At 39.2% G+C, this 60,948-nt stretch overlaps 1 protein-coding gene across 1 annotated transcript; it reads right to left on the reverse strand.

Moving 5' to 3' along the window:
* Nucleotides 1-9,299: 9,299 nt before the first annotated feature.
* CCDC6 (coiled-coil domain containing 6) lies at nucleotides 9,300-60,401 on the reverse strand. The gene is made up of 9 exons (XM_051800221.1): nucleotides 60,052-60,401; nucleotides 40,678-40,827; nucleotides 32,600-32,728; nucleotides 28,140-28,243; nucleotides 26,296-26,456; nucleotides 24,239-24,395; nucleotides 20,904-21,004; nucleotides 17,189-17,313; nucleotides 9,300-14,845 (listed from the first exon to the last, which is right to left on the reverse strand). The coding sequence occupies exons 1-9, from the start codon at nucleotides 60,352-60,354 to the stop codon at nucleotides 14,654-14,656; spliced, it is 1,422 nt and encodes a 473-aa protein (XP_051656181.1). The 5' UTR covers nucleotides 60,355-60,401; the 3' UTR covers nucleotides 9,300-14,653.
* Between the last annotated feature and the right edge of the window lie 547 nt (nucleotides 60,402-60,948).

Genomic DNA, 60,948 nt, shown 5'->3' on the forward strand with positions numbered 1-60,948 from the left:
TTGGCTAGAGGTTGCTTTGATCCCCTCACAATAGCTGAACCTGAAAAGCTTTTCCCGAATAGTTAGAAATTAGACTACATGCCACACCTAACAAACAGAGTGAAGCCTCTACCTTGGATTCACAAGGCTTTGGAGATTTTGTTTTTATGGTCTGGTTTGGTTTTTTTCCCCAAGCAAACTCCTGTATTAAAGACAAAGACTGACCACTTTCAGCAGGAATTCAGAGTGCCTCCTGCAAGGAAGCAGTCCTGCCTTGAACTGTGGGATTGCACAAGTCAGACCGTGACATGAGACTGAAAGCCAAGCCAAGGTTCAGCAATGGGGTGCAATTTAGGTAAGGTTGAGGCTGGCCTTGGAGGGAGCTTTTCAGATTCTTCTGTGGTGGATTAGTCTTGCCTCAGAGAAAACTTATTCTTCTGGATTACTTTTAAGTAATGAAAAGTCCCTCAGAAGAGGCATAGGATCTGCAAGGTTATTAAAAGGATTTGAGAGTCTTTGAGACAGAGAAAAAAGTGTTTGTTTGACCAAAAAAAAAATTGCCTTCCTTATTTGGCTATAGTTGTGTGTGTGTGTTTCAGAAACAGTTGAAACACTGGAGAAATTTTAAGTATTTCTACACAGGCTTGGAATTTATTTTTAATACACAAAGCATTCCTATACAGTTAGAGTTGTGCAAACTGACACTCGAATTTCCTCTTCCATTTTCTTTCTGTTTTCTTCTCTCTCACTCCCCCATATGGGCATTAAAAGAAGTCTCTAGGAGTTTGCCCAAGAGGCCAACTGGCACAGACTTCATATACAATTAGATGACATCTTAAATACCAGGTCAGGGTCTTCCTAAGAAATGCCATTGCTTCAAGTTGCAAGAATATTTTTTTCTGAAATATTATTTTACATATACACCACTAAGGAGAATAATCTTGGAGAAGATTTGCCCTAGTTAACAGAGTTGAAATAAAACAGATTTCAAAAGATGAATTGTAAATTTGAATAGGTCAACAGTGAATTAAAGCTGCACTTGCAGAAAAAAATTATTTTCCTTAGAGGGAACTTTTCTGCTTTAGGGTAGGTTGACAAACCACCTTAAGTTTCTGCAGTCCAGAGATGGAAAACATCCTTAACAGCTTCCGCTAACCTATCTTTGAAGTCCTGCAGTAATTATGTAACTGCTCTGGAAACAGGAGAGGCACAGCCAGGAACCCTGCCTCTGAGCAGAGCACATGGGAGGGGAAAAAACAAACAAAAAAGTCTTTGCTGAATCCTTGCTCTTTGTAGAGACTTCCCCCCACCTCAGCCTTAGGCCAACTTGGATGGGAAAGCTGCAGCAAGTGTCAGGCTTTCAGTGTTTGTTCTATTCTTGGGGATTTGTTGTGGAGAAAGAAAGTGAAGCCTGAGCACCATGTGAGCAACTTTAACATGAGGGCATAAATGCCAGGAGAACAGCTCCCTGGCTCCTTTTGCCCCTGTGGGAATAAGGCTGCTGTGCCTTTCACTGAACTCTGAGATCTGAGGTTTGGAAGAAGCATCTGCTTTACAAAAAGGTGTAGAAGATGTCAAAGCTAATTTCACAGCCCACTCTTCCATTTCAAATTTGCAACCAAACTCAGTCCTTGTTTCTGCTTTTCTAAGTCCCGAATAACCTCACTGCATAGTTATTTCGTCCATGTGAACAGTAACAACAGCTGACCCATAATATCCAGGTAAGTGTTAATTTCAGGCCTCAACAAACCCAAATGTTTTGGAAAACTTATCAAAGATTGATTGATGTTCGCTAAATTACATCTAAACAGATTCCTTGCATTAATTTCAATTAAGATTAGGTGGCAATTCATAAATGCAAGTGGCAGTGCTGTTAAAAAAAAGAAAACCATTACAAACTTTTTTTTTGAGAGCAGATTTAAAACCAGGAATTTAGAGGATAGGAAATAGCTGCAAAGCATGTTAGAGTATGGAAGTTGTACTGTAAGCAGCAGAACAGTAGAACCTCCTCAGGTTCATTAGCATCTGCAAATTACAGGACCCTTGTACCACTACAAAAAAAAAAAAAAAAAAAAAGAAGCTAAACCCTAAAATATAGTTCTGCACTGGTAACTGGCAATTACAGGAGATTGCTAAAGTGCAGTATGGAACAAAAAGTAAGATTTGCAAGAGAAACAACTAGCAAGTAATTTAAACTGGCAGAATGTTAACAAAAAAAACCCCCAAACCAAACCAAACCAAACCAAACCCCCCACCACAATCAATCGAAACAAAACCCACCAAAAAACCCCCAAACACCAAAATGAAACATCCAAACTGAATAACGAAGGCAAGAGGATTAAACATATTTTCATGCCAGTATAAACTAATCAAGATGTGAACTTTGTAGCCTGAAAGACTATCTCAGTCACAACCTGTTTTAACAGTGTATAGTTTATTCAACATTTAATGGCTTGACCTAGTAAACCTTTAGAAAATCTTGAGCAAATTCCATTACTTTCATGAGGTATCCTAATTCTAATCAATTAAACATTAGGACTTTTTTGGGAAAGAGTTTAGCCTACTTTATATTTATAGTTTTCTTCCAAGAGGTAACCTGGGAAAACAGATATACCTTTTTATGTTTAACAGGAACATGAAACTGAGAAATAGTTTCAGAATCAGAATATTCCAAGTATTTCAAAAGAAGAGAGTTCTGTAAAGTGAAAGTATTTAGAAAACCCAAGCTATTTAACTTTAGCAAAAGTACCACAATCTGGTCCATTTCCTGTTGGAAAACAAGCTGGATTTACCCCTCACTCCAGGCCATGTAAAGGCAAGTATTCTGCTCACACTGAGTTCTCTTCACCCTTGTTACACCTCTGGTGCATCCAGACTGTTTTCCTGTACTGTCATAATGATTTGTTTCACTATTTGAATGAACATTCTGTAAAATGGAGGGTGGTTCAGGTAACCTGTTAAACACCAGAACAGGAACAAAGTCTTTCTTTCCTTGTCTGACAGTCCTGCCCTGGAAACAGTGGTCCATGGTGAAGTTTAGAAGGTCAAAGCGTGAAAACTCTTCAGTGGTTCTTGCTCTTGGTAACATGGGAGATGCTGTTCACAGAAGCCAATTACTTTCTTCATGTTTTTCTTTCCATTTTCCTTCCACATGTCTCTCCCCCTGGATCCTTTGCACACAAAGGCAGGAACAAGCAACCTAAACTGTCACAAGCAGTCTCCACACTGGTCTCCAGCTCGCATGCTGCCAAAGCTAAAAATGTGCTATAGTAGTCAGTCCAAAATTGGGTGGGGTTGACTGTTCTCTTACAGCTCAGGGAGATGTTCAGAGTTAAAAAAGGTGGTAAAATTGGTAAGACATTAATGGTATTTCTAACCCAGCTGCACATGCATGGACATTTCCCTGGGGGAAAAAAAATCTCTAGAAAAAAATATCATTGTGCTCCAGACAAGCTTAGCAAGGTTATTGCTGTCAAGAGACCACGTGTTCCCAAGAAGCCGGATAAGATCTGGGCTGGAATTACAGTTAACATAAATTTTAGTGCAAAGGGCCATCATTTCAGTTAGGTGGATACACCATAAAAGAGAAGTCAAAGCTTCTCTTGTTCAATCTTGACTCACACAAATTGTTCTTCCAATAAATTATCTCTTAAAATGGAGAGATTCCTGGAACAAGGGGAGAGCATTCCTGGAGCACCTCTGAGAAGCTTTTGGGGTGTTTCATCTAAAAAGATAGGTTTCCCTCTTAATTCAGACATTAATTTCAGTTACATGGTTCAATATATATATACACATTTAATAGTAGGGGATGCTTCAGTCTAGACAGAAGTTTTTTTTAAAGAAACTTAATGACTTTTCACATATGAAACAGTTAACTTGAAAACCATTAATTACCTTCAGGAACTAACAGCATTAAAAATGTCCTTAATTAAACACTCAAGAAAACAGCCGGACTAATCCTAGAGTTCTTTAATAGTGTGAGGAATGCAGTGATTTTTAACAGGTTTAATTCCTTAGTATGTTGTCCTGGCTAACACTTGTTTTGGAAAGAAAACCCAGGAAAATAATTTAAATAAAACTTATGACAGGTACTGGTCACTAAGTCTGCTGTAAAAATCTCCGTGCAGGAAAAGTGATCAGACAATTTTCAAATTATACAGAAATACACCCGGCCAAGCAAAAGCAACACAAGAGTATATTAAGAGCCATAATCATTTTAATCACTCATCCAACAGAAATTAATTTCTAGCAACAGTTTCTGGGAAAATATATATTTTGCAAATATATACCACTGCAGCTGTGAATTTCATCATATTTGGGAACTTCAATTTCTCTACTGCCAAGGCTGTGCTCTATTTTTTACTTAGATTGGGCCTAGATAATCACTTCAAGAAGTGAACCTAGATCTACAAGACATGCAACATCATGAGACTAACCCCGAAGCTCACAGCCCATCTTTTCTTTCCTCATTTGTTCACATATACACCAATATATAAATTATATCCTATTTCAGGTAAAAATGGTGCTTCACTGTCAGGGGTCATATGCAGCCTTTAACATTTCAGAAATGATGTCCTGATTCCTGTACTGCCATTTCCAGGAGCTTTCAGTCCCTTGAGGTAACCGACCATCCCAGCAGTTCCCACAGGACCCCTTCCCTCCCTTTCTCTGCTGGTACTTCTACACTTACCTGTCCTCACTTCTCACTTCACACCATACTTCACTACTCCCTACCCTCCTGTCTGCTCCTGGCTTTCCAGCAAGTAAGTGTCTCTGAAGTTCATCCTGCTTTCAGTTTTCCAGCTGGAGTTTGCTTAGATGTTTTCTGGTGCCAGCACTGCTGCATAAGAGAAACAAATTTTATTTTTGCTTTCAGCTTAGGGCTGTTCGTGGCCAGTAGAGAGCTGGTTTTGTGATCCTAGCTAGGCAGAGAGGAAAGGGCTAGTCAAAAGGTACTTGAATACCTGCATTATTTTCTCTCTGCCCCTTTATTAGTCTCAAATACCACTCTTCTCTTTCAAGCAGGTTCATCTATTCTCCTTCTGCTCATCGTGACAACATGACATTCTAACCTCCTCCTTTAGTTACTTAACAGTGTCACACATCTGTACTAGACACTCTTTCAGATATAGGATTGGGTTCAGTGCCATTTCCAAATCATCAGGTGCTTTCATTGGTCATTACAGCATTTTGGTGTGTTCTTAGATTTTAGGAAAATGAGGGAAGACTGTACTTTGGCAGAGAGCTGTGGAGCCCAGCCCCAGGAAAAATTACTGCCAAGCTGGCCTTTTAACTGCAAATTCCTGCTGTTCCAAGTTCTGTAGAGACAGAAAGCTGTAGACTGCTGGGGGGGGGGGTGGGCGTGGGCTCCAACCCTTACAGTGCCTAACCTGGTGGGCTAACAGCACACTGGTGTGGAGAGCCAAGAGCTGCAAAGAGACCTCAGCATGTCTTTCCTGCATGCTCCCATTTCCCCCTTATTCCACACTCAGCTACAAGGGTGGATGGAGGAAGGCTCTTTTACACTGCTCCCCCAACAACACCTAGAGGGCAGTTATTAAAAACAATAAAATTAGAATCATAGAATATTCTGAGCTGGAAGGGACCCACGAGGATCATCAAGTCAAACTCCTGGCCCTGCACAGGACCATTCCCAAGAGTCAAACCCCGTGCCTGAGGGTATCATCCAAACACTTCCTGAACTGTCAGCCTTGGTGCTGTGACCACTGCCCTGGGGAGCCTGTTTCAGTGCCCAACCACCCTCTGGGTGAAGAACCTTTTTCTAATATCCAACCTAAACCACCCCTGAACCTCCCCTGACACAACTTTAGGCCATTCCCTCAGGGTCTGTCACTGGGCACCACAGAGAAGAGATCAGTGCCTGCCCCTCCTCTCCTCACCACGAGGAAGTTGCAAGTGCAGTGGTCTCCCCTCAGTCTCCTCCAGGCTGAACAAACCAAGGGACATCAGTTGCTCCTTGTACAGCCTTCCCTCTAGGCTCTTCACCACCTTCACAGCTCTCCTTTGGACACTTTCTAATAGCTTTACATCTTTACAATGACCATCCAATGTTTTTTATATCAAAACAATTGCAAAAATTCACATATGTGATCCAAAAAAATTTTTGCATATTCCAAAGAAAGTCAGGTACCAATCACAGTTAAACTGCAAGACTACTTCATGTTACTAACCTTACTTCTTTCCCTTGTTAGAAAACAAGAATTAGAGAGCACTGTTGAAGAGCTACAGAAAAATCAGGATGATTTTTACAAAGTGCGAAAAAAAAAGAAAAAAAGAGGTCACAGCAGATCTAAAATTCCCATCTTGAGGCAGAAAGATAAAAGCACTCATTTTTGACCTCTTCTCCATTTATTTTTTGCTGTTGACAGCCAAGACAGTGTTAAGATTCACTATGAAATTACAGCCTGTTTCATGCAGCACTGTCAAAAAGCTCTCAGATCCAGAATGGCAAGAGCCCAGCTCACAACACTGCTTTTTCACACCAGAACAAGGGGGCTTCAGTGACAGGAGAAAATCCAGAGTGTGACTACAGGGACTGAGGGAGAGAGGAGGTAGGAGTGCATACTTCTGAAGTTCAGCCCCAAAAATGCATTCCATACTGTGACTGGGAAAAACAAAACTCCCTATAATAAAGGTGATCTGAAGCTATGGAAGTGCTCTCTACCACACTGTGACCCTTGAACAGAGATGTTAAATGAGGGTCCTGTAATTTCTCCAACTCATCTCCAGTATGGTAAAGAAAAGCATTCATGCTGTGAAGTTTAAATAAGTCCCACTAGACATCACATTTCCCCTCCTCACTAGGAAGAATGGACATGGTCACACCACAGATACTTGAGACTCCCACACATCACTGGTTTCATTAAATTCACATGCTAGAGTTTGTTCAAGGCTTAAGAGTAAAAAAGTATGGGAACATCCTGTACAGTATTTTCACTAATATACAGGATTTGGAACTAATCTTGTTCCATTCTGCAAACACAAGCCATGTCTATCTTCAGTTTTTTCCCTTCATTGTGAATATTCAAACGTTTACTCCATATCACCAAAGGACACAGCAAGCATCACCCACTGTTCACTGGTTAGCAAGCAGAGCCTTTTCCAAGCAGGAGCAGAGAAAAGCCACACAGCTGGCTTTCATTAAGAGCCCTGAGGCTCAAGGTTCCCATCTCAGTCTCCCCAATTCTTGTACTTACTGTTTGCTGTGTTCAAGTGAACTAATGGTCTCTATACGTACCTTCAGTCTCCATTTGGGAAATGCAGGACTGACTTCAGTTGCCTCTTGCTTCTGGGCTGAAGGATGGATATACTGTGTACTTCAAAAAGTATGGAATGGCCTCAAAAGCATGTGAAACACACTGATATCCAAGCCAGCATCTTTACATACAGGAAGGATTAGGCTTATTAAAATTGCTTGCTTTGCAATGCATCATTCTTTCTCCCACTCTCAGCAGTTTACCAGGATTTCTAAGTTAACTCCTGCAATGCTGGGAACTTGCTTTTCTTCATAAAGGGGTACAAGCACTGGAAGAAATACAAAAGAACCATCTAAAGGGGAGATCACCTGGACAAGGCAACTTAAATATAAGCCAATCACATCTTTCCCTTTTCATCTGCTCTTCTGAAAGTATTCAAGTGACTAATTTCTGTTCAGATAAATGTCAGAAAGAAAACAAAGGACATGCATGAAGACAGACAGCACCAACACAGCTCATTCACCCAGTTCACAGACCCACTGGCTCTGGTAGCCAGAGGCAGGCAGAACAACTGCCTGCTCAGCACTTGTAACAGGGGAGAGAGGAGAAAAAAGAAGGCATTTTAAGAAATGCTGCCTGTGTTCTAGGGACAGACAGGTACACGGATCAGCTGGGTTAGCATTCACTGAAATACATCCATGGCCTGGTGCCCAGGAACGTGCAGCCATCATAATACAAGGATCTTACAGGTCAAAATGGAAGAGCACAATTCCCACTGCACACAGGGGCCTGGGCTGACTAGAGCAGAGCAGGTTGTAGCAGAGATAGCTGGCAGAGTGACACCTGAACAAGAAGACAGACACAAGCGGATTCAACCAGTAAGTTTAGCAAGACTCCAGACTGGGAATACAGGATAAGCATAAGTGCTACTGAGACTTTCAAATCTAAGCCCAAAAACTTGGCAAAACACCCAGATAGAGCAAATAATACTTAGAAAAGCTACTGAGCCATACAGGTAAGCTCTGTGCTGATGAATGAATGCACACAATAAAAAAGTGACAAAACCAGAGACATCACAAGGGATAGCACAACAAAGTAAACACAGAATTTACACAAATGCATACAATCTGAAGTTTAAAACTGGTTCATGCTTTAAAATTATTAAATACAATAACTAGTTAAAGTTTCAGTGAGAAAATATGTCAAAACAGTAGGAATTATGGTGTATTCTTAAGACAGATCTCCATTAGGAAATTACTGAATCCATCAATCGTAGAACTTGATTGAACTGAACAATAAGGTTTGATGACAAGACAATCAAGCTGAAGTAGACCACCAGATACCATGACCTTACTACAAAAGAATAGCAAAAGCACACTTTTCTGAGCTACAAAATATACAGCACACCCCTTAGCATAGGCAAGGAAATATTTTTTGCCTTCTCTTCATCTTACACTAGTATCAGATTAGAAAAGTAGCTGTACTGCCATGTACTGCTTCTGACTCAAAAGACATAGGATGTTTTTCTATAACTTTGCACAAATACACATCTCTCTTCCTATGAGTTTAGAAAAACTGGAAAAAAGATGAAACTCTGTTCTTTTCCTACTCCACTCCACATCCCCCAGGAAAAGAACCCTCAAGATACGTGGGCCTACTAAGACCAAAAGATGCTGCAGTTCTTGCTGTGGCAAAAAAAGCCTGAACTCTCAGTGGAAGGCAGTTGGAAAAGGTTAAACAGACATGTTTAATTCAGAGAGGTACTCTGGAAGTTCCCCACAGAAACAGTTCAAGAAATATAGCTACACTCTTCTAAGACAGAAAACTCATGGAATCAAGCATGCATTGTACTTTGAATACTCACTTAATCCAAAGTGAGGAGCACCTCCTATGCAAACTTTATTATGCAAATAGGTTAATCCCCAGGTTCCACATTCAGACATTTAAGTGAAAACATTAGAAATGGCCCAACTAGAATCAAAGACAGCAAAAACAAAGACAAGCACGTGTCTTTCTGTGACTCCTAGTTCTCATTTTTCTTCCTCCTTTTCCCAGTGATGACAGGCTGACAGAGAGAAGGAAATATACATCCACCCGGTACTCTTCCATACAAGTAAATACAAAAGAATCAAGTGTTTATTGGAAGTCATGAAGGCACAGATGAGCTTGATTACAGACACATCATAACAATTACAAATATATGTAAACACCTTGAGATATACAAAAAAGCAATAATACAGCTAATACAGGAATAAAATGTAACCTGCTAAAAAAACCCCAAACTTCTTTGTATCTGAGGTTCTTACAATAAGCTCCGATCCACGCCAACACAGTGTAATGCTCTTAAAGTCATCACCTGGATTCATGCTCAACAAATCTGAACTTTGGCCATTGTTTGATCCAAATCGGAACAGGTTTCCTTCACTAGGATCAGAAAAAACATAGGAATAACCAGCTGGACACCCAATCAACCTATAATGAGGCTTCACTGGTTCTCTAAATATATAAGAGCAAGGTACCAAGGTACTGAAATTAAATATAAGCTTCAGAAAAGCTCAAGGATGCTTGTTCCACTTTTACTTGCATTTGAGGAAATTGCTGTATTTCTGCAGGAAAGGAACAGTCTACAGCTGTCAGGTGATTTTTTTTCTTCCTCCACAGGAGGCTTAGATTTCGTCTGAAACACCTGCCAAAACAAAAGTCAGCAATCACAAACTAAAGTGCCTCGGACAGCTTAGGTTTTACCGCTAGAATAAAACATCTCTGTTCATAGATGCAGCATTAAGTTATATCATGAGAAAACCCACCTTTGCACATAGAAGACTACTTCCAATATTTCTGTGGAAAGGGGAATTGCTTTTTGTGGTTTTTTTTGTTATTGTTGGTGGGTTTTTTTTTAAATTAGATAGCAATGCCATAAACTTAAAGAACAGCAACACAGCATTTTTTCAAAGGAAATCACGCACACACACACACACAAAAATGTCGTTTTAGTACAGGCCTAGACAAAGAGTACTCTGAGCAGCAGTTTACTACAGGGACACACAGTTTTCTCAAACTCAACCCTCAACCATCTGTCCTAACTCCTCACTTCTCTACAAAAATTTTATAACCTCCAGAGCCCCTTTCCAGTGAGGAAAGACTCCTATCCAGGTAACACATGCAGAACAAAACCTAACACATTTCTCCTGACCCTGCAGCCACATCATCCCAACCTAAAGATGAGGTAGTACTTTTCTTTGGAGCCCAACTAGTTGAGTAGGAACAAGCACTGTTCTCCCTAAAGTAGAAGCTGCCTGGAATGCAGCACCAAACTCCACAGTTTATCTCCTCCCCAGGACACACCTCTAATCCAAAACCAGCACCAGCTGCTTAAAAAAAAAGTAAATCACTATATGAGTACACACTCCTCTTTAACTACGACTGCATTGTAAAGGCCACAGTCTGGCATACTCAGTGACTTCCTCCTGTCTACAAAGTGGCAATGACTCAACTTCTGTTAGTACTGGGACTAATGGTTATTACCCAAAAGGAACATGAAGATATCCTGAGCATTTATTACAGTGAGATGTGGAAATTAAAAAAAAAAAAAAAGTTAAAATATTAAAACTTCTAATCTGAATCCAAAAAAGGGCTGAAAGAGGAATTCAGCTCCTCAGGGAACTGAGGAAACCAGATTGTCTCTATGCATACAGTCCATTTGGTAATTAGGGGCTCTGTTTGCTCTCTCTTCAGGAGGAGAGATCTTTCCCCTCAAGGAGGTTGCTGTAACATATGCATGTATTATAATTTTATAGCTTACACCCATAAACCTTCTGGTTTCTTATGAGATGGCTTGAACTGGAGAAATATGCTCTGCATATCCATGCTCTGTAGACTCCCAAGGATCAAAAAGAAATGGACTGCCATGACTGAAACAAAGAGGAAACATCAAAAGAGTTGAACAGTATTAGAACTCGTACTGCTTGTAAAACTAAGCATGAGGATTTCAAAAAGCACTACAAAACTTAAACAAGGTCCCTGGATGCATCCTCTTGGCAAGCAATAATCAATATCGAGGATGAGAGGACTGTGTTCCTTTGACTGACAACTACTCAAGGCTCTTTTACTTGTCTCCATGATCAGCTTCCTTTTTTTTAACAAAATATCCAGTCTATATGGTCTCCTGGCAGCAGTGCAAGTTGCACAGATCCCAGGAAGCTTTCTCGTTTTCATTGCGTTCAAGACTGCTGTGCATTCAGCTGAAGTGCACAGGGATTCCACCCAGGCAGCTGGATTCCTAAATGCAAACATTTTTACAGGAAAGGAATCCTATTCTGTTCAGCTCCAGTACAGTGATTGCCAGTAGAAAAGCACTGACAACTTCTGGAAAAACTCTGATAGTACTTTCTGCCCTCAGGAATATGCTCTCAGAAGAGTACATGTAATTAAAACAGTCTTATCTGGCTTTTAGCTGGAAAACTATCTGCGAACAGTCCCACCTCTTCTTCCAAAGAACTTCTCTGGAACAAACTGTGGATAAAACACACTCTTAACACAGAGTATCAGCTGCATTCCAGTGTGCAAGCCAGATCCCTTGAGAGAAAATATAAAAAGAAAGCTGCTTGATTGTCAGAGAGGAAAGCACTGCTAAAACAGCTAAAAGGTAGATTTTATTTTTTTAATCTTGAGCTGTAAAAGGGTAGGCTCACAAAATGCTCATCACAGCCAAAATTGCTTCTGTGGCCTTACACAACTAGTGAGGATGCAAGTGAGGATGCAGCATGCCACTGACAGGCATTAGTGAGGAAAAGGACAGCAGAAACCCACCCAGGTGCTTCTGAGATAAACCAAGCACTCAAGCCCTCAGAGTAAGCTGGACCTCACTGTCAAGTGAGTTTCTCCAGTCTATACGAGATCCAATAAAATCACAGTTGTGGAATCATAATTCATGACTATAATTCACAAGGGAAACTGAAAATCCATTTACATTTATTAGGAGATGGTTGTGCACAATTTCTCATCTTATTCAAAAAGTCTACAAATAGAGTTTAACACTTCTGATTGCAAGCAAATGTTTGTTCAACGTTCTTAGTTCAATAAGGCCAATTAAGCGCCTTGTTACACTTCCAAGATTCAGTACACATTTGTCAGTTCTTTACTTTCTTCTAGTAACAGTCCCACTGGAATAGTAAGGAAAGTTCACTAAGACACTTTATAACAGCAGCTGAACTTGGGTTATGCAAATTCAGTTTTGGAATATGCTTCAAACATAAATTATTTTAGGTAATTTTCCATTTTGAGATCTTAAAACACCATCAAAGGCTCTTCCCCTCCCGCCCACATTTGTACTACCATCACCATGGGCTTGCACTCCGTAGAGCCATAGATCCAAGAATCTCAAAGCACTTCAGAAAGGAGGGCACAATTCAAACAGTGTGATACTTGAGCTGGAATCCTACTTAAAAAAAACCTGGGTTTTTTTTTATTCGTCTTATGTTTACAAAAGGACAAGCGCCAAACTAAACCGATCCTACCTTGACCTTCGTCCCACCTCGGACTGCCTATCACCTTCTCACATGCAATCCTACCACTGACTCAGGAGCTCTGTTTAATTAGAATGCTCACAGCTGAGTTTCCTCTATGGAAAGGTGAGCATCTGCTATGGTCAATTATTTTCAGATGGAAGCACTTGGTCAAATTTTAGGTCTGCCACAATCTTGAGAATCACTTGACTGCAGAATCACTACCGTAATTACTGTAATTTGATAATGCACTTGATCCCATATTGGTTTAAGAAGTGTAATAGACTATATATGCATTTCTCTAAATTCTCTCAGAGCTGAAACTACATAGCTACAGTGAAGAAATCCTAGTTTTGTCTTAAGCAGAACATTTTACAACATTATTTTAACTTACTACTTTGATTTAATGCACTAATTTTATAAGGATTTTCAGTTTGCAATCCTGACTGAATAGGTGAGCGGCAAACATGACAATATATGTACAAGTGTTAGTATACTACCAGAATGCTGTACTTCCTTCTCAAAAATGTCCTTAATAAAGCATTAGGCATGTCAAACAAACTTTTGTAAACAAAAGATAAATTACTCATGTTCTGCTCTGATTACAGCCAGATACATATTCTCATAAAATAAACATTCTCTTGTCATTTTCCATGGCCCACATATCCATATATATGAGGTAAACCACTTAAAATTATCAATAATATATAAACCTCAGTACTCAACAGGAACCTCAGGGAAAATGTAACCGAGTAAGATGTCAATATCAAGAAGTGACACTTTGTTCCACTGCAAAGTGAAACCAATTTATTTGTGCTAAATGAATGGAAAGAATGTATTCAGAATACATTTCTTTATACATTGTACCGGCTTAGGTTGCTAAATAAGCATTCATTAGTGCCATGTTGTGCTACTTTCTTGTACTCTGTTTCTACCAAGCAATACAAAGTTTTGGCTGTTATGCCAATATATTCCTCTATGCTCATCTTATTTCTAACAGACTTTTGAACATTTAAAATACCTGTTGGAACTTTGCTTCGGGGGAATCACAATTAATATATTTTAACAAGAAAGAAATTATCATCAGTTGTTCTCTACAATCACATCGCCTTCTGCAGCAAAAAAAAAAAAATCAAAGAGCACACTTGAATCAGCAATCAGTAACCTGTGGGCAGGACCACACTTACCGAGGTCATTGTGACAGCTCACACAGTATGGGCAGCTTACAGGTTAATGCAGATGTCAAGTGACATCATCAAATCTTAAGGTCCACGAATTGTACATTCCACAGACTCCAACAAGCCAGTTCCCTCAGTGTAAAATTCTGACTGTACCATACGTTTGAGGTGCTTTTAAACAGGAGAAATATGGATGTGTCCTGTGTGCTGAATTAGGCTTATTTGCTACGTAACACAATAGAGTTTGTGTCTTGGGCACTGATTAGGGTGTCTGACTCACTTTTGCACTAGAAGCTGTTATCTTAAATGACTGAAACATAGTGCTGATTTTCCATAAGCTTGGTAAACACTGTAATAGTTCAGAATTTATCATGTAGCCCATCATGCCTTTCATTTTCTGCAAATTGTCATGAAAAAATATAAAAAGGTATCCCTTTAATTTTACAAACCTAAAAGCCAGGAAAATGAAGCTTTGGAGCCAAGCAAAACGACGTAATGCCGTATTACCAAACAGAGTAGCAAATGTTCCAGCCAGAGAATGGACATACATGTAGTTCAAGTAAACACTGATGGAAAACTTTGTTAAGTTAGTGTTGTAGACCCACAACACTGGCTGCATTTTATACAAACGTTTACAACACAATTAACAGTGAAGCCTATATAACCTCAGTGCAAATAAGTCAAATCCAAATATGCCAAGTTAAGCCTTTGGCTTTTAGTAAACTGCTCCGTGTTATGAGTCCACTTCTGACATACAGACTGCTGAGCACATGCACTAAGGCTGAGAGGAGGGATGCACTGAATGTTGAAAATTGGCTGCCTGCGACGCTGCGGGCGGGACCGAAGGTTGCACAGGTGGTGGAGGTGGTGGCGGAGGAGGCTGCACTGGGGTCTGCGTGTTTGGAGAAGGAGGAGGAGTGGGACGTTTAAATTTGTCAGGGCTGTTACTTCTTCGTGGTGAAGGCCTCTGCAGAACAAATATTGAAATCATGTTTAACAACACTCCTGAACAACGTCAGGTGCAAGTCCTCTAATCTTGGCAAAGGAAAAAAAAAATCGGAACAATTATGTGGGAAGAATAAATTTCAAAACATTGCAAGAGTCACAATACAACTTTTACATAAAATAAACGTTACTCTGAAATGGAGTAGCAAAGGGAAGGGGAAGTACTCTTGACATCAAACAGAACATGCATTCCTTCCTGTCAGCTTGCAGGAAATGAACACAAGACATGTCATGTCCTGAAGATATGTTTACCCATCATGACCAGCGACCTAAAAAGAAATGAGAGATGCTGCAGGCACAGCACCTCCCAGCTGTGCCTGCCCAACCAGTGGGTGCTGATGAACCTTTGACTTCATGCTGCTGGCATATGAGGTACAACTATGTGGTACCTGAGTGTGGGTGGAAATGTTTTGAATATCAGAGAGTCTGCCCAGAATCTCTAGCTCTCTGAAAGATTCTTAGCCCACACACTGGAGTAAGACCACAGCATAAAACAAGTTGGTCTTTGGAAAACAAAACAGATTACAACCTTTTGAGCAGCATGAGTGAAGCAGTTGTTAGAGAGACCCCCTGAACAGAAACCACAGATTTTCAACAATTTGCACATTTAAACACAAATATTTAAAACCCACTTTATCTTTACAAACCAGGGGGGGTGGGAGGAGGAGAGTGATCATCTTTAAATGTTAGCAATGTAAAAATATAAATTACATTGCAGAAAACTAACTTCTGCACTTTTGAAACAAAAATGCTCATTACTTACCAATCCAGTTAGCATTAATCAAGAACCTCATGGCATGACAAACCACCCACCCACAATTAATAATCAATCACAGGTGATCAGCTCTGGGGAGAAGCATGATTACAGTTCTATACCAAATGTACTACAGGTAAAGTCAAATTTATTCTGTAACGGAGATCAAAAATGAAGAGTCAAGAATCAAACTGCAATTTAGTCAAATCAAGTATATTGTATCTATTTTTCTGCACAACTATGTACAATAGTTTAATGTTCTATGCAAAAGCCAAGGGACTCTTGACAACTGATTGTTGTCTCTGAAACACTTAATATCATTTATTGCATTTGCATACATCTAATAATATGAAGGGACCTGGCATCAGTACTGAGACAAAGCCAAGAGCTACTTATCACCACCTTTCTCAGAACAATTAGTGTTTTGTCCTGAGGATGATCTTTTTCATAGTGACTCAATTCATTTACATTTCAGAAAGAGCAGTATTTTTATAGACGTTGAACAGAACAAGTTTCTTGAAAAACTTATTTATAAAATTAGTTTCCAGGTTTCCCAGAAACATAAAGATCTTCCTGTGACTAACTCATGTGACACACAGCCACGAGCTGAACCTGGACCAGGATTCTACCTTCCTGCTGAGCTCCAGCTTCCTTCCTGTTCTACCCACCATTGTAGCATCCCCACCCCCCTTTGCTCAAGGAAATTGTAACAATTACCTGTGCACACCCACCTAAACCATGGCAGAAGCAGCTGTATTTCAGCATTGTACTAAAAATTCTATTGAAATAAGTTTTCACATGTGAGAATGACAAGTATAAGCAAAAACCTTGAACGATATTTACATACTACCATACCTGCTGAGAAAAATCAAAATGGTCTCGACACAACAACTGTAAGGTCTTTTGCCAAATGGTTAATATTTAGGCTCTGTTTTTGCTCATTAAACTCCACAAATATTTAGAAGAAACATGATGAAGCAGAAATGCACCAAACATCGCAGGTAAAAAGGAAATAAATTCAGTTGAAAGATATGAGAAATCGCCCTAGCAAATGTTTATATTAACTTTCTTCTTTGCCAATGAGAATAGAAAATAAGAGTTAACTGCCTGTTACAGTGACATGATGGTAGCATTGTGTGTCATCCTGAAGAAAACCTGAGCTTGAAGCAACCTCAGATGACTCATCCGTCAGATGGTGGAGACTAGGAGAAAAATGAAAGCAATGTTTTTACTTCCTGGGATAGGCTTAGTAGCTTAGAACATCACTTTTCACACCCTGCCTGCTGATCCATAAGATGATACCTATTACTGTCCTTAAGATGATAATACATCCTATTCTTTTGCAGAAAATAAGGTTCTCCAAAAAGAATCAGTTTCTGAGGGGTGAAGAGGAAAATCAGGGTTGAAGAAAGCAGCAATAGATATCTCGGAGTAAGGAGACAAAAACAAACATTTACACAAATATTTCGTAAAAAAGCTTAAGGACAAGCAATCATAACTTTTAAAAAGCAAACTATATTGTAATAAGTATTTACTATTTTAAATACTTACTGTAATACCATGGGATGGTCCCATATGTTGCAAATGAAGGCCTGGGGAATTGTAGTAAGACATTCCAGCTCTAGTCAGTGAAGTTGGTGGTGTGAAACCAACTGTGTGACTTGCATATGACAGACCTAAAATTGTTAAAACAAGGTAACATCAACATTCTTGTTTCATATTAAAAACTTAAGTCCGAGGGGGTTTTTAAAATTTTTTGGTTCTGAATCAATGATAGGTTAAGAACTGGTAACTCCAGCAGATTAGACATCTAAGATATATTGATCATACTGAAAAGTGTGATGTGAAATGATTTTCTTTTCCTGTAGCATACTACCATATGTTTCAAACATACATTACACAATGTTAAACATAACTTTTCACTTAAGATAAATGGTGTAAGGCTCCCCAAGTAGCTTAGTTCACAATTATTTTCATCCAGCATTCCATTTCTCCACAGAGAAGATGGCTCCCTGAATAACATCCTGGGAAATGTTACTAGCTGGATTAGGCTAACAGCTAACATTTAAAATTATAACTAATTTTATCCACATTAAAGAAAGCCTAATATTCAGAAGTGTAAATATCTAATTCTTTCAGCTAAGTATTTCCTTTCTGTAAGAACTCAGTTATAAAAATGCACAGTACTTGTATAGCTAACCAAGGTAAACAGAAACAGCAACTGCTAAATGCTTCAAGTTCAGACCTTGAAGTGTTCTGAACAGTTTGAGTATTTATCAAAAGAGCACATTTTCCAAAACCTTTAGCTTGCTTCTGCTTTCTGACAAAACTATCACTAAGGTAGGAGACAGGACTTTTCTGAGCTGTTTACTATTAGACACAAGCAACTGCTTTGGAGAATAATGACCAATAAAAATTTCTGAAGGTCTCGAACTTTTATAACACAGCACTGGATTTAACAGTTCTCACACTTGAGAACAGTGCCACAGCAGCTACAGCATGGACCAACACCCAGCACCATCCCTGACTGCAGGTGTCTGTTTGTCCCTACAACAGATGAGACAAGATCTTGGGGAGGAAACAGAACAAGCCTCAGATCACTAATAAAGTCATATAAGCAAACAATCCTCTTGCTTCCTTTAATTCTGTTTGATTCTGTTACATCCCCAATGTATGTTTGGTGCAAATTATGAGTGACTCCAATGGAATAACTGCCACTACAGAGTAACACCGTGTAGTCTGCTTTGACTACACAATCTAATTGCCTGTAGAGCATTTATGCCATATTTAAGTATTTTTGTAAGCACAAGGACAGAAACAATATTCAGGGAGGTGACAATGTGTTGCAAGTCAGAGGCAAATTTTTAGAATAAAAGGCAATATTTTTAGAAATAAAAGGCAAAATATATGCTTCAAGTCAACCTTTGTAACATAACAATTTTGAACTGCTTTGGGATAATCCACCTCCACAAGCTTTACAAACGCAAGTCTACACAGCAGACAAAGATGTGAAAACAGGCAGCTCATCTCCGCAGCCCAAAATCTCTATCTAGCCCAGCTACAAAGCCTAAACCAGTTTATCTTCACTAAAGACTAACTGGTAATTAGACCAGCTAATCCCCAGATGCCCAGGAGTAGCAATAATTACACTGTCTTCAAAGTTCCATGCACTGTGCTAGAAAATCTCAGCAGTATCTCAGCTTCAAAGAGTCCTCAAAAGTAGCATCCCAAGTACAAAAGGCTCTGGGAATCAGGAACCAGAATCTGACCATTAAAACTGACCAGTTATCCATATGAAATTATAGCATTTCTAACCAGTTACAAATTGTTTCCACACATTTGGGCACACCATTTCCCAAAGGAAACATGCCAAGTCAGACAGTTACCTGATGCAAAATACAACTGTTGTATTATTCTGTGCTGATGCTTTTGATATTGTCTTAGTATGCTACTTTGGATACAAAGTACTCTCAAATACTACTTGTTTTCATCCATTACTGCATTCATATATCCCAGACAGCTCTACGAAATTCCCTATTGATCTCATTAGTTCTCTATCAAATTGCTGCTTCTATTTTTCTGAAGTCTGAAACTTCCCAGCTGTGGATATTAATTTATCACATGCAAAGGAGAGTAATGCAGCTGCCTGTGCAGAACTGCTGGCCTGGAACATTTACATTTACCAAAATTCCCAAACTTGTGAACGCTGTTAGAAACTACCACGTCAGCTGTGCTATTTTCAACTCCGATTCAGACTGTGTTTCAGCATCCCCTGGCTGTGGGATGTAATTCCCACTAGAACATTGCACTCTTGTATCAACTATTGATGGGAAGTCCACAGGGAACAAGGAATACGCTTCGGTCCCAGTGTAGGAACAGAGTACTCCTGCACTGACACACCAGCATCTAAACAGGGTGCATTGCTAAGTAATCAAAGGTGCAAGCCTGTCAGTTCCCAGTTCATCTGTCCCCCACACAGCTGTAATTTTAACCACTGTGTGGCCTGCAGACACAGCGTGCAGTGGAACTCTGCATTGTTATGCAGCCTGCATGTGGATAACCACAAACGCCCGCAGTGGTCATCCCAGAGCAGCTGTTGGCAAGACTGCATTTCTGTACACCCACTTACAGGAAATGGATAAGCCACTTTCTTGGTAACATATATTGCAAAACATTTAAAGTCAAGTGATTTGGCTCATTGCAGAAGAGTAAAATTCTCCCGAAAACTCGTAATCATAATGCTCATCTCTAACACCGTAGCACAGCTTATGGTCACAGCCAGTTTTCACACACACTCGCTCCTTTTACAACACCTGGATGAAAACCATTGAGAATCCTTTGAAAAACTAAAGCTAACCTTGAAAATTAAAACAATTTAAAGACATTTTATATGTTCTAGCAGACCTGTGTAATAAAATGTCTCATTCCTATCTTGCAGAATGTGTCAATACAGAGCACATCTCAGTTGCCTGCAGTGTGGGACCCTGTCCGGCAGGTTCTAAAGGTGAACCTGGGAAAGCAGGGCACACAGGATTCACTTCATTACGTACAAGTGAGTTTGTGACTGCCATATAACATTCACAGCCAACAACATCTAATGAATGCCCAAGTGCAATTTTAAGGGATTTTTAAATTTCAGTCAATAAATGTGTTAGTAACACAAATACATTTCCTTTGACTTACATTCAGTAATTAGAAACTCAGAAAAGGTTTGTTTGCCTCTATTATAAAAAGCACCTGAGACAAGAATTCTTAATTTGATAGTTATTGTTTAATAATAGAAAATAGTAGAAGTACAAAAGCCATTTCTCTACTAAAGAGAAATGAAAACTGACTTTTTCCCAACACGTTCAAGACAAGACTTCTCTAAGAAGTTTTGATTCAGAACAACAGCAGTCTCATTACTAGTTCATCATCAAACCCTAGAAATCCATTTGAATTATGTGTCCTGTTGGGCAACTTGGGGGGGAGGGAGGAAAAAAAAAGACAGCAAGAGAGAAAATGAGAGCAAAAAAGAAATAAAAGTTCAAGTGTGATGGCTACACTGATCTTTAACATCCGTTCACAAATCCGAAATATATAATATCTGTTCACCATCCCAAAACATGTCGCACTAGGAGACCCCTAAGGCAAAACTATTCTTGCATTTATGATGCAGGATTTTTTCTCCAAACTAGCTTTGAAAGGCTACTGACCTAAATATATTAATAGGGCACGTTACTATGTGATGCATACAATAATTTTAGAAACTGGGTTAAATATTTACCAGGTGATATAGGTCTGCTAGAACTTGGTGAGGGTGTATAAGGGATAGGACTGGACACAGTGCGAGGTCTTAATCCTTGTGCAGACATCTCATTAAAATATCTAACAAAAAAAGGCAAAGAATAATTAGATCAAACCTTTTAAAATGTGCCACGTTGTAAATGTTTCACTGTGATTTTTTTCAATTCCCATAAGAATCCCATTAGATTAATGAAGGACTAGTCACCTTTAGGAAGTCATGACAGGAGCTCTTGTCATTGCTGATACTGGCTTAACTTTCAGTGGAAACAGCTGGACTTATCCTAAGGCATTTGCAGTTAAAACCATATAAGTTCCATATGATCAGAATAGTACATATTAAGGTGAGAGATATAAACCATGTCATCCAAACTGACCTATACTACATTCTTGCACTTTATACATCATTTCTATATTGAACTCAATAGCTCGTCTGGCTGGAGTGTATCTTCCAAAAAGACATTCAGCACTAATCTGAAATCATGAAAAGGGGGAAAAAAATCATTAAAGTACTAATAATTTGATCCAACAGCCGATCAGCCATATCCTTAAAACATGCCCAGTTTCCTACTTGAATCCCTCTGGTCTCAACATTTAACCATTTGCCCTTCCTGCCTTTTGCCACTGGAATAAAGAGACATTTTCAACCCAGGACTTTCCCTCACTAAAGGTATTTGCAGGTTGTGTTGCAAGACACCTCCCACATTTCACTGTGATAGACTGAACAGATTAGAACCTCAGGCAAGGCATTTTTCCCCACCTGTAATAACTTCAGTGATATTTATTTGTTCTTTACTCACTGAATACAGTGAAGCTTCTTCGCAGACATTAAGTGATATATAAAAGGAGATAAAAAATAATACCAATTGCTCCTACTTGCCACTTACTGTTTTTATCTCAAAAGAAATTCTGGGTTTTTTTCATAGCACTAGGCTGGCAGCTTTCAGGTTGAGTTGCTTATACACTCTCCACCTAGATTTTTCAGTCGCTGTCTAGATTAGATGCTCCCCTGCTCACCTTCTCCTGCACATGTGGTTGCAAATCAGTGCACCTGGGTTTATAATATTAGATTTAGCTGTGTTTCTTTAGTGGACACAGCAAAGCAGCAGGCAAAATTAGCTAACTAACACCCCTTTGACTGTTACTTGACTCCCTTCTACCACTGTGTTCTCAGAAATTCTGGGGAGCTGCATTTATGTCCAAATCATCGGGGAAAAAAACCAGTAACGTGAAGCAGCATTAAAAATACTCCTATCTGATGGAACTCACAACGACTACTTTGAGGTCTGTTCATAAACTATTTGAAACATGTTTTGATACTGCATCTTGCTGATTTCTAACCAGAATATTCAGTCACTGAGCCACATGTCCTAGCACAGGCAGTACACTGTAGTGATACCGAAGTCAGTTTGAATTTGGGTAGATCAGGTAATAAACGTAGCTGCAATAGAGAACAACACAAAACTAACCAACTGACAAATCAAGGTTTAATTAAACATAGTTTTCTAAAGAGCTACCAGTGGCAAGGTTGGTGGAATTGAACTGACTGGGCTACCTCTGCAACACACAGGAACTTGCAATGCAGACAAGTCCATGTGTTACAGCAAGGCAGCTTCCTTGTGACTTCATCACCTTGTACTCTACACAAATGCAATTTTCTGTAAGTCATCCTAGTACTTGGATCAGGTGATATGGAACAGCAGCACACCATTAGTTTACTTCCTGGTCTCAGGAAGAATAGGATGGAGGATTGAAAAAACAAAGCTATCACTAGTCAGGAGGGAGAGGTTTTGGGAGAGCTGTGTATTTTGCAGTCAGTATAGCATCTTCATCTACCCCCATCTACAAACAATAACTATAATCAACTAACAGAATGCAACTCAAAAAATGGATATCTGATCCACACCACCATTTTTAGGAAGGTGTAAGTTGACAAAAATTTACATTTTAAAATCATTACTGCACATAATTCCACAAGTGTTTCGTATACACAGTGCTTCCAAGACTAACCACTGATGCCTGACTCATCCTTCCTTTTGCTTTGTATTACTTACACTGCAAATACCTGCTTTGGAGCTATTCTGTCAAGCCTTTGTAGTACCACAAAAATCAACCTGACAATTAATTTCTTAGAAGTACGGAATAGTTAATCAAATTTTCCTGCATTTTATAGGTTACTGCTACCTACAAGTGCTTGGCAAAAAACATTATGAGGATACTTTACAATTTTAGATTAATACTGGTAATTCACATAGATTTAGATTCTTACTGTACTTCCATTACATTGTAAATACTGGAAGAAAATATTAGGCTAATAAAAAAAATATTCAAACACCAGAATCCTGTCTTGCTAACAATTTAATTTGTACAGTATTCGCTACGTCTTAACACCAGATGCTAATTCAGTATATGCCAAGTTGCCATAGTATTTCATTAAAATGAACACACTACTTTGAACTTTAAGGGTACTCCTTGACACAAAATATCTGGTACTTTGTTTCTGGTAAATTATAACAAATACACTGATGACCCAAGAATCTCTCAGTATCAGAAGAATACACAGCGCAGGGTAATTTTTTTATTTATTCTGAAGGACCTCTATAAATCCAAAACAATGTAAAATAATACAACAAAATAAGGAGCATTTGATAAGAAATAAGAATGTTTTATTCAAAATGTACTTAAATCCTCTTTCAAGATACAACACTGTCATATGACTACGAGGTGAGAAAACACTAAAAGGTATGGTAAAAAAACATCAAAAAGTCAGGATTATCTGTAAGGTCAGTGCAAGCAAGCAGCCTGCAATAGAGAAAAAAAAAGAAATCAAGGATATTATGGTTTGGAGATCAAGAACAACCCAACAGTTCTGGAAATGCTTCCTCTCTCCAAGGCTTTACACAGTATCCCTTTGTACTTGGCTGAAGATACTTTACTTTCTGCAAAGGACGAATTAGGCCCAAGTAAGGATATTGTTTCTACCTCACAGAATTCCTTCCAATTACCAAGTTAGGGGCAAAACAGAGTTACTATGATCAAATTATCCTGATTCTTAACTCCACAGCTGTATTTATTTCAATATACATGAAGATTAAGTGTTTTGATAACATACAAATATTTTCTTCCTCACTGTTAAAACTAATGCAATTTCTATACAACTTTGATACAATTCTACTGAAAATATTTCAGGACTATGTTGAAATTTGATATTTATATTAAACTCACATACAGGTTATTTTTATGCTTATTCTATAATATTCTAAAAGCAGTATTAATAAATAAGTCAATGCCAGATCTGGGTGGCTAAAAGATACAAACCTTTCATCGTCCATTTCTAAGCTGGATTCACTCTCTGACAGTTGTCTGCACAGTGCTTCCCTACGTTCCATTTCCCTCTGTAACTTTCTTTGAAGCCTCAAATTTTCTTCTCTCATATGCCTCTCCTCTTCTAAATATTGTGCCATCTTCTCTGAATCTGAAATTCAAAATTTTGTTAACATTTGATTAAAATTCAATTTCACAGTGCACTTAATTTTATGCCAATGCTTCAAGATGAGGGTGTAGGAACTGCTCAGGATAGATCACTGGAAATTTTCATCTCTAAGTTATTACCTCAAAGCCAAATTCAGAACAGTAACTACTAAAACACAGTATTGCTTGACTGCAATTTTTGAAATAAAATGTAAGAAAACCTCCACAAACAAACAAAAACAACAACAAAAAAGTCCTAAATTTGAAAAGAAAGGACAAAACGTCATGAAGAAAGTAATGTGACTAAAACCATTAGGAAGAAATACTTATTCCTGCTCCCTTAAAATAATGCTATTCCACATTTACAGGGACATTTACAGTTGTCTTCCTGCAACACATAGAAGAAATTATTTTAAAGGAATATTTTCATTTCAAAGGAGGAAGCATAAGTTCTGAAACTCGAACTTGTATTAAAATTGATACTTTACATGTATTCTACAGCATTCTTTCAATTACACATTTTGTCACAGAAACTGGCTAGCAAAACATGTACCGATATTAAAATATTTATATTAAAATTACATTAAATTTTGGTTTAAAAAGTCAACAAGAGGCTTACTCTTTATATCAAAGGGCAACTTTATTTTTCAATATTAAACAAGTTCAGCAAACATCAATTAAATTGTCTGGTAACACAGATTATTTAAAGTGATAAAATCAAATTATGGAAAGTTATGAAGCATTGTGACAGGTTACTTATATGAAATGGAACAAATGCTGAAGACTTGACACACATATTTTGCGAGATTTTGTAATGTTTGATCAAGTTTAAAGTTAAATCCTTGATATTTAAAAATGTTTCATCATGTTTTGTGATCACTTCTTTATGCAGCACCCTTCAATGAAAAGAATATTCCTCTCTTAGAAGACTGTTCCCAAACTATGAACAACATGTGATTTATCTCTCTTCTGTGGAAATACCACTCCTAAATGTAACAGTATCACTTATTTTAAAATATTATTATACCAAAACAGTTCCTAGAAGTGCTTCGGAAATAAAAAACACAACACAAATATCAGACTTCAGTAAGAAGATTTCATTAAATATTTATGAACAATACTAGAGGATCTCTAATGACCACATGTTGCAGAGAGCAAACTGAAAACTATTTCATTTCATCTTCTGCCTTGCAGGCACATCCATCATTCCTATCAGCACTGCTATTCATACTGCAGCACTGTTCAACCTGTTCACAAAGGGAAAGAGTACTTTCAAACCTACATCTTATTTTCAGTGAGAATTTGACTTTCAATGCTTTCAATTTTTTTTACTCTAAATCACAGTAATTCAAAAAGGAACCACTTAGAAATAATAGAGGATACTTGAAATAAAATTAATTAGGTTAGATTTGTACACAGAGTACTTGAAACGTAAGGCCTTGCTCTTGTTCTGAACTTCAGTAAGTGAAGGCTGCAGTGCAGAATTGGAAAGTACAAAGATTAGCTGTCCTTATCTTCTTTTAACAGCCACAAATTAATAATACCACAAACTTGCACACAAGGTCTGTGCAAAAGAGCACTCCTGTTCCATCATGTCTGTCTTAGAGGAAGGCCACTGCCTCTGGCAAGCGATTTCTCTAAATGGAGGTTGAAGTATCCCAGTTGGCCTGTCTAGATCAGCACACCAGAGGGGGACAGTGTTGCTTGTTCTGCACTCACACAGATTTCTCTGTCTCTGTGCTCAGGGCCACAGCCTCTTCTCCGGGAAGGCAGGGCAAAAATGTTTTAATCCAAACTTGCCCTATTTTTTATCACTTCTAGCTTAAATTCAAACTGAAGAAAGAACATATAAAAATCTTACATTAAACAAACTTTATGAGATTTGAAACAAGTTGTTTACTCACGCTGTAGCTGTGCAGCCCTCAGCTGTTTCTTTAACCTCTCCACTTCATTCTTTAAAAACCTGATATGTCTCATCATATTTTCCGGAGAGTCTATTTCCATTGATATGTCTCTGGGTGATGGTGGAGCAGAAACTGGCTGGTCTAATTTCTCCTGCAAAATTCTATATGGAAAAACAGTTCAAACCTTACCTTCCACTCTAATGAAAAGAAAAAAACTCTTATATCTCTCAGAAAGCCACTGCAAGGATTCTGACAGGTATTTAAGATTTATTTTACCTACTGGTTTTGGTGAGATAAATTTGGGAGGATTTATATTGTTTTCTTTTGTAATTCAAAATAAGAAAAGGTAAAATATCCAGACACTGACATTCTAAATACTTCTGCATACAGTTCAGGAAAAACAAATTCTCGACTATATGGAGTTATCTCAGTTTTATACTCAAGTGCTACCTATTTTAAAAATTTTTGCTAAGCAAATTCGTTAAATCTGAGTTTTTACATTTAAGTTCTTAGACAAAGAACACACAGTGAAGATTAATGATGAGTAAAGTATGTCTATGGTGAAACACAAGCTTTTCTCATTTCAACACTACTACCAAAAGAAAAAACTTCACAAATATTTTCTGAAGGACAGTCAAACAGTCTCCCCCCCCCCTTTTTTTTTTAATCTCCAAGGAATTAAGATTTTCCATATAGTCATAGTTTCAAATACCTCAAATAACTGATAGTAAATTCAGGAGTAATGTAATTCTCTTATGAAATACGCACATGGCAGATATTATATGTTCTAAATGATGGGTTTGGGAGTTAACACAGGAAGAATTTTTCAGCCTGAAGGCATGAAACTGTTCTTTACTGGGAACATGTTGACTGGCCAGATCCAACTCTGCCCCAAAGAGCGGGGATAGCACTATGTAAGCACAACTTTTTGCATGATGTGGTATTCACATGGACCATACAAAGTGTGCTAAAGCAAGGTGTAATCCACCATGGCTCCTTGTATGAAGGCACACAGTCTGAGATAAATTAAACCAGAAATAGTTTGCCTTGAAGAAGGTTTTAAATCTAATATACACAAAAATCCTACCAAAGGCTCATCCTGCTATGGATTTACCACTGCTGAATATCACATGTAGCTCTGCACCCTCCACAGTGCGGGGTTCTGTAAAATAAAACTACAAAACCTGCTCTTCACTTAGGACCAGATGCTTTTTGAGGCCCCAGTCAAGATTCAGGGAGTCACACTAACATAAATGTATTTAAATATGTAGGGGAAAAAAAGCTATTAATCATTATTAATCATTATTCTCCCCTACCCCCTCCCAAAACCGAGTTCTTCTATTATGACATTAAAGAGATGGTTGATTTCATACATACTTTTAATTTTAGCTTTCTCAGGAATATAAAGAGTCACTGTCTTAATTTCTACTAAAGAAGCAGTGAGAAGTCTCAATGACATGGGTGCACACCACTGAGAAAAACCTGAAGTTTTCTTTGAACAGATAGGGAAAAAATAGAGCCTTTCATAAAACAAATACAGTAAAATACTACGAAACTAAAGCTGACCACATACATGAAGCTTTAGAAAAAGGCTATGAGCAGTTGAAATAATTCAGTAAATTCCTTCGTGCTTTCCCAGGTAATTTCTTATACTATTTATCTTTAACTACTTTAAGCAATCAATTATGTGTTATCATGCAAACAAGGAGCTTTACAACTGCTATAACTTCCAGGGTTTCACAGATCAAACAACTCTTATGGGACAGAAATAAACATAATTAATCCAGAACATTATGTATTAAAAATCTCTCCCATAGTAACAAGTGTACTGCAACATGACAAACCGTTTTTCTGCTTCAAGTTTATCCATTCTCTTCCAGAGACGATTCACTAGTGCTTCTTGTTCTTGTTCCAAAGTATTTTCAAGATCAATCTTCTCACGTCTTAGCTGGACAGGAAAAACAATTAATGAAAATGATGGGCATGTATTTTTTGTCAGGAAAGATCCCTGCTCTAAAAACTGCATTTTAAATAATGCTCTACAACAGCAAGGGGAAGAAGAGACAAAATTCAGGCACAATGCACTGGTCACAGCCCCAGTGAAAAATCAAGAGATTCAGTAGTTTCACAGTTGTCATGGAAGAGAAGCCATGTTTGCCTTGTGTCAGATAAAGGAGTGACATAAAAATAGTAAAGAAAAAATTATGTGAACTGTATCAATTCTTATTAGGAAAACATGCAGTTCTATCCTCCTAGGAAAGGTTTCATAAAAGTAAAAGCTTAACTTGACATTACTTATGTTCAGTTACTGTGTGAACAAACATTCTTGATTCTACTATAAGTTAATATAAGAAGATATAATGTAGGACATTCTACTATAAGTTAATAATAACATCATACATGAAGAAATCTATTATTAGTGCTTAAGTAGAAATACAATGCAAGTATTAATAATACAGGAGAATATTAAGAGGTACAGATGATCTTATTCAGTAACAATGTAGCTGAACTCAAAAAGTTAGCAATAATGAAATATTTGGGAACAGATCAACACAGGTGGAAATAGCACAGAGGCATTTTTCCCAGTCAGGACTTAGTTAGTACCACTTTTCTGATGGGCAAATAATCTCACATTAGAAAATGGAAAGACTGAAAACAGATTAAGGGATTTCCTCGCACATTAACAGCATCACTGGGTGAAGGGCTATTACAGCATCTAAATCTGTAAGGGCTCTGTGCTAACCACTAAATTCACACTGAGAAACCCAAACCAAACACGAACTTACGCACTTCAGGTAACAGTGCAAGTTTAACGAATGAACAACTTTCTTTTTTAAAGGTTAGAGGAATTAGTGACTCTAAGTAGAAATAGACATAATATTGATGAGCAATAGGGATCATAACTAGAAAAAGAAACACTGGTTAGCAAATCTTTGAATGAAAAAAGTTTGAATGCAGATCATGACCACTGCAGCAATGGTTTTTGCATAATTTCAATGCAGCATGGTTTAGACTCACCCTCTTTAACTGTTTACTACTATGTTATTGATCTAGCAACAAACAAACCCACAAAAACATAGAGGTGAAAAGAAATTAATTTCTTTTAATGGTAGGAAGAGCAGCACACTGGAATTTGAAGACAGAGTAAATTATTTATAACCGTGGATTTGAAAAATCTAAGATTACATTTAGTATTATAGCAACCATCACCAAGGCAGAGGAGTCCATTAATTATAAATCTGCATGTAGGGTGAGTGTGCACAATGGCAAAGTCGAATCATTGGCAACAATATTCAAATAAGCTTTGTGGTGTGTCCTGAAAGCTGCTCTGATGAAACACCAAAGAAACCAGGTTGTGAAACAGATCTAAAATTCCACACTTCCAGCAATATGAAAACATACTAGAAACAGGTATCTTCCTTTCTTGATTTTGAGTGTTGTCCCAGTGCCTCCCAGTGTGAGGATATTAAAGCTCTGAGGATGAACACCTTGAACTGAACCTACAGAAGATGCAACTGCAGCATCCCAATCAGAGCTGTGAGTTCAGAGAACTGGTGTATTTGGCTTCGTACTGGATAGTTTCAGGTGTACTTTGAAACAGTATTGTTAACAGTATTTTAACAGTCAATGAATCTGTTAAAAATGTGACAGTATTCGCAAAACATGATAATAGTCTGAACTACAATAAGCAGGATGGGATTATATCTCAGGACCAAGCCAGCAGCTCTTGCAATACTAATGTCATTCCACATGGGTTCAAAGTCACATTCCAATCAAACATCATTTAATTTTTACCATTAGAACAGGGAAACAAGGAAGTATGACTTGCTTTTTCAGACCTTAACCTTCCCTTCAGAGGAAAAATTCCATTTAACCTTCCTGACACTCAATTATGTTTCTTTTCACCTCTTTCACACATGCACTTCCTTTACTTTAAAATACAGCTAAAATATCCATTGACTGTGTATTCCTGGATTACTGATTTTCAATTTTCTTGACAACTGATTAACAAGCACAACTGTTCCTTCCTGAAATGTAGATCTTCCAAATCAATGACAGTTGAATATGCTGATCTCTGCCTAAGCCCACTACACCAAATTTAACTTCTCTGCTTCTTGTCTGTCCCTTCCCCTTTGTAGCTTTAATTCTCTGCTGCTCTCCAAGAAAATCTTTCCAGAAGATTTTACACATTTCATGTTGTTCTCCTTTCAAAGAAGACACAGGAGATGACTATTAGCAGTTTAGTTCTTATTTTTCATCTCCTAGCTGCATCCATTCTAGTTTCTCACTAAACTGTATGAATTAGAAAAGCACTTAAAAATAGTAACAGCAAGACTACAAACACTTGGCCTCTGTAGGACAAAACTGACAGCTATTTATTTCCTATCAAGGCACTGAACTGTACACAGAACATTATTGCTCATTTTAACTGAGCCATTCAGTTAATGAAACAGTCACATGTTGCAAATTTCTCCACCATTACCCTTCAGAGAAGAATGTTCTGCTGACTTCAAGCTGCCAAATTATTTCAGGTCACATTTGAACCCTAAGATCCAATTAAATTTTTTATTAAGGAATAACATTCTATGCAACCACTACTGCTACAACCTATTGATCACCTGTGGCATAAGCAGTTCAGATGAAAAAAAGCAAAGGAGACAAAGCACAGATGTTCTCTATTTTAAGAATAATAGTTTAGTGAACATATGTTGTAATTATCTGCTCACTGATTAGTGACAGATCTAGTACTGCAGCCCAGTTCAGAGCATTGTTGAAGTCCTCCTTCTAAGCCCTGTTTAACAGGTGTTCCAAAGGTTATGTGGAAGTGTGGTGACAATCTCTCCTAATTCCCTGTGTGTTGCCCATAAAGGCAACATGGCTCTGTTCACAACTTGTGGTTGCTTCTTGGTAGGTACAGCACCAAAGGCTGCTGCTTCAGCTCGTTAATTAGCACAATAAACTTTTGTTATTTGTGCAAGGGAAGAAAGTATGGTGAAGTTCAAAGTAACTTAGGATTTATGAGACCTTACAGTGAGAGGAAACAAAGGCAGATGTTGCATTACATATACATACACAAGGAATTTCAAAGCAAGACTGACAGCCAAATTTAACATCTTCACAAACAAAGTAAGTCTTCAAGGTCAGATATTTGAGAGAAAGACCTTCGTGCATCTATGCTTTTTGAACAATATATCATTGATATTTAAATGTAGCAGCAAGTTTCAAATGTTATGATTTCACAAGTCTGTCTGCCCAGAACAATGATACAAAAATAAATACCATTAAGACTTCAGCTGTGGCTCACGTTCAAAGATGACAACAGCCTAGTATGTTAAGCTGACTTTGCATTTGGATTAAATGGTGGCCACCACCACCTTGTGGCTAAGAGAGTTATTTCAATCTCATGATAATTTCCATGCTGGTTATGGATTTGCTGGCAACTACATCTTCCTACCTTTCTATTTTTCGATTTGTTCCATAGGTCTCTTCATACAGAATGTTAGCATTAAGAATCAAGAAAACCCATTTGATCATTTACATAGCCATTAATTAATTTATCCATGCCAACAGATATAGGAGACCATACAAAACTGGTAGAAATTCAGATTACCAGCAACAAAAAAGTTCCACAGCAAAAGAAATCACAGAAATAATGCACTAGATTTACACCACTCGGATTGTTGGACCTCCACATCTCAGAATAATCCGAAGTTCTTTAACAAGCCTACAGGTTTCATCAGTTTGCCTTTTAAGTCAAAAGGTCTCCTATTAACACCACTGAGATGCTCTGATGCACATGCCTAAAATTAGACATATGGTGTTTTATCTCTGCAATCTTCAGGACTGTCTGGGGAGAAGGGGCCTTGGATGTAGTCAAATCTCTTGAAGAACACACACAGCTGACATCTCCCAGTTTGAGCCCTGTGCTCTCCAAGCTGCCACAATAAGGTGACCTGGAGCACAACTAGACCACACACAGAATGTTCACTGCTGTGCTTAACCACCATCAGAAGTGACAGTGCATTATTTACAAAAAAGTTGCATTTGCAAAACTCACTGCTGTCCAGCAGACATGAAGGCCTGCAGAAAGGCTATTGAAAGTTATAATGGCCATGAAAAAAAGTAATCAAAGTTTTGCATAATGAATTACGTTACTGATTATTGCTTTGAAAGTAAAACTACTGACTTTTCTATATTCTTGATATTGCCCAGTTTCTTATATACTTAAAAAAATAAGTCAAATCTAATACAAAGAAGTATTTGTTTTCTTCTCAGTCTTATAATTCTGAAAGGAAGGAATTACCTGCTCCAGGGTGAGCTGCTTCGAAATTGTATCATTTTCCAGTTTTTTAATCTTCTTCATCAGTTTGTTCACTTGAAATTCCTGTTCCTGCTCTAAATGCTGCTCCAGTTCAGCTTTCTCATGTTGCAGCTAAAAATTTAGGAGACATGCAAATATTTTAAACACACAAATAGAAGTATGAACTTAGGCACCTTTTATATGTCTATTTACACATTTATTCTTACTTCATGTTAAATTCTCTACAGATAAGACTTCTCAAAAGACTTCAAAATGCACAACCCACCCAAGAGCCCTTCAAAAAGGAACTGTGCTGCATATTTACAAAGCAGATTGAAGTACATTTCCAATTATTGAATTAAATCAAAATAGATTATTTTATATGCTATATATAACGTATTACAGACATCTTAGAAGTAAAAAAAATCTATCATAATGTTAACAAAAGCGTTAATTTTATTCTAAATGCATCATCTCAAGATCACCTAAAGTATAAAATGCAGGTCTTAGCACTTTTCTCCCAGGCAGCTGAAAGCTTAAAATTATGACTGAAGCCGTACTACTGAAATTGCTGTGTAGCAAGTTTAAAATCAACAAAAGGAATTTCTAATTTATATCCCTGTGCTATCAAGAATCAAAATATTTTGATGACATAGAAATACTGGTCATTTCAATGTTATAAATTTTCTTAACACTCGGGGGAATTGTTTTTTCATCCAATGAAAAAAATTCTTTACTCTCAAGCAGATGGAAATAAAAAGCCCTCCTCCATTTTAAGATAAATGATGGTTGGAGTAGAGTCACTTTTAACAGTAAAGTCAAAATCACAATAAAATCCCTCTAAGACAGGGATCCAAGTCCTCCTGTGGGTAAAACAGTGTGTCTGGCACCATGGTATGAACACGTGAATCTGAGTCAGGAAAAAGCAAATGTCACCAAAAGACAATGGTGTAATTACATTGTGTTCTGACCATCCACTGAAAATTGCACCTTTTCCCACCTGCTTATTTGCTATGCCAGTTCTTCTGGCTATCACATAACAATTTGTAAGATCATAGTGTTTAAATGTGAGAGGAAAATCTGAGGAAATAGAGAGATACCTTGCAGTCATGGACACAAGTCAAGGTTGCTGGATGTGAAGTAACATACTTCGATTTTAAAATAAGCTAAAATTACTAGTTTGTTAATTCAGTTCCTTTTGCTGCTACTTAGAGACAAAATGGTCTGTGAAGTGCAGTCTGGCAGAGAGATTAGAGCCAAAAGGCTTGTGTGGAAAGAGCACAAGGCAGACAGTAACTACTTGGCAACACACATGTGGGAGAAGTTTGGACTTTAACTGTTTTCCAGGCCTTATCAATCTTCAGATTTTATTTTTCATAAATTAAAATAAACATCAGAATAGAAAATTCTTAGAATAGAAAATATTAGTTAGAAAGTAAATGAGATTTATTTCTTTCACTTACTAACTTACAGTATATTTCACTTACTAAATTACAGTATATTTTCTAAATCCCCTGACACTTACTGAAGTTACCATGCACTTGAGGAAGCCACCCAGACTCCAATATGACAATCACTGAGACTATCATGGCAGCTCTTGACCAAATGGTTAGGGAGCTTTGTTAAACTGTCTAGTTGGAAATAAAAGCATTTAATTCCTTATGTGAGAATATGCAGGACTGCTAAGTGAGATTTGAGTGTTGTTTGATAACTAAATCTTGAAGTTTCTTACTTCAGTATTGGAGTTAAGCTTGTTTGGGAAAAAAAAAGGTCTACTACGAAAAAGTCATTATTTCACCTTAGAGCTCCATAAGCCCCTCTCCTTTCCTTCCCCATCCCTACACAGCAGTGACAAGCTGAGACTGAAGACAGCCAAGGAGCCCAAGGAGCAGACAGCCCATGGATTACCACCTGTTTCAAGGTACTGACTGCACTTCCTTCAATCTTCATTTTCCTTCATTAAAAAAGCTAAACCTTTTTTTTTTAATCCCTAAATTGAGACCAAATCCAATTGCTGCAATCAGCTTGTATTCAGCCAGCAAATTGAACTGTGTGAAAAGGCACAGAGCCAGAATCTCTTGCTCAGCCCAGAGCCAGGTGCTGTGAACAGAGAGTGTGTGGTTGGGGACTGCTGGCAATTCCATCAGTCCATGAGTTGGGAAGATCACAGAGTCACCTCAAACCAGCTTAGTAACACACACCATTTCTTGCTCTAGTGTGCTTCATGCATGTGCAGCTACTGTGTTATTCAAAACAAATTGAGCTGCGATATCTTGCAAATATCTTGTTTGTCAAAATATTTCTTTTAAAGCCTGCTGAAATTTCCATCACATGGGAACTGATGAGACTTATTCGTTAGATCTGCAGCTTCTGTGTAGGATCTACTAAATCCTACTGGGAGTGTGAATATACTGCAGGCAAAGGAACATTCCAGCTGGTCAGAAAGCCACCAAGTCAAGCCAGGGAAGATCTACTACAGTAATATCCTCTATTCTGATTAGAAAGTAACTGAGAATGAAAAGAAGCCCACGATCACTCTCCCCTTGAGTGCTAAAGGGATTATAACACGAAAACCCTCTTGGACACTCTGAACCTACTTTATTATACTTACTCCCCTTTACCCTTCGGCTTCGTTTTTCATGGTGGGAGAAAAATACTAATAACACACTCCAAAATACATATGAGCGGTGTCTGTCACTCATAATTGTATACGAAAATTTTTCCCTTTAATTTGGTTTGATCACAAAAACAAACCAAGACAAACAAAACACAGTTAATGCTGAACCCCTAATGCTGAAAAACAGAACTGCTAACAATGTAAAATTATCCACTGGTAAAACACCAGTGGATAGCATTTATTTTACTTATTAAAGTAAGAGAGTATTTTCAAGCTGTTTTTAATTACGTGCAATTATAGTAACAACTGTTTACAGATACACCTATGGCAGCCAGATAAAGAGAAGGAAAAAATGTGTTAGAAAATGTCACCTTGATGACAACAGCCCTTGAACTGCATATGAAAACTGAAGGAGAATTTTCAGCTAAGTGAGGTTAGAGATGGGTTTGTTGCAAGAGAGACAACTAACAGTCTGAAGTGAGAATGGGGCTATCAAATACAAAGCTCAGCAGGAGTGCATGTGTTAGTTCAATTCAGTCCTGTCCAATTACAGTAATACCCCTCTCTCTCTACAGAAACAGGTGTCCTGATACAACATAGGACCACATTTACCTTAATTCCTTACTGTACTGGCTTACTTCTGGGACTGCAGAAATTATTTTTATGAAGTAATGGAGCCAATGGATGAAGCTCCCCCTTTAAAAAACAACCCTCATTTATCCCCCAGACTACGACCTTGTACATTGGGCCGAACAGTCTATTTTCAGTACTCCGGGCCCTCCAAAGTTGCCCAGTTCCTCCTCTGCTGCATCCTGAAAGTCCTATTTATTAACAAATTTGTATCAGCAGTTTGCCTTCTCTTTATGTCCAGATGTTCATCAAATAAATGATAGATGAGCTGACTGTTTATTCCGCACAATCCCATTTGCATCCTTGAGCTGACACATCGTATTCTGGAGAGCAGGAAGGGTAATAGCTTATGTTTACAGACTTATCATTTTTTAAAGAATTGTCAAGAATCAGACTTGCACCAGAAAAATTTCTGTACAGACACCCAATTACTTAAATCTGCCTGACTACACATTATGCTATTATCTTAGTATGTTGTAAGATCTTACTTTCAAGGACAGATACTTGCACCAATTTGCACTTCCAAAAATACAAGAGTATTAAAAAAAAAATCTGAATTCAACTTTGAAAAGGACTGTTTAACAATTTAAAGATTGACTTCATAAGATCAAACAATATTAAAAAGTAATTGCTCTTTGGAGTAGCCTTGTTTCACAAAAGATAAATTTTCAAGATATACTACTTTAAAATTCAAAACAGTAACTCAACATGTCCAGGTCCACAGTTGCAAGAACAGAGTCTGCATCAAAACGCTCCTAATGATATTCTGTAAAATATACCATTCTAGAATGACTAAGGATCAAGGATGCCTTAAAAATATTGTTCCAGCTTTCCAGAGACTTCATCAGGTAAACAAAAATATAATTACAGGAAGCACATGGGAATATACAGTAAATGTATATAAGGCTTACAAGAACTTTATGAGGGATGTATGTGATTAAAAGCTTTTGTTTACTCCAAAACCTCTGCTGAGATACATGTGTTCCTTCATCCCTTCAGCATTCAGCCTAGAAAATTAGTAATTATGCTAAACAAAGAAAATTTATCTAATAAAATTGTACATTTATTCATCTGGCTTGCAGAGGCAGGGAAAGCTAATGCCAGACAGTTATAAAGAGATATTATCAAGCAGTGGTATGGCACCAGGAAGACAGCAATATTCCAGAGAAAATACCTTCTTTTCTGTGCTACTATGTATGTTTAGACTCAGTCTGGTATATAGTAAAAGGTTTCAAAACAAATTTCTTACAATATTGAAAACCTGATGTCGCTCTGTTTTGTACCAGTAATGCACATCATGCTGAACTGGGACATTCTTCTTTGCTGTTAGCGAGGAACTGCAGCTCGTGCTCTGGCAGAGCTTCCACACTGAAAACCTTTTAACATTCTGGGAGCTCATTCCAGATGCCAGTCTGAATGCAATGCATAAGCCCCTACCCTACAACTGTGACAAACAAAGGTCTGACAAAGCAAAAAACACACAGGCACTACGGAAAAAGCCCCTCTGCTAGGTGGCTTTCAACTGCATAATACGGCAGTAATTTTGACACAGAGTTTTAAATGCTTGAAAAATTGAGAGACTGCAAATCATATGCAGTTTACCAGAAGTACGCCTCTCCTCTGTTCCAAAATGCAAAGCTTTAGGCAAAACTACAGATTCATATGCAATTTTTCCCCCTTAGTCATACAAAAAGCTGGAAGCCATTTGGTGCACAGTGTCTGACAGCATGAATTTTGAAAGTCTGGTTCCAGGTCAGACCAACACTGCCTGGCAAACACAGAGATTAAGAGCTTAATCCCAAAGAACAGAGGAGCAACCAACTGGAGACTACTGTATTTCTGATTAAGTCATCATCCAAAGTCTGCATCTAATTTTGCCAGAATTCTCTCCAGAGCAAAGATGCCAAAAATGGCAGTGGGCATTTATGAATTGATTTTTCACCTAATAAAGACAGAACTGCTACACTCTCATGGGTAATAATAAGTATTGGCACTCACAAATCTCAGGAAATTAAAAAAAAAGTAAATTGTAATTGTCTTAACTTCTTGGTCTAAAACATATTAGTCAGGAACTTAGCACTACACCTGTACAACAGGAAGAGTATCCCACTATAGAAAACATACTGTAATAAACTCTAAACTGACCATGTGATGTGTGCTAATAATTCCCTCTTTTCCAAAAAATGAGTTTATTTGTAATACCAGGAGTTTCTCTTCTTAGATTTTTTTAATTTGGCATACATGGGTGCAATTTCCAGGATTCATAACTGAAGAATCAAAACTTTTAGACAACAGACAAGCTTTCAGAAAACGAAAACCAAGGTCAAGTATTATTTTCAGTTCTTTGCTACTTAAGAAAATTGCCTGCAACTCACCAGCATTCTAGTACTAACTTACTAAATCCATGATCTCTTAAGAGATGAAAAATTACTTTCATGGAAACATACTGTAATATTCAAATATTTCCTAATTCTTTAGGGGAAGGGACCACTTCTGTTGTATAATTTATAAGCTGCTGACCATATTATTAGTTTTTATCAATATTCTGGTTTTGCATTTCACAGCAAGCTTATCACATCAAAAACATAATCAAGCCATGAAATGAGATCTGAACTCAGCCTACACAGAGTAATAGTTTTAATATTAAACTGTTTGCTTTAAAACAAGCGCTCCACTTGTACTGCAAGTGTTGAGCCACCGGAAAGGTATGAAAAGCCATCTAGATGTGTGGACAACAAAACCTGCTGGCCAGTGAACTGCCCTATTTTAACAACTTCTGGTGGATATAGCCATGTTTACCAAACACTAAATGAGGCTTACAGGAAGTCACACAGAACGACATCTAAGGCTGCAGGTTGAGACACTGTTTAACAAAGTCAAGTGGTGGTCAGCATTTTACCTCCATGTTATTGTAGTTCTAGCTATGTAGTTACTTTCTCTCAGCAGAAACCTGCCCTCTCCCACTGAAAGCTGGTTAGTATTTACAGGATGATGCTGAATCCAAAACTGAGGATTTTCTCCAGGTGCTGCACAAAAGGCGAGAATGACTTCACCAGTTTTATGCCTGCACTCTGTTTCAGACACCTCCCTGAAACTTTCTCTCACTAGTGAGAAGGAAGTCGCACCTTTTAAGGGTTTCCACTGGACAAAAAGCACAACGCCCTTGCATTGTTTCATCCATTACAATGAGGCACCCCCTTGGCCATTTTGAGAACAGTAGATTGTTATCTTTTTCTTTAATTTGGGGCAACAGTCAGAGGACACTTTCTGAAAGTCCATAGTAAAAAAGAATAAAAATTAACTGTACTTTTAGGTTGACAAGAAGCTTATATTTCGCTTTGTAATGCATGCACCTATTTTGCATAATTTTAGCAATTCAAGAACTGTTAAAGATAATGCTTTAAAGCAATCTTTAAAGCAATGAATTCTAGAGAAAAGGCTAAGCATATTTTAAGCAATTATTAGACACAACAATAGGTCATTATATGAGTTCAAAACCCCTTCAACCAAATCAAGTGTAATTCATGCTTTTACTTCAAAAGTAAGTTTTACATTGATGTACACAATATGTAGTGCAGTCCCACATAACCTGGTTCTGTAACAGATTTCTACATCTCCCTTTCAATTAAACAACATTGTTTAACATAGCATTTCTCCCTTTACTGTGAGAGATTCCAGTGGAAAGCTTTTTCTATGGTGATATCTACATCTTACTTCAGTTAGAAAAGAATAGTTGATACCTCTATTTTACTGTCATCTGCTTCTCTATTTTTCATGAAAATGCATGACTTGGAAAGAAAACGTGTACCGTATTCAGAAACATTCTTGTCATTCCTCAAGAACAGCAAGGGGAAACAGTAATACCAGAGAGAGGATATTTTATCTTGCTACTTAATTTACTATGTGATAATAGGAACCAAATAGACAAAGTAATAGAAGGCCCAGTTTTCAGTAATAAAAGCACCAGATGGGATTAGCTCTCATGTTGTTTCCAAACAGTGTATTTCCTAACTGCAGGGCTAAACATGCCTTAAGTCTCCAGCTGCAGAACAAGGAAATGCTTACAACATACAAATTAGGTTCTTTTAAATTGCCTAGTTTTTCATGACAATGCTTATAAGCAATGTCATGAAAAAAGCCCAGGCAGATCACAGAAAACATTCACCTGTCTCCTACACCCTGCCTCCTACAGAGGAGGCCAAAAGCAGGTATTTAGGCATGCCTATCAGAACAGGGCAAGTAGGCACAACACTTTAAAAAAATACTTACCCACTTTCCAAAATTAGCAACTTGAGCAATGAAGTTTCTCTTCTGCAAATTGTCCCTGCATCTTCAACTTTTTATTTTTGGCATCAAAAAATATGTTTTAATACCAGAGAAGCAACCGTTTTGTTAAGAGTATGGATAAACTTACAGATGAAGTCTCCTTCAAGCATCACTGCACATTCTTGTATATAAAGTTTAATATTTCAGGACTCCTGTTAAATATCAAATACTCTAGGGAAAAAAGTGTCTGTTTCACTAACATTTTAAATTAATCAGTAACTCCCGTCTGGAAGACAGCTGACATTTACTCTAAGCTACATCCATTTTTTTGCATCTGTGTACAAACTTTCAGGTTCTCAATACTGAGTTCACAGATGCAAACTTGAAAGCAACATTTTAAAAAAAGGTTACTCACTACACTTCTTGTATTTTGCTTGTATCAGGTGTCAACTTGACAACAGTTAGAATGTGACCACATCCCTCTAACTGCAGTCATGCAAACAAAAAGGTTCAGTCACCAGTCAGTCCTGAGGCTCCTGAAAGAAACATCAGTAAAGGCACCAATTACCTGCATCAGTTTTCTTGAAAGTTCATTAGTGAGGAATTCCTCTTCCTTTTCATAATTTACTGCAAGAGTTTCTTTTTCTTTCTGCAGAGCTTGAATCTTCTTAAATAGAGTATTACTGATGAATTCCTCTTCCTGTTCTGCCCTTGCTTGCTACGAAGTAAAGAGAGAGTTTTAAGCAAAAAGGGAGCAAATTTCCACATTAAAAGCTGCAATCATTCCATTCCCCTTCAAATGCCTAGCATCCTGAAGAACAGTAGGCTGGATGTAAGTGCTGTTACCGTCCCCTTTTGTAACATTATATCACCTTTCTTCATTTTTTCTTTTCCATCTTTAACTTGGGAAACTTTAAAGTGGCCTCCTCTCAACCAAATGCATAAACTCCCCAACCTTATAAAGTTTATAAAAGCATTATGGATTCACAGATACCTATTTTTACCTACTCTATGCCTAAAAAGAAACTCCTATCTAAACGTTCTCCACTACAAGCTGAAGCACAGCTCAGACTTTTGCATCCAGCACTGTGTCTTCTTTTCAGATCCCTCAGACTGAGCCCTGCTTTCTAGGAGTCAAATAATGCATTTATTCTTTCACCCAGATACGCCTTGCTACTGAGCCACAGGCACCATGGCTTGTCTCACAGGAACTTCTACCTAACCACCAGCCTAGGAAAAGGGGTTTCTTGCTTCTCAGAACTGTTACTCCACTATACACATCAACTTACAAAAATGCCATGTGGTAGCTTTACCCCCAGCTACTCTGGAAATCTTCTAGAATCACTAGAGAAGACAATTTCCATATCAGCTTTCCAACAGCACCCAGGCACTGTTCCACAGAAAGCTAGCTGGGAACTTGCTCACTTGCGTTCCCTACAGTTCAGATGCTTGTATGTTTTTAAATATAAATAATAAAAAAATTGATAAATGGAACACAGAAGTGATTTTTTGAAAGCCTGCTCTGAAACACTATGAAGAGTATTTCATATGGGCAAATGAATGATCACAGCTACAAACTGGTAGAGCCAACTCCTAATTCCACAGTCCAAATAAAGCCTAGAACAGCTGAATGACAGAAATACCATATTTAACAAATGAAGCAAGGTAGTGTTGAGGAGTGGTTTTATTCCCTGCAATAAAGTCCATTACTTGAACTGTATATGTGTGATTTGCCCTGATCCTAATAAAATGACACCAGCTTATAGCTTATGCAAACATTCTCTAAGTTTCATTTCAGTAAAATTTAAGAGAGGAAAATTTAAGAACTGAAACAACCACATTACTGAAAGCTTAGCTTCTATAATCTTCTGCCCAAAATGTGCCAAAATAACCATGTCTTCATACTTATTGTACACTGGAAAATGCTTGAAAGATTTCCTTATGTCAGTGATCTTTTAACTGGAACAATATGTTCCCTAGTGGTCCAAGAGACAATTACTTAGACACAGACACCTTCCATGTCTAGAAGAAAAGTTAATTAAACAACATTACTGTCTTTAAATTTGGTGAAACAATAGAACAGTTGCAAATTTTCCTCTTGATAACATCAGCATCATAAAATCTAAAGCAGTGGTTTGGAAACTTCGCAGTTGAGTCCTCTTTCCACCAAGTCCTTCTCTTCACATTTTTATCTCTGCCTTCTCCCATCTCTATCGCTTTCTTTTCAAGGCCCTTTCCTACTATCTACCTGCCACCAGCTTCCTTCTTCCTGTCACCAGCAGAGTTGGCACAAACCCAACCTGAAAAAAAAAGAAGAGAGGGAGAGGGGAGGGAGGGGAGGGGAGAGTTCGGAAAGGAGAGGCTCGGAGAGGTTCAGAGAGGAGAGGTTCGGAGAGGTTCAGAGAGGAGAAAAAGAAAAAACAAAAAGCAAGGTCAGGCAGAGTTTATTAGCTTAGCAGCTTCGGTCCTGCACAACACCTCCTCTAACGTTTTGCATCTCTATAGCAAGGAACTGCTACTCCAGCATGTTCAGCATTGGTATTATTACCTGCCACATCAAGAAAATATAGAGTTGTCCAAGAGCTCTGAAGGAATACTAACTTGTCAGCTAACATCTTTGAGGATTAAAACTCCAGATATCTAACTGATCTGAATAACATCATCTAAATGTGGCTTTACTTAGAGCTACTAACAATCTTAAGTCTTCAGAGACATTTTGGAACAGAGTAAACAAGTCAAACTGCAAGGGCTCATTGTCCTCAAATCGTTAAAATTCATGCATGCTGTTCCAAAATCAACTCCTCCACTGCCTTCACCATACAGGATTTCTACTTGTGTCTGTTTTTCAATGGTTCAGATAATAAAAGGCAGTAACATAGACCAAGCTTACCTAAAATTAAATTAGAAAGCACTTGGTTCTAAAAAAAACCAAAAGAATGAGGGTGTTTCTGCTTTGATTTCTATTCATCTGTAACTTGCACAGATTTGTTCTGCTCATGCTTTGCACCAATCAAAAGCTCTGAAATCACATTATTACAGCACTGAGCCTGCACAACACTTCATAGCCAGATCCTGGTGTTACATTAATGATGGGTGTTAAGGCCAACACAAACAAGCTGCCAAGATCCCAGCCCACTCCTGGCCAAACAGCACTGCCCCTTTCTTTGTGCCCACACGGGTGCTCGCAGGGCCAGGCATGGGGCCAGCACAGCCAGAGGAGACACCCAAAAACTAATCCCTTCCCTTCCTCCTCCCATTTTTTTCCTGGATCTGCTTCCCAAACAGGCGTACCACCCAGGCAGAGTGCTGGCACGCAGTAGTCAAGAACCAACAGCCACAATTTAGCCCTGTTTAAACTGCCCTGCCCCAACCCCTGTGCCCAGGCGGGGCAAGAGCCCGGCTGGCAGGCGGGTGGCTCAAAGGAAAAGCTGAGTGTGACTGCACCTGCCTCCATTTACAGGAATGTAATTCTCAGCTGAACAACAGGAATCCTACACATCTAAGTATGAACTGTAAGCTCCAGACACCCACACATCGTATTTCATATAATGAATGTCCATTTAATTACCAAAGGGTCAGCAATCTCGACACAAATCTTTTGGTTAAAAAACATCATATAGTTAATTAAGACTGGGTACAAAAGCATGTGATTCATTACCATTGTTCTTCTAAATTTCATTCTAAAACTTGCCCTACATCTTGTCACTCATTACTTGGAGACAATTCAATTATCTCAAGTAATAAAATAATTCACATTTACCTTAATATTGCCTAAAATCTTGAAATCTGTTACTCATTTAGCCCATAATCAAACAGATTTTTCTGGATGTGAATACTTTGTTTTTCCAAAAGGATAACTTGTCTTTTTATAATATATCTGTATTTGAAAAGAGGCTTGATATGATCAGCAAAAAGAGTGAAACAGAATATGGAAACCAGAGACATTAGGTCTGCTATGAGGGTACAGAATTGTTGGTTTTCCTCTATTATCCATATCACATTCAACATCCAAAAATACTAACAGTAATTTACTCTGTTCTGTGTACCATATTACAAAATTAATTGCTAAGGTACTGAGCAATACAAAATGCTAACACCTCTATCCAACTGGAATCAAACCTGATTCCAGTCAACCTCTAGAAACCTGAAACAAGCAATCCACTTCCACCACAGATTTTCCTGCATAAAAGGCACATCCACCTGTCTTCTCTGCCTCAGAACTCCATATATAGCTAACTCAGAGCATTTCACAGACCCATTCGCTAAGGACAATCTGTAATTCTTGTGGTCAAGACCATAAATGGCAAGGACTATAGTGTTACTTTGCAAGAAATCAAGAATAAGGGAGGGACGAAGCACCTCATGCACATAAAACACACAAAACCTCTCATATTTCTTAGGAAGAAAAATCCTATTATTTCTGTTGCTGCAGCACGTGAAATCCTCATCGTTAGTAGAGCTGATGCATAAAGTGTTGTAAAAACCTGTCTTTGTGAGCTTAAAATCCAATTAGCTGATTTTAAAAGAACTAAGAAACATTTCTCCTAAACTTTAGACAGTGACTTTCTGTATCACTGCACCTCACCCCATCTACACTGCTCCAGTGGCACTATTTTATGAAGCAAGCAAAATCCAGGACTTCCAATAAGGCATCATCTTGAACACAGTCAAATAAAAATCTGAACTATAAGAGAATTCTTTCAATTCCAGCTCTCTCTTCTCCTTCCCAGTTAGTTCTTCTAGAAGTCCCACAAACCTTTCTGATACTGCACAGTAAGCAAGTTCAACAATCCAATTAATACCTACTCCTTAGTCCGTATCAGCACATTAACAGTGACCTGACATGAACATGTTCTTGTATTTTAATTTCAGGTCTCATTTCAGACACAACTTCAGTAAAAAGTGTTTCACAAACTGCTCCAGGCACCTACACTGGATCACCTGAGAGCCAGATGCCAAGCACACCCAGCTTGCAGGTTGACAAAGCATCACCTCCAGTAGCATCCAGGGTAGGGGTGACACAAGGTTTCAGGGGATCTTGCTGCAAACAGCCTACCAAGCACTGTTTTGACCTAATCCACTCTGCAAAGTCCTTCATCTTTAAGGTAAGAACCACCACGACCTCTTTACCATTCCCCCACTTCTCTACAGAGCAGTTCCCGTTGACAGGACCCTACGGACAAGGTAACCCTGTAGATGGAGCTGAAGAGCAGTTTAATGTGACACAAGAAACTCAATCTTTGCTACTGAATATAGACTGAAGGGCTGGGGCAGGTTCGGGAAGAGATGATCTCAGTGGCTGCACATGTTACACTGAACTAAAGCTGTCACTTCAGAAAGAAGCCTTCCCGAAAGTCCTACTAAATATGATGAGGTAAAAAGCGTGAGAATTGCAGAGTGTCATAGTGACAAGATTTGAAAATATGCAATTCTTGCATAAAATAAAATCTAAGTTTCCCAATTCTCCTGAAGTACACTCTCCTTTTCTAGCAGTACTAACTCAAGTGACTGCTCTGGCCTTACTTTCTGGCACCAGGTTAAAATGATACGGAAAACTACTGATCTACATTCCAGTGAGCTGATACTGTTCCCTTACAGCAGAAACTTTTACAGTGCAGCTGTTTTTTCCTACCAACCTTCCAGCTGCATCTGAAACGACCACATTGCATGCAACGTGCATTTCAGACAAGGAGAAACATGAACCATTGCAAGACCAGAAGTCAACAGAAACTCAGAGAAGAGCTGCTCACACTACTGCCAACTGCGGCAACCGCCCAGCAGCACATTCCTGGCTGGAAGGGCTGGAGGACAAGGAAGTTCCACCCAAGGCCCAGTAAGGATGTGGGCACAGTCTTCCCCTGCAAGTAAAGGTACTTCATTCAGCTGGGTGGCCTGCCTGCAGAGAAAAGAGTGAATGCTCTTCCAGTTCAAGTGGTGAGCTGGAATTCAAGCTCTGGGATTAATTTGTAGTGTGATTTCCTGTTTAATCTATGGTAAATCCCCAGGGTCACTTCCTTAGTTCTGACATAAAAGTACTTTTTTTCTTTCTCATTTTTTTCTTTTAATCTTTTTTTTCCCTTTTCCCTTCTTTAAGATGAGTTAACAGAACTGTTATCTTTGGGCACACAGTATCTCCTAGAAGCCCCAAACAAGCAGCAATACCTTGGAATGTTTCCTTCAGAACCCCAACTTTTTTTTTTTTTTTTTTTTTAAACAACAAACCTGGTAGATGAGCAGGAAAGGGGTTTTTTGGTTGCCTGATTTAAAAAAAAAAAACCCAACAACAAACAAACAAACAACCCCCCCAAAAAACCCACACCAAACTTACAGGGTTACCAAAAGTTATTTTCAAAACACGCTAAGGGAGAAAGAAATTCACTACTGAACCTCATCCTTGTAGCTGATAACTTCAACTACTCTAAATGTTACCTATCATGTAACATTAAAGCTGCATGCACAAAAACACAAGCCCTATTACATTTCAACTATTCAGTAGATGAGTTCTGCTGCAACAGGCAAAAAGAAAGATATCTGGGGTTTATTATAATAATAAAGGAATAACTTTAGGATAAGCAACCATTTAAAGTGTTTAAATACAGCTCCTTTTAATCTCCATTTATAGTTGGGAATTCTCTCTCCCCTTTATCCCCCCACCCCCCTCCTTTTTAAAAGGTCAATTAGGTTTTGGCCAGACAAGTCCAAATGCCTCTGTCACAACACTTGTACCAGCAACTCCAGTCACAGAGGTTTTTCCCTGGATGCCTACCAAGTGATCCAGCCTATTGCCATATAGATCTGCAATGGATGCAGACTGACTGGAGAAATGAGCTGACTCAAACAACACAAGACATACATTTTCCTCCCAAGTCAGTTTTAACCACAGTCAAATGTTTTCAGCGCAACATCGCTCATGCAGCCTTGTGAGACCTCTCAAAAACTCAGTAACCTCCAAGACATGGGTGCACACATCTTGTGTTTTGGGGACAGTGCTTCAAAAAAGCCCTCAGAACTCTTATAAGTCAGCAGTATTCATACATGCTAAATAATCTCTCAGCACCAACAGTGAAGTAAATTTTTTGATGGAATGTAATTCCATTCCACTCCAGATTTGTACACACTTCAAATAGCTTCTCTCTCTGCATTTGATGTTGACCTGCAAGATCAACACAACTGATCACACAAGACCTTGCACAACTGAATCAAGCAAGTGGTGAAAATGAAATAAGCAAGTTACGAGAACAGGCTCATTTGACAAACATAAATATTTATAAAACTAATGCATTTGGTTAATTACAAATAAAGTGTAACAAGCTATATGAAATTCATATTTAATACAATCAATTCCTGAATTTGCTTACATAATTTAAAAACAATTTAAACAGCTTTCTTCAAAACAGAAAAAAAAATAGTGTTCTCTTTTCAAGGGTTTTTATTATATCAGAATACCAGCATTAAGTAGTTAATAGAAATGCAGCATGCGAAAAAGCCACATTTTCTGTGACAGAGAAAATGTCAAGATAGGGTCTAGAAAAATGTATGAAATCTCAAAGAACTTTTACTTAGCAGTTTAACCACGACCACACATTGCTGTGCAAGTCTTAATGTAACTAAAGACTATGTGGTAATAAAGCACCAGAAAGGTTGTACTTGCACACATTCACCATTTCCTATTTCAAACTCTCAACATGACAACCTTAAGAACCTGACTGTTCATCAGACACATGCTTTATAGCACTTATTTTTCATTCCTTAAACATCATCATGTAGAACAAGCTCACGGACAGTTATCGGGGCTGGAGTTTCTGCTTCCAGCACACAAGAGCTGTAACACGAGCCAACAGAAATTACAGGCCAAGGCAGGAATGACCCAGCAGGAAAATTACATCTAGCCCACGGACCTTTCCAAATGGCTCTACTTCATGTGGTTGTTTCTGTGTCTCATTGCTGCACATGCAGGACACATTTCCTACACTTGCTGCATTTTCAGTAGCAGTGGATTTCCAATGTGTATGTAAAATGAGTATAGCACATATAAGCAACAAGCCTATTGCTCCTAAGTCCTCAAATTCACTGCATACACGTGCAAACACAGCCAGGAAGGCACTAGGAATGGGGCTGTGTTAGACAACTCCCCTCTCAGCCCAGCACAGGCAGGTGACCACTCCCAGCACAAAGGTTTGGCAACACCTCTCTTGCAGAAAATACAAGACCTGCTTTGCCAGGGTCTTCCCTGTTTTGGACAGTTTATACCCAACTGAAGGTTTACATTGACAAAGGCAGCCAATTCAGAAAATACAACTACACTGTCATATCAAACTTTGAAATACCTCTCTCTATTAATCCTTTACTGATGACTACTTGAAAGAAGTTTTTGCTTTACTCTTTGGCTTCCAGTGACATTGCTGGATTTTTTTGTAGTGGAAATAATTTACTAGTTAATCAATAGTGTAAAATAAATGGAAAACAGAAGCACGTGGAACAGGTTTTGCTTTTGTTCAGCCTCAATATAAAAGCTGCTGAAAACCATGACAAGGATGCACACAAACACATAACTAGATTGGTAGATTCAGTTTGTCTGAATTTTCAAATGTGCAGGCTTCTGGACATAAAAGATAGAAAAAAGATCATATTGCTTATAGATATCACAGTTACTGTTGTAGCATATACTGTTTTGTCGGGGGGGGGGATGAATCATTTTCCATACCCTGTGTGATCATTAGAATAACCATTCTTTTTAAATGCTGTGGTTTTTCTTGACCTGCATCTACAACAGTCAATTTTAACGTAATCTGGTTGTGTTATGCTACTTAGAAGCCAATTATCAACAACAGCTTAAATCTCAGCACCGCCACCATTCACTACTACAACCTACAAGAAACTATTACTGAAGTCCAAATTATTCTGTGGTATCAGATGTCTAATGTATAAACACTTCTTAAATTAACATATTTTAAATAATTTTTTAGCCTGTTTTGATGCCCACTAATAAATCAAGATTCATCTTTAAGGCAACCACACATTAACTGGTCCACTTTGGTGGGCTGACCAAAAAGCAAACTCGAAACTGCACACTCCCAAAGTTTCAGAGCAGGAAAAGCAAAAGATTCAGCAGAAGAGTAGACTATTGGGTGACTAATTTAATACACAGCTTCTACTCACAGGTATGTATGTTGGTGCTAACAGGCACCAAGCTGTGTTCTAAAATAACAAACCTCTGCTCAAAACAAAACCACAGCAAACCACTGTCACAAGCAGCTTTGCTGCCACAACTGTTTCTCTATTCAAATATAAAAGAGCACAAACAAAAGCAGTGAAAAGAGATTTAACAGTCACCCTCCCAAATAACCCTCATGAACATCCTACTTCACTTTATGTAGCCCAGGTAAATCATTGCAACTATGCAAATATGAAACATGCTTTTCTTCATCAGAGTACATAGTAAGAGTCAAAGTATAATTCTGTTATACCCCATTTTTCCTGACAGAAGGTGCCACAGCACTCCATGCAGTGCCACCACCATGCCACAGATATCAGTCTGTTCCCAGGCAGAAAACTGCAAGGTTCCTCACTTCTAGACTGGGTCCTGAGCACAAACAGCCTTCTCTTCTAGATCAAAGTGGCCTTCAGCACTCGTAGATCCTTCTTTCAGGCGTGTATAACTTCTGGTGTATCTGTGTCAATCAACCCGCCCTCCTTTAAAGTTACTAAAACCAGGGGCAAGGACTACCAGACCAAAATAGTTATGGGTTTCCAAACTCTAGATGTTCACCATGTAATTTCTTGATTCACTTCCTTTAAGCCTTTTTTTTGGTTTTTTTTTTTGGTTTTTTTTTTGGAGGGTGGGGGTGGGAAGGGCAGTAAATGGGGTTGTTGTTGCTTTTGTTTGTTTGTTTTATATGACTAATTTAAATACAACTTAGGTAATCATTAGGGAGGGATGGCAAAGTTTTTCCCACTAGCTAGTTGCCCATAGTCACTCAATATAAATAACCTCTTAAGAGGTTTTAAATCTCCCCCAATTTCATCTTACGCACATTGAATTTCCAGAGAAACACTTCCGTAGTGATCCACAAGCTCTGGAGATGATAGTTGTTACTAATTATAATCATACCTTGTCCTAAACCAAACCAACACATTCACAAAGTGAACACAACACTGTCCATCCCACTGTTACAACACATCAGCTTGAACTCCATAAGAGCAAACAAATGTTTCTTCTTACCCCTCCTAGGAGTCAGTGAGCAGAGTAATATTTTGTTTTTCCTTCTCTATAGTTTGGACATCTTACAGTACATACCACAATATTCCAAAGAGCAATCTCCTTACAGGCTTTCAAGACAAGAAACAAGTCTATCAATTTAATGTATGAAAATACAGAACCTTTGCTTTGTATTCTCTATCTCCGACCCCTACAAACAGAGGTTTGCAGGATGTGGGGAGAATACAATCATCCTTGAATATTCACCTCAAAGAGAACTGAAAAAGTAGAGAAATTTTTAGGAAATGCCGACCCACCTTTCCACCCACAGAGCAAGGACCTTCCAGTCACATGTCTCAATATTCAGAGAAAAGGCATTTTTTGCAGATCTACATCTCAGGTTAAATTTACTCCCTGAAAAGGACTTTAGAGGTGCCCTTCCTCTTGGCCTAACCAGGATTTCAGGGCCTGTCAGGACAGGGTTTTTGCCAAATGAATCAATTCCTGCCAACATCAGCCAGGACAAAATTTCTTTTCAACACATGTGGGGAAAACACATATTCTTTAAAGCTCTTGTGAAAGTGGTGATTAAAGCCCTACATTTTGCAAAATTCATAATAGTAGCTTTTGCTGTTTATTCGAAAGTGAAGTGAAACAAAGTGGAAATCCCACCACCTCTGTTGAAAGTAGAAATTAAACTGTAAGGCACAGAAAGAAGCGTAACTACACACTATGGCCCACTAAACACTGCTGGGTTTTATCATGTCTGACTTGTTTGAAACTTTTATACTTTCACTGAGGACCAGTTATCATTGTGGGAATTACTTCCATATGTGGTAGGAGTTTTAAATATGATTAGCACCACCAACGACAAAGGAACTAAAAAGATCTTAGCTTTACAGTAATAAGCTGAAATACCACATTTTTAGGCACTTTAAAGAAAGCTTTACAGGCAGTTGAAACACTGCTAGGTCGTCTCAATCTACAGCAGGGACGAAGAGTTGCCCATCTACCTTACTAAGCCCACCCCAGACTGAAACCAGATTGTGTATAATATCAACATGCAGAAAATGAAATTTCAAACGAAGTCAAATCCAGAGTTAAGAGAGGAAGAAAAGGCCTTATCTGAAGACTTTCTCCATCAGTTAGAGTATCAGTCAATGAGTTAGGGAATACTTTCTTTTCCAGGAAAAAAAATTGCTGCAAAGGAATACATGAAGGGATAGAGACCTCTCAGGAGCTGAAAGGATAGTCCCCATAGGCAATAATTAGCCGACAATGCCTGTATTTTAACTGAAAAGTTGAAATAATTACAACTCAAGTGTCAGGATTCAAAATTGCTTTGCTTCAGCTTTTATCAAGTAACCCTTGCACCCCACAGAGAGATGTGAAACCTGTACATCTGTAATTTGTGCTTTGCATTTTCCTGTGCAATACTTCACCTCAAACATCTTGCCTTTGTTTTTACTTTGTTCTCCATCTCATACATTGAAATGGGACAATAACAGTTCACCTAATTAAAGCTAAGATGCCTCTTCAGTCAGACAGAAGGACTTGACTGAAGAAGAGGAACTTGAGATGTTCCCTTCTGCACATCCCCGAGATGCTGCACTGGAAGCAAGACATCACAGGAATGTCTTCTGTTATAGATCCACGGGAGCTTGCTTTATACTGTATTTTTTGCCTCTCTTCTAGAGCATGTTTTTGTCTCTTTTCCATTTATTCTGTTTAGATCCCAAATCCTTTGCATAATTCAATTTGTACATTTGTCCCTATTCTCCCCCTTTATTTTGTGGTTTTCGTTTGGTTTTTTTTTTCTTCAAGACATAAAAGACTCACCTCTTGTTATCCTGCTAAATTCAGCAACTTCCTCCTACCCTGTGGCCCAAAAAAGAGCAGCAAAGCAAAGCAACTGTTTCTCTCACTGTTTTTACCAGGCTATGCTGAAATACATCAGATGTCTAGTGCTGACAATTTTCAATCCTGTGAAGGAGAGCACTGTCTTGTTTCTTCATTTCAATCACATTTCAAGGTCTGCATTCCATTCTCCTGCAGCATCCTGTAAGTCCAGGTACCTGATCAGTCTCTGCTGCTGCTGCTGTAGAGTCACCATTTCAATAGCTTCCTATTTTTCCAGTCCCCACCTGGAATCTTACCCAAGCACACCTTACGAGGTGCAGTGTGAAACCAAAATCTTTGGCTGAAGTCTCCAGCAGATGCACAAGCTTGCTCACCACAGCAATCAGTATTATCTGCTCAATTACTACAAGGAGCTTTAGCACATCAGTCTATAGCTGAAAATACACCCTGTGTATACCAGCGCTTGAAACTAAGAACTTGGAAAATAACAGCTTCAATATTAACTAAAGTCAGTGTCAGCAGGAGGAGGAAATTAGTAAACAAAATTAACAAGTGCAAGAAAACCACAGATGACCACACAACTACTCTGGAAAATAAACAGTTTCCAAAAGTAAAACAATTTTTCTTCATGCTTTGAAATCAGCATTAAAATTCAAACTTCATTGAAGTCAAAACCACAACTAAAGTGAAGTACATAACTTCCAGATTTGAAAATCATTCTAAATCTTGTCTATACTAGTTTTCCAATAATGGGATTAGCAACAGCACTAGAATCTCTAAAAAATCTAATGTTTTACTCTACGACTTAAACCAAGAGATGAGAATGATGCAAAACTGTTGGTATTGGGAACAGTCATTTGGGCAAGTGTTTAAAAAGAATGTTAAAAATGTCTGGCAGATACATAGCAAGAGTATAGATTAATATTTTTTCCCTTCAATGAAATTAAACCTGTTGTTAGGTGTACAATGCATTAAAAACTAAAACAACTCTCTCCTTCAAAACACTTTTAAGTCACTGGAGATAGACTAAAAAAGAATGGTCATTAGTCTCAGTAAATGTTCAAACCCACCAATAAAAAGTATTCTTAAAATAAAAGTTGACTGCAAAACAGTTCTGACAGAATTCAAGACGGAACCTCAGTGAGAAAGTTCACTTAAGAGAAAAGCAAAATTACTTTCTATGCAGAACAGCAAGCCCACAGAAACACCAAGAACTCTGCATTATTAAAAATTCCCAAATGTGCTCTACAACCTCAATTCTTATTTCACTTCCATCCCCAAAGTAATTCAGAGCAATATTTGAGTATTCCTACTGACTGAAGACATTCCACTATTATTAAATACAGGAACATCAATAAAGTAACTGATAAAAAAAGTAGAGCTGTTGTATAATATTTAACGGCAAGCAAGACATGGGTGGTTATCATAGTTTGGTATCAATCCAAGGGCAATACTGCAAACAAACTAATTTACTGTATAAAGGACAGAAACATAAAACAGGTCATTCAGCCTGGTTTTATAGAGAACAAGTTGTGGCAGATAAGCAAATATTCATCTTTCAGCCAAGGACTATTTGTAATAAAGATAACCACAAAGTGTGGGATGAGTATAAGGCACCCATATGACTTTTTGATTTAATAATACACACCAAACGTTATTTAAAAATGGTTATAAAATAATTAAAGTATACATCAGGATTTCCAAAGTGACTTACTGACCTCAAAAATACTCATCAATGGGAAATTTCACTTCACCAACGTGTGCTAAGCAGGACTTTGTTCAAAATATCCCCTGCACAATTATTAGCACCAAATCAAGTGCTACTAGACAACCCAGCAGTACAAATCAGACCTGAAAGAGGCACAGGTGTGCTACTGTATTTCTGCCAAATTAGCCAGAGCACACAATAGTAAACTCACTGAAGATAACTGACAGTACTGGATGAAAGAAAAAAAGTTCCAAATTAAGCTATCAGAAATATCTGTGCAAATTTGAAGCATGAAACAGTGTTTAGACCAGACCAGTCCATCACAGTAATCCAGCACATTAGATTTCCAGCATCTCAGAGCCTGAGAGCCTAGTTTAGTTTATCAAAATAAACTAAAAGATGCCCATACAGCCTTCATGAGGAGAAAGCAGAGGATCCAGAAGACTCGTTAACCTCACTAAAAAGCACAGATGGAAGCAACAGCTCAGCCTTGATGAAGCTGATGGGAAGAACAGGAGGCAGGACACCAAAGCTTTTCCAAGCACAGTGGTTCTTCACCTCCGTGATACTTACTGGATACCGTTCCCAAAGACACATTTCAAGGTTAGTTATGAGGTTCAAATCAGAAACAACTCAGAAAAACACGAAGATGTGACACAAATCAAAGCAGATGATTAAGTAAACCTCTGAAGCCTCAAACTCCCCGAAAGTACAAGTGTTCCTGTCAATTAACTACTGGAGTAAAGTTCAGAAACATTCGCTTTTTCTGTGTTTTTTGTTTGTTTTTTTAACCAGCATTGAAGAAAGCCTGCAACACACACATAGTGCTGTTAACACCACATGGACCTGATATGCCAGTGCCGTGTGTACCTACCAAAGGGAAGCAGATGATACCACACCTTTTACCAGGAGCTCACCAGCCATGCAGCACCTACAGGCCAGGAGAGCTAACACTGAAGGGTGCTACTAAGCTTCCTTTTTCCTTTACAGGCATTTTGTAGAAGTTTAATAAAAACTTCTTAAGAATCTGAGGTAAAACTGAAATACAGGACAGTCATTTCCTACGTGCCTACTCTTAGAAAAATGTGCCCGAAAAATTGCAGATGGACTTTCACGGTGCATGAATTTGCTAATCTTAGCAACAATGTTCTTTGCTCTAAAATGCAGGTGAGCAAAGCATTTCTAAAATAAGTTATTTCTGAGTTAGACTTTTAGTTTAGTCCAGCTACAAGCTGGAGTTACAAATGCTGCAGTTTGATACAAAAGCCCCAAGTAGGTTTCTTACACCTACACAAGACATCAGAGAACTGCAAGTATCTTTCACACAAGCAAGACCTACTTTAAAATAAAGAGTAAATAACAGATTCACAGATACACTTTTAAAAATATTAATCTTCCTGCTTTCTTGGTTCGCTTTTTACCTTTATCTGCTCCTAAGTGATTTCTTTTCAGTAATCCCCATGCCCTTAGTGAGCACCTTTTTAAAGGTTTGTATTTCAATTCAGATAGCCTATCCTGCCCTTTCTTCTACTATTAATAGACATATTCTGTACTGAAACAGGTGTTCTGCTTTGAAATTCTGATGCAAAAAAAAAAGCACTTCTGCAGGAGATTTCTGACAATACAGCATACCCATTCACTTCCCCAAACTATCTATCCTGACGTTTTCCACAAAGACCCACAACAGCAAATCTCATGCATACACACACACAAATCCCTCTGCACACTTCATTCAGAACAAAATGCTAAAATCATATTGATTCCCAGCATCTAAATCCAGTTGTTATTGCAAAAAATTGTACCAAGTCTACAATACCACACAGGATTTTTCTGATCTGCAGGTCCCAGAAAGCCTGTTTGCTTTCAGGAGATGGCTGTTATTGAAAGCAACAACTTTCTTCAGGATTTAAGTAGGGGGTGAGGAAATAGAAGCCGAGTAAGGCTTTTTCTTCTATTGTTTCTCCCAACAGGTGGGAGGTTGTTCACACTGCTCTGCAGAAATGCAGAAGAGACCGAGAAGCCAAGAAATGCAACTGTCCTCTGCTAGAGCTCAGGGAACAAGAAAAGTTAGGCTGAGAGCCAAGGTGCAGAGGTGCAGGTTTAGCTACAGAAACAAGGGTAGCAGAGGTCTCACAGTGAAATACTGCCACTCACAACCCACGGCAGTCCCCTGTTCCAGTGCTCATTGCCAACAAGTGCAGCAGTCGCTACCGGACAGTGATAACTCATGGCAAGCTCACAAAAGCCAGCATATGCCATTAGTATTTCAGATCACACTGTCTCATCTCGATTGATGATGCTGGTGGGGATCCACACAGCACCACAAATTGGGATTTCTAGGATAATTCCCTTCCCTACAAAGCCAAATGGGGTAAAATTAAAAAGAGATGTTCTTGTAAAATGTTACACTGCATTAAAACTGCTACATCAAGTGTTTTGGAGCAGGAACATTTTTAAATTAATAGGTCTGAAATACACTATCTTCATCTCAGTTAAAAAACTAAGTAACAGAATAAGGCTTATTATATTTTAATTTCCTAACTCCGCAGAAGATGTCTGACTACAGTAGGCCAATTTACACAAGCTAAATTACTGAAACTTACATCCTAGGGTAAGCATGTAGCAATCAGGGACTAAAACTCTTTTTATTATTAAAAGCACTGCGTTTGCATGAGGTCTGTCATTTCAAAACAATAACAAAGAAAACCAAAATGCATCCAGTATCAGCTAAGTGTTACATGGCGTTCAATGAAATAGGACAACTTGGTTAAATTTAACACTGAAGAGTAAAAAAAAAAGAAGTTACAAATCCAAGTTCTATCAACTTCAGAAGAAACCTCCTGACCAAGACATACCTACACCTAACTGAAACATGTCAGCTTTTGTCACATGCAACAATTCAATCTTTTAAAAAGCAGTTACTCCACCACCCAGTTTTGAAGGTACTATTATTTAACTAGAGAAGTTGTGCTGTCCCAGGTTTGGTCCATTAAATATGACACCTCCTCAGCAGACCTTTTTCACTACAAAATTTAAGGAAGTTCACACAGGAAATCCACTTCTGATAGTGCAGCTATAACCAAAACTCACTACTTCACATCTGAAATACACAGCATCTCAGATCTTCAGGCATCTGGTTTTTTCCCCAACCTAGGCACCAGCCGCTTCATTTCCTAAAAAAGACCTTGCAGAAATACACTATGAGATCATACAATGAAGATTGCTAGAGACACATAAATGAACTCCCTGCAAATGGCTCAAGCGATCTTCGTAATTTCTTTTCAATATCTGACCCGAAACTTTGCATCTTCTGACGTAATGCTCTTGCACTGCCAGAGAACACTTCAAATACCCCCAGCTTTCTCCCTGCTTTGCTCCCTCCCTCCCAGTTTGTTACCAATAATAGCAGGTAAGATAAAGTTATCACATATATTTACCCAATTTCAGTCTTGCACATGAACAGCAGCATAATTTCATTTGCATTTCAGGCTACTGGAAGAAGTATGGTTTGCGCGTCGTTTTGGACGTACACTTAGTCCAAGCTGGGTTTTACTAATTTCAGCATGAAAGCAGCACCTGTTTTTACGTGTTCTAGATGAGAGTTCATACCAAGTTAGTGAATATACAAACCTGCCAAGCTAACACGTTTTCTCAGCCAGCTTTCCAAGTGCACCTACTTAACATAGGTCTCCTACGCTTAATTAACACTTATTTTCAACCCTATGGCACGGGTTAACTGCAGAACAGAACTAATAGGATCCTATGTGGCAAGCAATTTAGGCAATTCCTGAATTGTATGCATCCACACTGACACCAACAGTACTGCAAACCAAAGAGATGTCACATTGACAATTACACCAGCATGGTCATAAGACGAAGGAGGAAGATCACCACCTTCTAACTGGCAAACCTTAACGGGAAAATATTCAAAATCATTACAGGCAATGGTGGGAGCTATGGAAAGTGAAGAGTTTCCCTGGCTTTGCACAATGAAGCTCAAACAACAGGATCAGTGAAAGGCTTGCAGATGAAGAGCCGTATGGCTCGAGGAGTCACCTTCACCTACAGCACACAGGTTTAGTCATTCACCTGCTATTTTGGCTACCTGTCAGTTTTATTTGCGCTTCACAGCTCGTCCTCATCGCTTGATAAAAATCAAAGCTGATTTGTGTCATTGCAGTGCCCACAACAGGAAACGTACACAGTGCCCGTCTGTCAGCACAGCAACGCTGCACAGAGCTGGAGCTGGCGGGTGGAGGAGCAAATTGATGAAGGTTTAGAATCACAGTGGAGAAAATCAGAAAATTTTCTACTCATTTACAGGCAAATGGCACTTACTTCAACATTCCAATAAAGTTCATCTCCAGTCACTTGCATACTAGAGCCACACAACAAAGTATTCTGACTGCAAATGTGTTTACATTATAGACTGTGTAAACCACAGCACAAGGTCTCGGTGGCCTGAAAAAAAGTTATGTTTTGCATTCATTATTTTGCCGCTTGCTGAATTAGAAGTGGTTTGCTCAGTTGTGCACACAGTTTAGCATACCAAAGCCAGAGCGTCAGCTAAAGATGTTGGTTTTCCAGACAGCCTACAGGTTGCTACAAAAGTCTAACACCTTTTCTCTCTTTATCCAAGATGCCAAAAATGCAGACTGAGTTTCAGATTTAAGAAAAATACTTGCTTTTCGTAAATTAAAAGCTGATGAAAACAGAAGATGACAAGGCCTTAGGGCAGTGCCTAAAGAACTTCAGTGCACACAAGCATTTTTTCCAAGTTGTTTACAAACAATACACCTACTAGGGGTTCAGAAAGATGCTGTGCCTTTCTAACAGGCAGAGAGAAAATGTCTGACTGACAAGATGCCTTAGCCCCTTTCAACATTAGAAGGCACTCCGCTACTACCTAATTAAGACACATTCTTTTCTCGTAAAGTATTAACAAAGCACACATTTCCCCGACTACCACTATATTTGTCATCCTTGAATAAATTACTTATGTATTGTATTTCATGCACTCTTCCGGCCCACATCCTGCTAGACACTGAATGCTTACTACAGGGAGTAGATGAGAGGTTTGCCTAGGCAAGCTCCATTTCTTTGCTAGGTATATTGACATTGGAAAAACTGATTATCAGTCAAACAGATACTGTGCTCCAAACAAAGTACCCCCTGTGAAAAATCAGATGAGACGAGAGCGAGCACACGCAGGTGGGATCCGTCTCCCTCAAGGCATCTCTACCTGCACTGGCAAGGATGCACAGGACAGTGTATACGAGTATAAAGGTTACCTTTAATTGGTCTTTAGCAAGTTACCTGCTTTGCATGAAGGCCATGACCCTTACACCACCTGAACAATCACTCCAACCACTGAATCTGCAAAAATCCCCCTCACTTGAACTCCTAACTCCCGACTCATATAGAAGAAAACAAGTCATTTTCGCAGTATTTTCACATGCACTGTACTGAGGACTGATACCTAACAGCACCGCATAAAATGGTGTTAAACTCCAAGTTATCCTCTCAGTGCTCAAAAACCAGGAGCTGAGCTGTTGCCGGGACAGAGTGCTGTGTGTGCTACTCGCGTTATTTTCAAGGGGCTTATTTTAAACGAGTGTTCAAATAACCTCTAGCAATGCCACAGCTAACAAAACACTACAAACAAATCAAACACTTCCTCACGACCGAGACGAAGCTCACCGCTTCTGCACAGTGGCCTGAGAGGTGACGGCTGGGGAGAGATAATCCGTAATCTCCGCAGATTACTTAAAACTCCGAGGAAATCTCTACTTTCAGAAACTTCGGGGGAACACAGAGGATCGCTCTTGCCCTGTCCGGCCCCTCCCCGAGCCGCGGCCGCTCGGAGCCTGGGCCGGGCCGGCGGGGCCGCGTCCCCGCGGGGAGCCGGGCGGCCACGCGGATCCTCGGGGGGCACCGCCTCGGCTGCTCCCGGTCCTCCCAGCGGGGTGACCCCACCTGTGTGTGTGCGTGCATGTGTGTGCCCCTGGCCGGCTGAGGTGACAGCCGGGCCCGCCCGCGGTGCCTCGCCCCGCGGAGCCGGGGGGAGCGGCGGGGAGGCCGCGGCCGGGGCCGGGCCCGCCCTGCGCGGACACCCCGCGGCGGGGACACCCCCGCTCCCCGCCCGCCGGGCCCGGCGCGGCGCCGCCCGCACTCACGATGGTGACGCTGGCCTTGCGCAGGTCGCGGTTCTCCTCCTGCAGCGCTTTGCACTTGAGCTTGTAGGTCTCCAGCTCGATCTTCAGCACCTTGTTCTCCTGCTGCAGCGAGGCCAGGCGGTTCGTCAGCTCCTCCAGCCTGAACGGCGAGATCACGATCCCGCCCGCCTTGCCGCCCCCCGAGGAGCCGCCGCCGCCCGGCGCCCCGCAGCCGGGCCCCGCTCCCGGGCCGCTCCCGGACAGCGGCCCCGCGGGGCCGCCGCCGCCGCCGTCGGTGTCGCTCTCGCTGGCGCTGTCCGCCATCGCCCCGCGCGCGCCGCCGCCGCCGCCCGAGCAGGGGGCGGTGCCCGCCCCGCGCCGGCGCCGAGACGGGCCGCGCGCCCGCCCCCCGCCCACAGCGCCGCCTGGCGGCCCGCGCCGGCACCGCCGGGGGCTCTGGCGCACACCGGGCCCGGGGGCGGGATGTGCCCGAGGGACTCGGCTACACACCGAACCCGGGAATGGGACGTGCCCGAGGGACTCGGCTACACACCGAACCCGGGAATGGGACGTGCCCGAGGGACTCGGCTACACACCGAACCCGGGAATGGGACGTGCCCGAGGGACTCGGCTACACACCGAACCCGGGAATGGGACGTGCCCGAGGGACTCGGCTACACACCGAACCCGGGAATGGGACGTGCCCGAGGGACTCGGCTACACACCGAACCCGGGAATGGGATGTGCCCGAGGGACTCGGCTACACAGCGAACCCGGGAATGGGATGTGGCCGGGGGGGAGTGTGTCACACACCGAACCCGGGCGGCTCCATTACACACCGAGCCCAGGGTCGGGATGCGCGCGGGAGTCTCTGTCGCACACCGCACCCGGGGCTCTGTCAGACCCCGAGGCACTCGC

The sequence above is a fragment of the Manacus candei genome, unplaced genomic scaffold (assembly GCF_025592945.1).
Source record: "Manacus candei isolate 608988 ecotype Guabito, Panama unplaced genomic scaffold, ASM2559294v1 h1tg000050l, whole genome shotgun sequence".
Classification (NCBI taxonomy): Eukaryota; Metazoa; Chordata; class Aves; order Passeriformes; family Pipridae; genus Manacus; species Manacus candei.

Coding starts and splice junctions, on each gene's coding strand:
- CCDC6 (XM_051800221.1), bottom strand. CDS start 60,354: ATGGCGGACAGCGCCAGCGAGAGCGACACCGACGGCGGCGGCGGCGGC. Junction 32,729..40,677: donor TTTCAAGAAAACTGATGCAG/GTAATTGGTGCC, acceptor CTAAATTTTTAG/CTGCAACATGAGAAAGCTGA. Junction 17,314..20,903: donor TAGCAGACCTATATCACCTG/GTAAATATTTAA, acceptor TAACAATTTTAG/GTCTGTCATATGCAAGTCAC.